Raw genomic sequence first — 72089 nt, forward strand, 5'->3', positions numbered from 1 at the left:
GGTGTTTAGAGACAAAGCTTACTGTAACAAAGGCTTATAGAACATAAAAACCAGCTCATACCAGTCAGCCTATGACAAACTAGGACACTGTGAATCAAATGATCAAACAATCTATGATGATAATTACACAGTAAAGTGTAACTTTTACTCACAATGTTACTACAAGAGATGCATAAATACACCAGCATGTGGGTATTGACTGATAGTCAGCTTCACTGCAATCTGCCAATCAGTACAAAGTAGTGGCTTATATCTTCTCTGCGGTATCTGTCGATTTTACCTTTAAAATCAAGTATGTGTGATCATAATTGGGTTTATTTGTAAGCAATAAAAGGAAAATGATTAAATCATATGATTTAATTCTTTAAATAAGTTCTTTTTCTTTACACAAATGATTTCTTTAGAGGAAAAAAAAATCTAATAAATTAATTCAATTTCAATTCAATTCAGCTTTACTTGTATAGCGCCACTTCATAACTTCATCACAGGGCACTTTATATACACATCATTTCAAGCCAATTCATACTTATCCTATAATAGAAACCACCTGATTGCATCAAGTCATGGCTTTGATCCAATTACCCATCCTGAGCATGCACGAGGCGACTGTGGGAAGGAAAAAACTCCCTTTTAACAGGAAGAAAACCTCCAACAGAACCCGGCTCAGGGAGGGCAGCCATCTGCCTCGACTGGTTGGGGTGGAGAGGACAGGAAAGACAGAACAACATGTACAACTGCACTTATTCAGGAAGACCTGCGGAAAAAAGGAGAAATAAGTTAGAGACGGCAATATTGTCATATGTTTATACATTAATACATTAGAGAAATAGAGCGAGGCACGTATCAGTGCATCAGGTAACGTCCCCGTTGCTACATAAGTAATGGATGGCTAGTCTACCCATAACTATAAGAGCTATACTATAAGAGGGTCCCGTGTGTCATGGTTGCTCACCTGATTGAATTCAGGTGAGTTGATTACATTTGGCCCCCAGCCAATATTGGTGCCCATGGCATAAAAGCAGTGGCGGTGAGTAAAGCATTTAAAATTGATCTCCTGTCCGCACTCAGTGCTACAGAGGAACTCTTGTGAGAGCTGAACTCCCTGTGTAATGCCCTGAAGCCCTGGCTGGACTGGTAGGTTACCCTGGTTTTTGACTGTATGGACTGCAGGTGGCTATATTTTCTTAAAATCTATATTGTGATAGGGAACAGCTTCCAGAGTGGTGATAAAGGATTTACCTAGGTGAGAACCTGCTGATTGGTATGTAGTTGCCAATCTCTGATGGGGGTGTTAATGTGGCCCTCCTTTGCTTAAATGATCCTGCACTAATCCTGTGCCCTCTAGACGAATGCCTATGCAGCTGCCACTGGAAATTGGCCCAAATGCACTCCTACCCCGAGACTGCTGCCCTGTCTCAGTCCACAGATCCACAAGCTGCATCGCATTGACGATGATTTAAGTTGTTCTCACTGCACCGAACTCTGCAAAGGACAGTTTTTTTTTTTAAACTCTGAACCGTCAGAGTTGTGTTACTGTTATGTTTTAGTATTTTTACCAAAATATTTATATTGACGTTCTTTTATTTGACTTTTAGATTTGCCATTTGGTAGTGGTGGACAGGCCGTTTTGGTGGAGCGTCTCCTTTGCAACTGCTGTGTGCATCAATCCTCACCAGATGGTTCAATTGCATGAGTGAAGTTCTGGTGGGGTGATCTTTGTTTGTGTTTATTTTTGAGATGCCCCTTCCGCCTATTTCATCATCGGCCAGTCAAACTACCCTGATTTTAGTTATGTTTATCTAATTTCTTAAATTATTTTAAGTGGAACTTGTCTACTGGGTACTTAGACTTGTACAGTTTTCCTTGGGCCACTCCTAAGGTGGCGTTGTCTTTTGGGCCTTATACCGCCCGCCACAAGTGCATGCAGACTCCAACTCAGGAGATGCTCATATCCTAAGAATTATGAGAAGACTGTTTTCAGCTCGACCTTAAAGGTGTGGAGGGAGTCTGCCTCCCGAACCCATAGTGGGAGCTGGTTCCATAAGAGAGGAGCCTGATAGCTAAAGGCCCTTCCTCCCATAGTACTCTGTGAGACTCTGGGAACCACCAGTAAACCTTCAGTCTGAGAGCAAAGTGCTCTATTTGGAATATATGGAACTTTAAGATCTTTTATGTACAATGGAGCTTGGTCATGGAGAGCTTTATATGTGAGGAGAAGAATTTTAAACTTTATCCTGGATTTAACAGGGAGCCAGTGTAGAGAGGCTAAAACTGGTGAAATATGATCTCTCCTGCTAGTCCTCATCAGAAACCCTCGCTGCAGCATTTTGGATCAGCTGGAGACTTTTCAGGGCATATTTGGGACAACCCATAAATAAGGAATTGCAGTAATCCAGTCTGGAAATAATAAAGGCATGGACTAATTTTTCTGCATCTTTCTGAGAAAAGATGACCCTAATTTTTGCAATATTACGCAGGTGGAAGAAGGCGGTTCGAGAAACCTGTTTTAAATGTGAGCTAAAAGACAAGTCTTGGTCAATAATGACTCCAAGATTTCTCACAGTGGTACTGGAGGCCAGATTAATACCATCCAGATTAATTAGATAACTGGATAATTTTGTTCTAAGTTTTTCAGACCTGAAGATAACGACCTCTGTCTGGTCTGAGTTTTAAAAGGAGAAACTTAATGAAATTGTACTTATTGGAAGTGGGATGAAGATAAAAGTCGATTTTAGAAATGTTCAGTTATTCAATTATATTAGTTATTTTAGAAGGAATAGTTTGTCATGAGTTTTTTTTTTTTTTTTCACAAATAAAAATACTGTATTTTGCCCCCCTGAGTCAAGACTTTCTGATACCGCCTTTTGCTGCAATTTCAGCTCAGTTTTGGGGTATGTCTCTACCAGCTTAGCACATCTAGAGACTGCGATATTTGCCTTATTTTTTTATTTTTCTTTCTTTTGCAAAACAGCTCAAGTTCAGTCGGATTCAATGTAGAGCGTTTGTTAATGGCGGTTTTCAAATAAATGATTTAAAAAAAAAAAAAATCAAGAGTAACTTTCATTGTACTTCACAATTGTATGACACTTTGTGTTGGTCTTTCACATAAAATACCAATACAATATATTTGTTTGTGGTGTGTAATGCGTGAAAATAGTCTAAAGTTGCTACAGAGAAGCCAGATCCTATAATGAAACCTCTGTATCACATGCAGGATGGACCCCCCCCCCCCCCGAAAGGAAAGACTTTATGGTTTCACTCTTGACTCTGCTTTCCTGTGGTAACTATGATCCTCTTCTGAAGCTGCGGAGGTATTTGCAAATCTTGAAGCCATAAGCCGCAACAGCTTTCTTGTAGTTCCTGCAGGGTTAGAGACGTCGCATGCAGCTGTTCAGGCGGCCTGCACATTTGACCAGCCATGAAACTGAGACATGGAAGGATGTTTGTCCCATCAAGCATGAAGGAGATGACTGTGAAACAGGACGATTGCTTTGTAACAGGAAAGCTTCTAAGTGCGTTTCATGATTTTATGCTATCCTTGGCGGTGGATTGAAATAGGCTGGTCTGTCAACCTCTTTCATGCATACTATAGACAATAGAGAAATAAATCTTTTGAACATTACTTGAATATTAAAATAATTTTGTAGACTAAAATCAGAGTTTAGAGCTGGCAAAAGCAGCACGTTTATTGGATCTCTTTGGACAGGGTACTTTTTACATTTTGTTACTGTAAACTCACAGCCAGGATGTCCCTGGATCAAACCTTATCCAGGTCTTTCTATGTGGAGTTTGTATGTTCCCCTGTGCATGCATATGTTCTTTCTGGCTACGCTGGCTTCCATACAATGTTATGTCTTTAAATTCTCCCTACAAGCTGTGGTGGAATCCCGTTTTAATATGTTACTCATTTATTAAGCTTCTTTTTATGTGGTATAAGTTTTATATTCTGCATAGTTTAGAGTAGTTCAGTAAGCTTGCTTTAGTAGATTCATGCATAAAACCAAGTGTTCTGTTCAAGGCCTGCTTCAACTTTAACTGTTGTTATCTCCAAGCTAGCAGTTGTTTTGACTAGTGCTGCCAGGCAGAGGTTGTTTAAAGAACGCTGTAAGACTCTGAGCAGGGGCAGAGCTCTCGAGACCTCTCGCTCGCAACATCTGTACATGATCAATAAATCTGAACAGAAAACAGTTGATTACTAGATTTATTTCTCATCGGATAAATTCCACGACAATTTGGTGTCAGAAGTGGGATCCCATGTGCTTCTTCCGGGACCGGACTGAGGGCCAGGCCACCTGGATCCAAACAGATTCATCCTCAAACCTCGTGTAGGCCTTGAACTTATACCACATAAAAAGAAGCTTAATAAATGAGTAACATATTAAAACAGGATTCCACCACAAAGCTTAACTGGTTGCTTGTATCTCAGTGATGACTATGATGCACGCCACCACTGGGATAGGTTCCAGTCTCTGTATAACCCTGCATTGGAACAGACAGAGAAAACAAAAACATCAAGTGGAAAAAAAAGTCTTAGTTATCTTTATTAGAAAACAATCTCATATTAACCAGCAAGAACTTTGTTGCAAGATTAAACCATATTTATTGTGAAGGATTTTAAAAATCTTTTATAAGCACAAAAGTATTTTTTAATACAACACAAAAACCTCAACCACAACTGACATGAGCATCAAAAACATATACATTTCCATCAAACTCTTCCTCTCTGAGGCTTTTTTTATGTGTTTTAGAAATTTTCTTTGGTCTGATTTTTTTTTTTTTCCCACAAACATTACAGCCAAGTGATTTCTCTCATGTGTGAACAATCGCGTGTCTCTGAGGAGGCCTCTTGTCGAGAAATAGTTTAAAACCCTCACAGAAGCTCCAGTGTTTCATCCCACTACTTTCAATTTTCAGTTTTATTATTTTGGGTCCAGAATATAGCAAACATTTCTGGTAATTACTGACACCAGAAATATCATTACACACTTCAGTCAAAGAAAACTGTGAAAACTTTTGTTGTAATATCTAGTTGTAAACCAGTACTTGGATGTGGGTCTTTCTGTCTGGCTTTGATGAAGCTGTAAAAACGGAATATTTTGGTTATTATCACAACTCTTCAGCAACAGAGACCTTCATCGAAGATATATTGTCCTCCAACCTATTAAGCTTGTCTCCCTCCTGATTGGTCGACAGTTCTTGTTTATGCATAAGGCCTCTGCATCTCGATATTATATGTGCAATGCTTGTGTTTATACTGCAATCTTCCCAGTTATGGGTCATCAAATGTCCTCCAAACATAATTCAGATCTGGAAAAAAAAAGTGTGCAATCCTAAAATACATCAAGAAACATAAAAAAATATATATTTGCAAGTTCAGACTTTAACCTCAACATAAAAAACAGTATTCTGCCATTCAGGCAAGGTATATTGGTTGTTACTTGCATAGCACATATCATGTACAATTCAAAGTGCTTTACCTAAAAGCATTAAAGCATTACAGCCAAGTGCAAAGAGCATTAAAAACAAACAAACAAAAACACACTGATGCACATGGAGAGCAGCAACAAATGTGAAATGAGTGAGTTATACTGTGACAAGATGAAAACAAATTCTTAAATAAAATCCCCTTTTCCACACTGTTACTTTTATCCAAATCTTTAAACTTGGCTTCAGGCATGAAAATGTTTCACAATTTGAGCTTTTAAAGGCTTAATTTAAATCTTTTGCAGATATGCTTTTTTGGATTCAGAGAATGAGGTGATATTCTTTTCATTTGCAAGGCTAAATGTGGCAACCACTTGTATCCACAAGAAATTTCCCACCATCAGTGTTAAGTATATCACATTATGAAAATTAGCACATCGCTAACCCTCTAGCTGACATTTCAGAATTTGATTTGACATTTCAGAATTTGATTTGACATCTTTTTTTTCCCCATTTTTTTGTACATGAGGATGAAAGGTTGGGCTATGCAGTGGTGTGATGTTCAATGCATTTTCCTTACAGCAAGAAAGTAATTGTTTCATATTTCAACATAATTTTTTCTGTGTTTGAATGATTGAGTGGGTCCTCTTCAGGTTCCTCAGCTGCCTCCCAGTTCAAAAACATACATGCTAGGCTCACTAAATTCAGTCTAAAACAAATCTATCTGTGATAGACTGATGAGGTCAAGGGATTACACGACCTCCTGCCTGGTGGCTTATGGGATGTATAGCTCACTGATGCTTCTGAATATGATGAGGAAGGTGTGGAAAATGGATGGTTGTAGAATGAAGATACACCAGTGCTCCACTGCTGCCACCCTCTGGACTAGTTCAGATTCATCGATGTCAACCTGAGCAAAAGATCAGTCTGTATCCCTTCAAGTGGAGATACTGTAAAAGTAAATTTTTTCTTGTGTATTTGAACAATAAATAGACGAGTTAAGTCCTGATTTGTTGGAAATAAAAATGGTAAAAATTTCTAAATGGTCCTCATGAAAAAACATCCCCGAATAATGCGGCTAAGGTATGTTCTAGAAGTGCGCTATTCCAGGCCCAGCCTCTTAAATGGGGTCCAAAGGATATGTTTCCTGCCTGATCAAACATCTCACGCTAGGATCCTACCATGAAGATGGAAAGTACCTAGAGAACAGATTGGTTATTTAGTTTCTCCTTTATAAAGTCTGCTCTCCTGCATTACGGCATATACAATGCAGCTAGTAGTGCATACACAAGGTTAACCAAATAACCACTTCATAAACACAAAACACAACACATGAGAACCAGGTCTTCAAGTTAAGACTCAGTGATTTACGAGCATCTTAAATCAAATCACACTTTATTTCTATAAAACTTTTTGTGCTTAAAAAAACAATACAAAGTGCTTCACATAATAAAACAATTTACATCAAATAGATAAAAACACACACACATCCACAGTCCCCTTACACCAACCCACAACCACCCTCACCCGTGCCCTATTAGCCCCTATAACAGTTAAAATCATTTTAGGGATGAAGGACAAATTTTTGAGGACACACTCAGTACCCAGGATCTATAGTGCAGCTTTAGCTGTCCAATCTATTCACAAACAAACAAATGAAAACCAACAAACGATCAATATACAAGCTTCCCTTGCCTCAAGGTATCCAGGCATCTAAAGGGCCAAAAATGGACTTGGAGCTTAGACTATATTGTTTTGCTAATCTTAAATCTATATAAAGCTATTGTTAAGGTACAACATCTATTTATTTGTTTACATATATATATATATATATATATATATATATATATATATATATATATATATATATATATATATATATATATATATATATATATATATATATATACATATATAGTCTAAAATTTGGACACATTTTCCCATTAAATCCAATGCTTCAGTGTCTCCAAACTTTTGATTGCAGTTCAGATATTTTATGAGACTGTCTGTATAAAGCGCTTTGTAGACAAGTTGAGACACAAGATTAAAGAACATATATATATATATATATATATATATATATATATATATATATATATATATATATATATATATATACACTTTTTTTCTTTTTTACTATATAAACAATTTGCTGCGATAGGCTCCAGCTTCCCCGCGACCCTTAATTGGAACAAGAAAAAGAAAAAAATGGATGAATGGACGATGGATACAAACAAATCTTAGACAACCAGATAACCAGAAAGAAATTAAAGACTCTGATCTACCCAAAATGGAGACAAAAACTGATAACTTGAAAGATATGAAGTTAAACAAGCATTAAGATACATTCAAAAGATAAGTCCAATCTAATTCGGCCAAAGCACTTCAGCATGTGTTCTGCCCGCAAAGCGGACCTGTCAATATTGACCCGAGCTGGAACCCGTAGTTTTAGTTTATGGCAGTTAGGTTCTCGTGCAACTTGATAGACAGGTAGCAATCGTCTGTCCGCGTGTAATCGTACAATTCATTACACATACTGATGTGATTTTGCTTATGTTTCAGCCACGTTTTAGTCGGGTTTGTGTTACAAGAAAACGGTGTCCTCGTGTGAATGATTTCAGTGTGCAGGCTCGTGTGCGCTAGCTAGCTTACCAACGATAAGGTCGCATAGTTAAAACAAAACACAAGAGTTTGTTTCAGGTAAAGGTGAAATACTGACCGTCCCTTACACAAAACTCTTACATTGTACTAGGATGAATGTCGCTAAAAGTGGTTACCGCGTATTTTCCGCTAATTCTTCTGCAGCTTGCACTGAATTGGCCAAGAAGATAACAGAGTAAGTACTGAAAACCAATAGTGGTGATTAGTTAATATTTAACGGTGTTCTCATACAGAAACAGATACTATGGCAATATCAGCTCCCAGAAACTGTCAGTGGAAGATAAATACTTCCTGTGGATCAGTAAGAATAAACATTTTCAGTTTAGTGACTCATATCATAATGATACTCTATTAAATGTTGTCCTAGTCGTGTGAAATAACTTACTATTTCTGAGTTTGAACAGTGAATGCATGTGATCAATGCTTGCTGGGTTCAGTGTGAATTTAAACTGATTCAAACTCAACCCTAAACTCTGAAAACTAAACTGTTTTCAGATGATAATACGATTTCACAATTGTTGAATGCATGTGGATGCATCTTTGTGTTGTTTCACAGACGACTGGGAGTTGAACTGGGGAAATCGGTGGTTTTTCAAGAGTCCAATAGAGGTGAGGAACTTATTTTATTTTAAAATAAAACGAAGAGGGGGGAAAAAAAGTTTCTTTGCCAATATATGCTTGTTTTTTTATTTATAGCATCTTATTTAGTCAGGCTCTGATCTGTTATCCAATGCAGATTTAAGATAAGGACATGTACATTGTCCCATCTTGATAAACACTATAATTTTAAGAGATGATGATCTTGGCATCCCGAGTATCCAACCAATGTTCAAGTCAGCTTATTAGGTTTATGATTTCCAATGTGCAGCTTAAAAATATGTTCTATCTATCTATCTATCTATCTATCTGTCTATCTGTCTGTCTGTCTGTCTGTCTATATGTATATGTATATGTATGTATATATATATATATATATATGTGTATATATATATGTGTATATATATGCATATGTATATGTGTATATATATATGTGTATGTATATGTATGTATATATATATATATATATGTGTATATATATGCATATGTATATGTGTATATATATATGTGTATATATATGCATATGTATATGTGTATATATATATGTGTATATATATGCATATGTATATGTGTATATATATATGTGTATATATATGCATATGTATATGTGTATATATATATATGTGTATATATATGCATATGTATATGTGTATATATATATGTGTATATATATATGCATATGTATATGTGTATATATATATATGTGTATATATATGCATATGTATATGTGTATATATATATATGTGTATATATATGCATATGTATATGTGTATATATATATATGTGTATATATATGCATATGTATATGTGTATATATATATATGTGTATATATATGCATATGTATATGTGTATATATATATATGTGTATATATATGCATATGTATATGTGTATATATATATATGTGTATATATATGCATATGTATATGTGTATATATATATATGTGTATATATATGCATATGTATATGTGTATATATATATATATATGTGTATATATATATGCATATGTATATGTATATATATATGCATATGTATATGTATATATATATATGTATATATATATATATGTATATATACATATATATAAACAAGTAGGAATGGTGTGTGATGTGGCACGACATGAAAAAACATTAATTACATGAAAATGATCCAGCAAGGTAGTTTGATTCATTTCTTTGGATTAAGTTTTTTATTCACAGCAGCAAACCATTAGAATATTAAAAATGTCCCACTCTGTCTGCTTCTGACTGTTTCACTTTGGGAGGAGTGTCCTGAGGGTGAAAATCACCTGACACTGGTGTACTAAGGTTAATGGCTTATAGCACAATAAGCTTTTAACCCCCCCCAAAAAAATGTATGTGTCGTGAACTAAAACAATCTGAGTAATTACTGACAAAGATATTTTTAAATTTCTGCTCTAACAGAGACTAGAGTGGACGTGAAAGAATCTGTTCGTGGGCAGACTATTTTCATTATCCAGACCATACCAAGGTGTGTATAGGATGGTATCCCAGTTGGACTGCAGAAGGATTTAAATATAATTCATGAAACAGATTATTGACATAATGTACTTATCTCTTTCCTGTTCTTGATACAACCAGAGATGTCAACACAGCCATCATGGAGCTCCTTATCATGGCCTATGCTCTCAAGACCTCCTGTGCAAAGAACATCATTGGAGTGATTCCCTACTTCCCGTACAGCAAACAGTGCAAGATGAGAAAGAGGGGCTCCATAGTGTGCAAATTGTTAGCTTCAATGTTGGCCAAAGCAGGTAAAAGACAACAAGATACATGTTAAACAGCTATATTTTAAAAGTCTTCTTTTTCTAAGGTGAACTTTTATTTTTGTTTTCAAGGATTAACACACATCATAACAATGGACTTGCATCAGAAGGAGATACAGGGCTTTTTCAGCTTTCCTGTCGACAACCTGCGTGCCTCTCCTTTCTTGATTCAGTACATCCAGGAAGAGGTGATCGTCAGGCTCAAAGATCATTTAAATGCATGAAAAACCACGTACAGGTATTGAAAACCCCACACACACTCAGTCAGTCAGTGACCGTTGTTTTCTTTCATCCTGTCAGATTCCTGATTACAGAAACGCCATCATAGTGGCCAAGTCACCTGCTGCAGCTAAAAGGTAACCAAGCATTTTGATCTCCGATGCTTTGTGTTTTATCAGCTTATAAAATATGCAGTGGAGTTTTCATGATGTCAAATTAACATCAGATGCTAAAAAAATTGGAGAACTTAGTAAAGCTGAACACGGTTATGAACACGGTGTTTTTATTCATTACTTGTTTCCAGGGCTCAGTCTTACGCAGAACGGCTCCGTTTGGGTCTGGCTGTGATTCATGGTGAGGCTCAATGTGCAGAGTCTGACATGGCTGACGGAAGACATTCTCCACCGTGTGTGCGTAACACCACAGGACACACGGGGCTGGAACTACCTTGTAAGAACACTCATCTTCATTTAGCGCTTTTTATTTTCTGGCCTTATTGGCGTGCCTATAGGTCTGGTACCAAATATTTACCTGTACAACTGTCCATGCTAATGGTGTTGTGTTGTTAGATTCCTTTTCATTTGTCACACATTGGTCAAATCAGCAAAAAAAAATAAAAAATTATATATATAAGAAATGAATACCTCACCACATCAAGGTGTCCATAATTTAGCAGGTGTTCAGCACAGCAGATGCCATGACTTGTCAGAGCTGAAAAGGCACATGAGAAACAAAAGCAGCTTGTGGTGGGTCACTTCCTTTCAGCAACCCAGTAAGCCAAAACCATTAGCCACCTTGCACAACTGCTGGACTTCCTCTAAAGTGACACAGAAGCCCCATTTAACACAGCTGTGCTCTTCTAACTGCAGCATATTAATAAATCTGCTGTAGAAAAAATGAAATTCTGCTCTTATCTGTTTTACTGAGATGAAGCGATGACTGCTGTTTCTCACTCATGCCATCAGCCATACTCCAAAAGAAATAGATTTTTCTGTTTCTGCATGATTTAATCTCTTCACTACTGTACCATTACTTTGTCATTACTCACAGCAAGCGGTAATTTCTAACTTGCAAACAGTAAACTACTAAATATTCCCAGAATCAGTCTTTTGTTTGCTTTTGAAACATATGTGAATGTGTATATTTACAGTGAAACCCAACGTAACCTGTCGAAAGGACTCTCACATGAGTGTGTCATTGGCAAATGACTCCATATTTATGTCTATTATTTGGTTGGAAAAAATATTCTTGTTTGAGTTGAGTTTTCATCCTTAATCGCAACACACACACAAAAAAAAAACAATACAAAAAAATGTTATTCATCAGTTGTGATAAAACAGACTTTATTGTAGGCATTAGTGCGTTTAATCTACATTATTGTTGATTTTTCTTTTTTGTTTTCAAATAAATATTTATACCAACGTAGGGTGATGATCCCTTAAGTCTTGGTATTATGTGTTTGCCATGTCTTATATTTGTGCGTTTGTGTTAACGTGGTGTTTATTTGTTGACAAAAGCAGGCAAACAACAGGCTCCGTTCCCTGGCATAGAGCTTCCAAGTACGACTTAAAACTAATTTACATCTAACTCTGAAATGATTCCTCATCAAATAACTCCTCGATTTGTGCATGTGTAGAAAGAAAGGGTTTGTGTTTGCATCTTGAGAGAATGCAGTCTGGATTCAGGATGAGGGGGCGGGGTTTGTGAAAAATGTTGCATTATCAGTGCACAGACAATTGGTCCTGACACTTTCAGACAAATCGGCGTCTCTAAGCAAATTTGCACGGCATGCTTGACTCCCTACAGAAGAATTTTGTGTTTACTGCACCTTTCTCTGATTCCAGACAGCTGCTCTTCAAGATGGTAAAAACTGTTTTGTTCTGCTCTGATTTTAATCGGAAGTCCATAAATCAAACCAGAACCAGTTTTGTTTTTTTTTTTTTATAAATTTTATTTTATTGTTCTTTTTATTCTTTCTTATATATCTGGACTCATCTTGCCAATCAACACATGTTGCACCCATTTAAAAACCCCTTTTCAAAACCTGATGATTTGCTCATATTTGCATGTGATGAAAGCAATAAAGCATGCTTTGGAAACTTCTAACCCAGTTGAAGAAAGATGTTGGAACCTAAACAAGTTAACTTATCAACAGTAATATTTATTGTGTTTCTATGCTCATTCCTTCTGTTGTTAGTTTTGGACAGGCCAAGCCTTCGATAAGATCTGTCTGAAGATGGTGCTGATTAATGGTGGTTGTCACGTTTGAAGACTTGCTTTCAGATTGACCAAACATTTCTTTCGGTAGCTGCGTGTTGTAGGACATCCGCAAGCTGTCGGTACCTTGTATTTCAGAAACGTCTTTGTACCGCTCACTTCTCATGACGTGGCAATTGCTGTTCTTGGTTAACAGTGGTAAAAAAAAAACCAAAAAAAACAACAAAAACTTTGACAGTTTCAGGTTTTCTGATATCATGGAACTTGTGGTATTCCCTGCTCTGCAAGGCATGCTCTACCTTTCTCTGCTCCTTGATAATGTTTCCTTACAATCAGCTTGGCCTGCTGATTGTCTACTAGTTGGATTGTTTCCTCAAACCCTTTGATTGTCTGCATTTACATGCACGCCAGTATTCATAATGCATCTGTTTTTTCCCCTCTTTTTGAGTTATGAATCAGAATTCAGATAGCATTGATGGACGGCTATTGAAATAGAAATTCCCACTCTTTATGATAGGAAGCATATACCTGTTATCAGACAAGTTTGTGTTTAGATCACATGGATTTACATAATAAGAGATTAAAAGTGGTATTTTACAAAAAATCAGAATGTTAATAGTGTTTTTGCAAAATAATTAAGAGATTCTTCGTCTCTAATAGAAAACAGCTGTTGCTGGATAAATAGACTCATTATTATGATGAATGACACCAGCAATGACATGGAAAAATCAAGATGTCCTAGTTGTGTACATGTTGAAGACAAACATTTGGTTGAATGTGGTGTGCATGTAAAAGTAGGCTTGCTGCTGGCAGCACTTTTATTTGACTGAAAACTGATCCCAGAACACTGGCAAGTGTGTATGAAGACACAATCATCAGGGCTTGCCACTGTTGTTGTGTGTGAAAAGAGTGTGTTTAGTGCATATTTAGTTCATATGCAGACTGCTGCTATATGCCTGCTAACACCCAGGGCCTTACGTTGTGTGTGCGTGTGCGTGTGCGTGTGCGTGTGCGTGTGCGTGTGCGTGTGTGTGTGTGTGTGTGTGTGTGTGTGTGTGTGTGCGCACCTAGGCAGTTTCACGTTATCTTTTGATTGGGTATCCTGGGCTGAAAAGCCTTTTTTGTCATCTGATCTTTGCATGGCATGCTTTGCTCTAGGTTTAGCCTTTTTTTAGTTGCATCTCTTAATAAGTAGGAGGGGTACAATGGGGGGGAGTACTTGTACTGCTGTCTTTGATTGACCTGCTGCCATTTTTTAACAAATTATTAAAAATGACTAAAACAAATTACTAAAACTAAAACATTAGTTAAAAAAAAAACAAAACAAAAAAAAAACAGCAATTGCTGGGAGTGATTTGTTTGGATTGCATAGATTTTCTCAACCCATTTTACCCAATCTACTAAGATTTATTTTGAAATGTGGTTGATTGTCTTCATGGAAAGATCTGATTGACTATATGGTTTTCTTTTCAGTAATGATGGCCAAGGAGAAACCTCCGATTACTGTAGTTGGAGATGTCGGGGGGAGAATCGCCATCATAGTGGTAAGATACTTCTCTGGTTTTTCGGCGTTCACATTAGGCCAAAGACAAAGACTTTGCCGCAGTTGCTGGTCACATAAACCTCCTACTGGAGATGTTTTCTGCTTATTACTTGCTCACTGAGAATAACCGAGAAAACTTCTGATTGTCATATGCAGGGATGTTCGATGTTGACTTGATATGATATGTTGATACCCAACATACCGATTTTTCTTCCAACTCTTAATTCTTGATACCAATATTAACCGATATTGATATTTTTGGCACGAGTTTGGAAAGTTTATTTTTTTATATGTCCAATACAATAAAATAAAACATACAAAAAAAACCCAAAAGTAACTTAAAAAAAAAACAAAAAAAAAACGACGAGTTGTGCCAAACAAACAAAAACTAATCATGACATCTCTTATGTTTTGAGTTAGAGGAGACTTCAGAGTCTGATTTAGAATATGTGCCTGTTGTGTGGAAGTTGTCATTTAAAAAGTAAAAACAGTTACAGAAAATTTCCGAGATTACATTTTAATGTCGATATCGGCCACTAATATCGTTAATCTGATGATGTGGAGCATCTCCAGTAATATGGGCACCGTATGTATCCTTATGTATCCACAATAGAGCAGAGTGAATGGAAAACAGCTTGTAGCGCAGCAGAATTGATAAATACTCATTAGCACACACATGGTAACAGCAAGTAAATGCTGACACTCTCATCCATGGTCTCACCGGCTGATGATCCACAGATTTTTCTGGGGACTTGGATGGAAAACCTGTTGAAAGAAAATCCTGAGTGAATATTGCAGATATTTGCATTCTCACATGCCACCACATCAGAACATGTCCAGTGTGTGTGTGAAGGCAGATTTACATTTCTTAGACAATTTTCTTTTAAATCATTATAGTTTGATTGTGTAAGGTTATTGATTACTCTTAATGTATGAGTCTCTCCTTTCACCTCATGTTGCCCCACCTTGTCCCCACTCTTTCTTATAAACTAAGAGCAAATACTTTGCACTGCAGACAATGTAATTAAAAACAGCTTTTTTTTCACTTTCTAAGTCCAAACCTTTCACTGGAATTGCATTGAAGCTTGCCCACTTGTTCCATAGTTCTTACTTCACTCAGCATATGTTGCATTTTGCTGTTGATTTAATCTACCGTTACCTTAAACCACATAATTATATTGCAAAGAATTAACTTAACCAAACCCAAATCTTCCAGAAAGGGAAAAACAACCAAGAGAAAACAGGTCTGCTGATGTTCCTTTACAAGGGAAGGCGGACTATTATGGTTTAACAGGTTTTTGTGTTTTATTCTTTTTATTTCTCCTTTCAGGACGACATTATAGATGATGTTGGAGATTTTGTTGCAGCAGCAGAGATCCTGAAGGAGAGAGGGGCCTATAAAATCTATATTATGGCCACACATGGTTTACTTTCTGCAGATGCTCCACGTCTCATAGAGGAATCTGCCATTGATGAGGTGAGAGCACCTAAACTTACTGGTTTCAGTATCTATTGTCATTTATAAGTCCTGTCTTAGACATGCTGAACTGAACACACATAAGAACATGCCTTGAGATGACTTTGTTGTGAAGTTGTGCTCGACATATAAAGGTGAATCGGATGGAATAAGAAGGTTAGAGGAGAGCAAATAAAGACCCTCATAAAATAAAAAAAACAAAAGCTTGTTCATTCTCTCTTTTGTCCAATACAAATGCATTTTAAATAAATGAGAGTTCCTCTTAATTCAAGCTGTGAGCTGAACTGCTGTACAATGAGCTGCACATAGAACAAAGAGAATCATTGTTTTCAGCTGCTTCAGTTATGGAAGGCATTAGTGTCCTTTTTCACTTCCTTTTAACTATCTGGTGTTCAGAAAACAATGGTAATTGTTTGGTTTTAAGGTCCTGTAATGGATACCTTTTTTAAAGAAGTCCATGCAAGTCTCACACTTCTCAAAAAGTATTTTAGTCTAGAAAAGGTCACCAAAATCATTCATCCTGCTATGCATGGATACCCCTGGTGCAGCCTTGCCTTTTAAGCTTTTTTACAGTGTACACAGCTGTCACATAAACCCAAAATATTTAAAAAAAAAAAAAAAAAAAAAAAAATGTCCACAGCTACCTTTGTGTCACTTTTAGGCTTATCTGCCATTTTTCAAGCCATTAGTTTAACATTTTATGCTAATTTAAACTCCATGCTTTGACTTAATCATTCAGATCACACAGATCGTTGCAAGAACGCCAACTAGGATGTTGCTATAGGTAACCACTGTGCAGATGGAAGAATAGCTTGCTCACTACTTTATAGGTTTATCTTTCTGTCAGCGATCTCTTCATATGTTGAGTCCTGTAGCTAAAGTTGCTCCCAGTAGTACCTGCTTGCATTTTAATGATCTTGCATGACAGATGAAGAAAGAGGAAGCACTATTTGAGGTAACCTGAGAATCTGGTTAAGCTTGAAAGGTTGCAAGTTTGCTCATATAAAACATACCCAGCATTATTTTCTACATTACATGCAATGCTTTTTAACCATAGTGTCAAAAGGGGGGGGGGGGCATTTTAGCTTAAAGGCATTTTGACAGTGACTTGATCTGGAGGTTTTTCCTGATAGTTGGACCAGATTGTTAATAAAGTACAGTGTGTGAGAGAGACAGATGGAACAGAAAGAGCTTAAATGCCATCTCTTTGGCTTTTAGCCTTGTAAATAAGGGGGAAGCTAGTTATAACCTTTGTTGAGAACAGGTAAAGAAAATATTAACAGCATTGGTTAGTTTATTTCCTCCATTAGTGGAGCTGGTGGAGGATTCCTGTTGTTCAGTTTTAGCAGTGCCGTTTCAATAGTTTAAAGTTCGACATGTCGGTTTGGTCCTAATCGATTGGTCTGAGTTATAGTTACTAAGGGTGGGGAAATGGAATTGAAAAATCGAAAATCTGGATTTTTTTTTGCTTCACAATTTAAAAATCGATTTTTTTTTTCAAATAAAAATAATCCATTATAAAATTTTTGTCATTTTTATTATTTTTATTGATCTTTTTACTTGTCGTTTTGGGCATTATAGCAGCAGAATGATGGTCTGGCTACTTTGTTGTTTTTTCCTAATTGAAATCAAGAAAAATGACGAGCAAAAAAAAAAAAAGTTTTATACATTTATTTTGTTTTTAATCTACAAAAATCAGCAATTGTAGAAGAACGGAAGAATTGTGAGAATAGCAATTTAAATCGAATCGCCACCAAAAAATTTGGAATCGAATCGGGACAAAAGCACATTTGTCACAGCCTTAATTGTTACTAAAACTTCAAGCTTTTGCAACTTTTGGATGTTAGTTTCTTATTCTGCATCTACAATAACACCAGACGTGCCCATCTCCGGTCCTCGATGGCCTCAATCCTGCTGGTTTTCAATCTGCTCCAACACACATGACACAACGATCACTCATTGAGCAGAACTTCATTGCCTGTGGGATCCATTTAGTGGAAGCCAGGTGTGTTGGAGCAGGGATACATGGAAAACCTGCAGGACAGTGGTCATCCAGGATTGACTTAAGGCACTTCTGCCACACACATAAGTGGTTTCCTATTTTAAAAGCAATCTCTGTGTGTTTTGGGTCTCCAGGTAGTCGTGACGAACACAGTGCCCCACGAAGTGCAGAAGCTGCAGTGTCCAAAAATCAAGACCGTGGATGTCAGCATGATACTGGCTGAGGCTATTCGTCGCATTCACAATGGAGAGTCTATGGCTTACCTGTTCCGCAACATCACTGTGGACGACTAGAAAGTGTTACTTCCAGCTGAGCTGGGTGGCTGAGATCGGGTCCGCTGCTGCTCATTGCCGTAACAAAATGCCGACGATACGTTCCATATATCGCTTATGTCAGGTTTACATGTACACATGCATCCTGATTAATTTAAAGAAAAAGCTAGAAATTCCTCCAACATAATGAATCCTCTCCCCAAAAGTTGTTCACTGCATTTATGTTCAGTTGAAAACTAACCCTAAAGCAAAGCGAAGAGAAAGTTATATTTCCAGAATAACTAAATTCCACTTTAGAGGCAGAAGTTTTATTGAATAATACAATTTAGGTTGTGTTGTAGGGAACTTGATGGTTCTTTTTGCAAGCTGTAGTTTGAAACGGTTATATTAAAGTCCTTATTTAGGAGCGCTGCAACAGACCAGCTATCAGGGAGGGAAGCACAGGATGAGACACGTCTCTTTAAAGCGGTTCCAGTTGATTTATGTTGTTACTATGCAAGAACCTTTTCTCATTGAATCTATCCGTGCCAAATTTGACAAATCTAGAGCAAAACATTAGCTTAGATGCCAGGTAAATTGAAGAAAGTTGTCTTTTTGGGATGAAGGAAAAAGAAAAATCTAAGATGAGATGGCAAATTTAGTTTTGCTGCTTTCCTCAGCACTCCGATCCATCTGACTTGAACAAAAGAGGCTTTATACTTATTTCCTTATTCGCTCCAGCAGCTCATATTGTTTTTTTTTTGACTGATATAACTTAAACATTAGCTAAATGTCCCCAGTAATGGGGTATGATGTTCTACCAGCTGTTTTCCTGACTCTTGCTAGCTCTCACGGTCAGGGCTGCTCAGCCACTGTGCTTCACCTGCCTTTCGACAGAGCACGCTGATTCTAACAACAAAGAGGAAGAACTCCAGTTGTCTGAAAGTGTTTTCAGAATTTGGTTTTGCACCATTTGTGGTAATGCCTATTAAAATGTTCTATGAAAAAAGAAGTCGGTAGGCTGTTAGATTTCTAAGATATTTATTGCATGAATAGTTTATCTAAACTAGATTAACCCATATTTTCCTAATAAGGCGTATTTTTTCTTTGGTAAGATCCAGTGCATTAAGGCTTTTTACTCTTTATATATACATATATATATATATATATATATATATATATATATATACTATTAATGGTAAATTGGAAGGAGCCGATTGATTTTTATGTTTGCTTTCAAACGGTTGCATCACCCTCTTAGAGTAAATATAATACATAAACCGAGATGGCGTTTCAGTACCCCGCTGATTTGACTTTACAGCGATACTCCACAAAAACAAACAAAGAAAAAGAAACACGTTTTCTGCTCTGATTTAATCTTTTGCTCAGGGAAATATACGTTTTAAAGCCAGTGCACATTTATTTGCTCATTTGGTCTTATTAGAGAGTTTGTAGCTGCTGCACGTCAACAGCAACTGCTCTGAATGTCTTCCATGCAGCAACTCTGTACGACTTCACTCCTGATAGCCAGAGATTCCCTTTTGGTATAGATCCTGGGTTTTTCTTCGTGTACAAATGTATTAGCGTCAACAAGCAGGCGTCATATTGGCACAAAGCGAGAATCGTCTGCATCAAATGCAGCTGCATATTGTATGTGTCCTTGATGTGTTTTGTGATGTCTGTATTTATTGTTCCCCTGATTTTCTCCCCTTCAGCTTTGTTTGACCCTGGTATTTGACATTGTCTATGAAAATATAACAGTTGCCTCTCACAGTGCCTTGTCTCTTAATTCTAATGTTTATCAGTCTCCATTACAATAAATGTACTGTTTATGCAACTTAAGTGCAAATTTATAAATATTTTTGAATGCGGCTGATAGGAAATTTAATCTTACACTTTAATTATTTTATCAAACATTTTGCATTAAATCTTCCTTTACATTATGTGGAGATAAAGCAGAGACAAAAATGTTTAAATACAAATTCAAGATGCAGAATTAAAAGATTTTATAGATTTGAAGTCAAATTGTTGTAACTGCATTGTAAAATGCAGTTTGTCTAATCCATCACTGGGTGGTGCTGTTGAGTCGTTTTTGGACTTTCCAACAAACTCATTTCCATCACCTTGTTCTCTTTTCTTATTTAAGAAATCTTTACATAGTCTAATCAACATATATTTGATCAATATTACTGAAAATTTACTATTTAGTAAATTTAAATTAAATAAAACCACATATATGACTGCCTTATACGAGACTTGCATTTTAAAATCTGATGTTGATGTCAGAGATCCTGTACTTGTTCAAAACTTCTCAGGTTGAAACACATCACTGAGGAGCTTGGACCAAGTCTAGGAGCAGAGCCAAGCACAGAAACCGTTCATCGTAGGAACTTAAGCTGCCATAATGACCATTTAAAATGAACATTTCTCCATTGGATTTTTTAAGCAAAAGTAGTTTGAGGAGTTTGCACCCCTTGTGCCTGTGTCCATTAAAGTTTAGATCTCACCTGGACTTCACAGAAAAGACGGTCTGCCTCTGTGTCTCCCCATCATATGTCAGAAAGATTTGTGTTCCAGCGGATCAGCTGTAAGTTTAAACAGCACAAAGAGGAACTAAAAGATGTTATAGTTACAGATTGCTTCCTCGTCTTATTCTGGGGAAGCTGTGCACCTTGATAGAGCGTTTTTGGAAAGAGGAAGCATGATGTGACCCTTCAGTGGCGTGGAAAAGATAAGGTTACATGCGGGGGCTTTTAGGGAAGATAAAAATGTCCCTCAATGCACAGCACAACTTTCTAGTTCCTGAGAGGTGTCATTAATCTAAGCAGCCGTACAAATCTTCAGTTTTCAATATACATAAAAGCAAAAACAAGAATACATTTGTGTCACTAAGTTTTATTTCCTGGATTATGTATTGATGTCATTAACTGTGGCATCTACTGGAGAACTTAGTTTACTTTTTGACACTGGATTTAATTGTTTTTATAGCTCTGTCACACACAGCAGACAGTGATATCCGCCTCCAAAGGAAAACAACACAAATCAGAGCTTCTTTTCTGTGAGGCAATCCACACTTTACTACTTTTGAATGACTTGTATTGTGTCTTACATCCAGCTTACTCATCTGGTTAGACCAAAAGAACAACAAATGCTTGTAACAGTATTTGTTTTCTAAAGAAAGCTGTACTACATTTACATGCACAGTATGGTGGTGGTGGTTTTTTTTTTTTTTTTTTTTTTTAGGTTTCTCTCATCTGCAAGAATTTCCAGGTGAATGCAGGAGCTGTTTCAGATTTTACAGTGCAGTGGCGTCTGTGAACCTTTTAGTTTTGTCACAGATATAGTCTCCTAATAGTCATATTACCAGTGTTCATGTATGAAAGCCTTTCTTTGTGCTCTCTTCTGTTGCACCGTCAGCGGTAAAAATGACAACACAGTCTAAAAAAACGAATGATTTATTGTTCATATTGACACACACTAAGAACTTAAAACATGTCAGAGCTTGTTATTTACAAACGCCTCACAAGGCTTTGCTATCCAGCGTGTAAGAGCTGTTAGGCTGCACATGTCTGATGATCCGAAATAGAAAAGAAATCTGAAGTGGTTTTCCAGGTGTTCATTTGAGTTACAAAACCATCACATGTAAATACAAGCAACACTGTCTTTTAGTTATTTCACAGCTACAGAACATGGAAATGAAACAAGAGGAGGCTCTTCACTGCCAGTGTTTCTTATGTTTCTGGTTTTTACATTCACTAAAGTGTCCAGTTAGACCACATTCCTCCTTGTCTTGTATTTGCTTTCTTGAGAGCACCTTTGTCCTCATTGTTGGATGTCAGAGCTGCTGTGGGGATGAAAAAGGATTTGATGGACTTGTTTCTCGTTTATTATGTATTCAACAAAGTCTCTTTGCCTCTCTGCATCATGATTCACCCCTACTTGCAGCAACAGCGAGTATAGTTTTCTCCCTCGGTGTCATGGTGCCCTCCGAGCAGCTCCCTATGAGATGAGGCAGCTGTTGGTCTTGTTCATGGGGGGTCTTTTGTTGCTCTCCTTGGGGAATGTCTCCCGTCTGTGGCACAGTGCTGGACTGAGCCGACAGGGCAGGTTGGCCTGCTGCAGCAGCTCCCTGAACGCCTCCAGCACATTGATGTTGTCTTTGGCTGAGGACTCCAGGAAGATGTGGTTCCAGTCCATCTCCACTGTGGATAGAATGTCCTCGCTGGACACCCGGCGCTCGTTGTGGCGGTCTATTTTGTTGCCTATCACAACGATCGGTGTGTACTTGTCCTCTTTGACTTCCAGGATCTCTGCTCGCAGACTCTTGACAGCCTCCAGGGAATCTGGGTCATCTACAGCGTAGACGAGGGCAAAAGCATCGCTGTTCTGGATGGAGAGCTTACGCATAGCAGGGAAGGAGTAGCTGCCACTGGTGTCCATGATGTTGATGGTGACTTTGACCCCCCCTACCTCATACTCCATCCTGTGGAGCTCCTCCACTGTGCGGTGGTGCTTCGGCTCAAAAGCGTCCTTGAGGAAGCGTTGGATGAGGGCTGTTTTCCCCACTCCACCTGCCCCCAGAAACACCACGCGCACCTCTGTCTTCTCTTTCACCTCGAAGGACATGTCCGTGTTGTTTCCCTTCAAACAGTCGGCTCTGCCTCCGGTGGCCGTGGATCTTTTTTGGGAAAGTGATTCAGCAGAAGTGATGGAGCTGGAAGAGGTTGTGTTGAAGAGAATGACAGTAGTGGATGCATGTGAGTGTGTGCTTGCCTGGCTGCACTCTGTATTTATTTACACTCATCACCTCCCCCCCCCCCCCCCCCCCCCCCCCCCCCCGCACTTCCAGCCAATCAGATGAAGGCAGCAATTTAAACTCGAATGACCAGCAGCCTATCAAAACCAAGTGCACATCAAGTCTAGGAAGAAGGGGGAGGAAAAAGTGTCAGGGAAAGATAAACTTTTGATTTTAAAAACATTTATTGCATCTTTAAAACAGTATAATTAATTATGAATTTTTTTTCGTTTAGTATAATGACAAATGGTAACCTTTTTGTCTTTCAGTATTACCATTTATTTAAATAAAAACTTGATTCAGAAGCAGCCATCCTGCAATCACACAACAGCTGTCCAGATAATTGGTTTTTATCTGTTTTATACTTTTGTTTATCAGGTTGTCAGCAGGTTTACTTTCACTGTGGTAGGTGGCAACTAAACAAATGACAATTTCCTGAAAGGTGAACTGGCTGTGCACATGTTGTGTGGTATGCTTTACTTTTTCTTTGTTTTTTTTTTCCCCCTAAATTGATGTGCAATCTATCTGTTGTAGAGTCTCTGTTCTTACTGGTTTTTTGTTCTGGTTTATTCATGCATGTTTAAATATCCATGCATTTATATTCTAACCGCATAACTTTTATGCCATTACATTATACAGAACTGCATTTTTGATTTGGATCAATACAGTCATTTTGCCATGAGATGTGTTTTTTTTTTATTATTATTTATAAATGATTTGCAAAGCTGCACTCAAACCCCACCTACCCTATTTCTCAAATTTTTCTTGTTTTTCTTCATTTTTACTACTTTCAGATAATGTTACACTATATCAAATTTGACATCTTCCCAAATCAAACAGTTTAAAAATTGTTTAAGTTGCATATTTACTCTTATGTTAATGAATATGCAACGTTCCAGTAATAATAAAGAAACAGGAAAAGCGAGAGAAACCTAACTGCACAGAGGAAAAAGTGCTGATTATCATTGTGTTCTCGGTGATGCTGAGTTCCACCTTTGTGAGAAGCTGAATAGTCTGCATTTGAATGAGAAAAAGAGGGAGAAACAGTAATGCAGCAGTTGTCATTATCACATCTCTTTCCTGCTGTTTTCACATGACTTGGTCACTTGTTGCTATGACACCATGTCATGGGGGATGTATCAGATGAAACGTGTTTCTTATTGCTTTCTTTTTTACCTGAGTTCACTGTTTTATGTCGGTGATGATCAGTAATAGGGTGTATGGTAAATTACATGTAGTTTTCATGTCATTATGCTTTAGAAAACCATAATGATATTTCTTTTCAGCAACCTGAAAAGTGGTTGATTATATATTTGAAAGATTGGATCTCCACACCTTCTCAGTGGTCTCTCTAACTCTCCTGATTGCATGTGTGTGAAGCTGTGTTTGTTACTGTGTTGCAGGTGTATGTAAATCTACTTTTGAATATAGAAAATGTGATATCGATCGTCTGAAAGCTCTTTTTCTTTTGATGCAAGTTTTGTTCATTACAATAAATCCTTTTGGACTTTCTGACCCGTCCTTCGAGCCAGCATGCACACTCCTCTCTCTTAAGATGAAACTTTTTCTCAAACTAAACCTCAAAGTCCCAAAGCAATTCATCTCTGCCTCTCAAGTTTTTCACTTTACTGAGTTTAAGAGTGCGACAGTTCCAGTCTGGTTCTCTTTACCTTTTATTTACCTTTCGGCTGGTGGAACAGGATGACCTCCAAGGATTTAGATTCGGGAGGCAGAAACATATGTGGGCGAGAGGTAAAATAGAGTTTATCTAGTGCACTAATGGCTGTCACACATCCTCTCGGGGTAGGGGAAATAATCTGTAACACAACAGTGATTCACTGTTACCTTTTAAAAACAGACAAAAAGCAAATGAAATAGTTTCAGAACTTCCACAACAAACCAGTCTGAAATTAGACTTCGATTAAAATCAGCAGACAAAGGAAAAGCGCATCGGACCCATATTTGTTTGAGTGGGTTTGGAAGATGATGAGGGAGCTATCCTTTGACGCAAATAATATTCTGTTAATTAACTAATTCCCTGCGTAGCATCTGGCTGCCACTCAGTGCATAGAGATTTCAGGAATGAATCATTGTTGCATAAAGCTATTGACTCATTCAGCATTTAGATGACAACACCAGCCTCTGGTGTAACAAAATCTAACGATCAGTCTCACATTTACAAATCAAACCATATCTTTTAGGGATCAGTTTCTATCCATATTGCACCTAAAAGTCATCCCATTTCTGGAGGCAGATTTGGGATCAGCTGTGGAGTGTCAGCAGCTTATTTCTGTCCGTGTGATGCAGCAGTGAGCTGCGATGGCCGGCTGTGCTGATGTGGGGAACAAGCTGTCCTCGGAGCACATTTGATCGCAGAGGGGCAACACAACGGTCCCTTTGGTGCTCAGTTGAACAATAATCATTTTCATGTGCTGGAACTTAAAGTCTTTTTTAAGAAAACTGATAAAAAAAAATAAAAAAAAACAAGACTTTTTTTTTTGTTTTTTTGCACCTGTAATTAGTTAGAAAAGCAGAAAAATACTAACAACCATAAGTTACACATCTGGGTTTGATCTTTAATATAGTTATTGTAACATCCAGTAGCTTCATGGCGAAGTTATTTCGGTTCTGCTGGTGTGGGCTGCTCTCCCTGTGTTTATCTAGCAGGGTGTATTGTTAGTACAAGACCAGCCTGTCATTCAAACAGTCACGTTTCATTAGACGTGATGGGTTGTCAAGGAGAAAATGTGGCCCTTGTCACACTTTAAAAATCCAGTTCTACAGATATGTATTCATAGGAAAAGGTCAACAGTCCGTACAAAAGTTTGGTCTTCATGCAGGAACTCGGAGAGCGAAACAAACAGGACCGTCTGCTGAACAAGGGGAGCTGAATTCTCAGCCATAAACAAACACAGATGTAATACAAGATGTTATAGGCTGACCCAACAGCCCATCACTGTGCTGTAAAGCCACTTGAGCCTCACACCTGAGGCTAAGGGGATCATTTTAGAACATTTTTCTTCAACATGAAAAGAAAAAAATCAATCTGAAAAGACTCAAGACCTGCACACTAAATTTGTGACGGAAACAAGAATTTGGTGGCTATTAATTCCATTCATTTAGTATTCATATTTTTTGTACTGAAATAGCAGGATTAAACAGGGAAAGCACAGAGTTTGCACGTTTTGGAAGCAAAAAAAAAGTATCTTGACAGTGATGTACTGTCTCATTATTTGAAAGGAAGAACACGTACGGAAACGTTTCCTGACACAGATGTAGCGCAGACGTCTGTTTCTGCAGACTCCTCCATCATCCGTCTCGCACAAGAAACAGCACGACACAGACATAATGACCCAGGCAAGGGCGAGATCTGATGGCATATTTTTAGATACAGTAGGGTGTGAGGTTTTAAAAACCAAAAACTCGGTCTTTTTAATTATCTTTTAAAGGCAAACAGGACTTACCTTCGGTGGCAGAGTTTAGCCACACGAGAAAAACTAATTCTGTTTGTATTATTTACAGATTCTGGCCTTGGTTTAAAAAGCTCAAATGTCAGGCCAGTCTCATCGTCTTATGAGGCAGATTTCAGAAACCTCTTTACATGTGAGGCACCAAGTAGTATAGACCAATAAGCACACACTAACACCAACACCTCAAATTCTTATCACCTTCAGTAATCCACCCTTTTTATTAGGTGGCTTTGTGAATGCAGACGGGTGGTGTGGATTCCAACCTCTTCTCCCCACCTTAAGTTCGGCCATCGTTCCTCTGACATTGTCCTTTGGCTCTGGAACATCATGTACTGGATAATGAAAGGTGTGTTGGTGGAGGGGGCAGAAACAGCGTGTCCAGTGGCGACTGGTCTCGTTACAACTCGCTGCAGCAGAAAGTCCTCTCTGCGTGAAGAGGAATTAGTTGCTATGAGTTAAAAGGAATTGCGTAAATGGAAATATCTGAAAACAACAAATTCAGACATTCTGTTTTCCCACGTATGTCTTCATTAAATATCAAATTATTGTGTTTTAGGTAAAGCCCCAATTTAAAAAAAAAAAAAGTTTGGAGGCTGTGTTATACTTAAATAAAATCAGAATATATTGATTTGTAAATGTCATAAATCCATTTTGATACAACAGAAGTAACATATTAGATGATGAAACCTCCTGCAGGTAAGCCAATTCAACACCGTTGTACTGAAACCTAATAAAATCTTGATACATTCCCTGATGTGTAAGTTGCTGACTTCATAGGCACCACTGCAGCCCCGTACCATCAGACATGCAGGTTTTTGATCAGTCCGCTGATCGTCTGCAGGACACGGCAAAATGAATTTTAAATTTTGATCTGTCTGATCACAGAAGCTTTTTTAACTTTGCCTCAAACCATTTTAAATTAGCTTTACCCCACAGAAGACAGCAGCATTTCTTGATCATGTTCACATACGAGTTTTTCTTCTTGTCAGAGAGCTTCAACCTGCATTAACAGTCATTTCTCAAAGTGCTCCTGGGGCCATGCAATGATGAGAAGCATGAGAAATGAGAATCATGTCTGTTTTTAATGCACTGCCACTTTAGGGCCCTTAAGATCACAGCCATGCAGTTCTGACCTTCAGTCTAAGCCCATGTAGATAGATGTTCTTCCTGATCTTCTGAATTTTTTTGAACAATGTAGACACTGTAGATGGTGTGTTTTTTCAAGTCTTTTTAGTGTTTTTTTTTTTTTTTTTTTTTTTTTTTTTTTTTAACAGTTCTGAAATTTGAATAATTTTTAGATATAGTTAGTTTCAGATTGGTAAACCTCTGCCCTTCTGACAGACTCTGCATCTCGGACATATCATGTCACTGACCTAGTGCCACTTAAACTAGTTAACAGAACCATAAAGTTGTTTTTGATTTGCAGCTTTATGTTGCTCTTGATCCAGATGTTTCTTGGGATGTGTTGCTGCCATCAAATTCATGATGAGCTACTAGTTTTCATGAATGGTAAAATGTCTCAGTTTGTTTTGTTTGGGAATAAAACAATGTTAACCATTAAACTCTTATTTCATTTTTATTGTATACACGTTCAGCTTGTTTGGAATCAGGGTCATATAGTCCCCTGCTATTTGCTTGTGTCATAAATGTGTTATGGGTTTTACTAATACTCAGTAACACTTCTGAGCATCTTCATCTTAAGGCAGAGATCATGTTGGATTTGCTGCATGAGGACATGGAAAACATTGGATCTCAGAACTGTAAGCTGCCGTCGGGAGTTGCTCTCATGACTCATCCTGTGACGTCAAATCCAGGCATAACATTATTTGTGAACTGCACATGTCACATTTTCAGCCCCTCTCTGCACCTTCAGAACCTAAAGATGGAAACACACACTAGGAGAAGTGTTGTCGGGCTGGGCTTATAGGTGCCGGTGGAAAAGGGCCAATAGTTAGGCATTCTTCAATCACCAATCAATCAATCAATCAACAGCTCACGCCTTAAACCTGCAGCCAAGAAGCCGTCAGCAGCAACAACTTTTAAATTCGTTCGGAGGTGTGCCGGTTCATTTATCTTAGCATTTTTCAGTCTCTAGGAAAGGTCTGCATCGTAGTTGCATTATTAAAACACCTTCGGTCTGTTTGTCTGTGCACCTCCTACAGCGGTGTGTTCTTAAACTAAAATAACTTTTTTCTCCTTTTTCTGAGCAGTGCAGATCTGTCTGTAAGCCTGTGATCGGACTTTTACTTTGTTTTTATCCAACAATGAAGAACCAGAGAGACAAATAATTGAACTTTTAAATTTTCTAATACTCATAATAATATTTTTGTGTTGGTCCAGTGTTTTGAGTGTTAGACTTTTTTTTTTAATGTAAACTTATTAAATTTGTTCATGAAATTAAATCGTTGATAAGCGCAGGTTTTGGAAAAGCTGTTTAAATGCTGTTAGGGGATAAATAGAGGTCGTTCCAAGTTCTTTTGAAACTGGTTAAATGTATTTTAGACAGATACAACTGCTGAGAGAGATAAAGTAGTTATCTATCAGCAGTTATCTACCACTAATGTGAGAGGGTTCATCTCAGGGGAGGCTGCTAAATGTTCCTCAAAACACATTAATTCCTTAAAACTCCAGACGAATTCATGATAAATGTTAAGAAAGGTAGAAACAAATCCTTCACATCTACCAACAATTTTCAAAAGTTTAATCACTTTAAATGCCTTGGAGTCCATATTGACTCCAACTCCTGATGTGCATCAAATCTGCCATCAAAAAGAGGGGGAATACAGCGAGTAAAAGCTGATGGTTAACCTCTACTGCTCCACACATCCTGGAGTTACTGCTGCTCAGTGTGATATGGCTGCAGACGCAGAGGCTCTCCGGAGAGTAATCAACAAAGCATGAAAGCACTTTGCTGCTCCCTCTTCAGAAGATTGCTAGTGTCTGCTAGACCCGACATATCGCTGATTTGAACTGTTGCTCTCTGCAGGTGCTACAGGTCCTACTACCTGACTTGCCTGGAGGTTGTCTCTTCAGCTAACAAAAACACTTACAGTGTGTGCTGCACTTCTATTATGTTTCAGGGCTACAAAGATGGTTGTATATCTTCATCCGCCTGATTTATTGATAAGTTGCAAGGAAATTACATCCCAATCTCACCCAACAACAGTCATGATAAATACTGCTTTCTTCTTGTCATGTTAAAATGTTAGCTGTTAATAAGATCTCAAACACATGAAGCACCTTTGCATCACTTCAGATAGTGAGAAGTTACTATTAATGTTTAACTTTTCATAAAAATCATAACATAGTATTTACTAACTCTGGGCTGTTAATACGTACAGAAACAAACACCATGTCACAAGATATGAGTGAAATGAAGTTATGTGCAAACGGTTTTTAATGCTTTCAATGTTAAATTATTCAGAGACACAGTTTACAATGAGGAAGCAATGAGTTTCATGAGTTTCTGCCCATAAATCATATTACCATCACTGGTCAAATGGCAATGTCAGTTTTAATTATCACAGCAAAGTTAAGAAAAAACTGGATTTTCATGCTATTCATGATTAAATTTGAATTTCGTGCAGAGGTCTAGAAGTAGGATGTTACTGAACATAACAGGGCTCTTGGCCTTGCCTTATAACAGAGTATCGGTCTGTCATATCCAGAAAGTTCTGTTTTTCAGATCTCTGCTGATTATGATGGTGAAACATGGGAGATGAGCAGAAAACAAGCTGCCAGGAGAAAAAAAGATGGAGGCTGAGGTGATCAACTGTTGTGACCTGTTGATTTACTCCATCAGATCCTGTTGTCAGACCATCACTAATGTTTGTTTCTCAATCATTTTCACTGAGCGATAACGTGAGATGTATTTGCCAAACTAATGGAGAAGTGAGTTTTCATTAGCTGATAGCATCTTTGGTTGCCTGCACTTGGAAGCTTGACATGTTACTTGTTATATGACAAATACATGTATAATTGTAATGTAAGCTAAAACTCCCCCCACATACATGTACTTTTTACCCACAACTCACTTATGTGATTGTTCAGTACATCATGGACTTCTGTTACCAGCATCTTGCCTGAAGATATTCATCTGTTTATTGAGATTGAATGTTACCTAACTTAGTGCCAGCTGTATAAACAAAGCCATGCAAACCTTGAATAGGATTGAAAACAACTCTCTAGAGCCGTGTTTGAGTTGTAGCTTGAAGCAGATCAAGAAGTGATCCTCCTCTCTGGGCTGAAGGCTGCATGTAGTTGCTTCTAAATCGCTCAGCTAAACTTGTGTGTCTCCGCTTCAGGACCTTTTTTCGCTGCCTTTGACATTTCTATATATACATATGCTGCCTGAAAGCTCCAAAAAGCCAAAACAAACGCTTGTAGCTTGGGGTTCATCTGATTCACTCACTTAAGGAAGTCGGACAAATGTCAAGGTTCCCTGTAAATAAACTTGTTTCATTTTCAGATTTACTTCAATATTTGCTGTTTTTGGGAAGCAGCTGAAAATGAAAGTAAATGAAAAACTGGAATTCAGAAGATCCATGAGTCAGGATCCACCATCTAAAGGGGTTGCCTGCACCAGGTGTCGCCAACAGCTCAAGGCCAGAACACCTCCACCTGGACGGCCACTTGTGACAGTTTAGCAGGGGTCCACAGCAGCAAAGCAGACCCCGACACCGACTAGATGGCCTCCATGGGACAGAGACAGGCACAGTCCTGCCAGAACCAACAGCAGCCTCCAGTGCAGGAGGCTTAGATTCACCGTCCCCCACTGAGAATCACTGAAGACATGGTATAAAAACAAAAAAACTACGTAAGCCAAGAATGTAAAACTACAAATATAAATGAATAAATAAATAAATGAATAGTAAAATAAAATAAAATGAAATAAATGAATAAAACACGTCTTAAATCCAAATTAAATGGGTAGGTTTTGAGCCTTTCTGTAAAAGATGGTTACACTCTGGTGAGGCCCCGAGTCTATTGCAAGTCCAGCATGGAGTCGAATAACAAAACACACACGCAAACAGGGCAACACAGAAAAAGTCTTCAATAATTACTAATGGCCAAATTTCAGAAGCTGTCAACATGGGTCTGATTTCTCAAAGTCCGTGTCTACATGCTCCTTTTATTTTCGCAAACTGGGATCGTGCAGCGTCGCAAAAGTCTGTTGTGGACATATGAAACTGGAAAAGGTGACAGAATCTGAGAAGACAAAACATGGCAATTTTCTGATTCATCCCCATCAGTCAACCTCTTTCAGTCATCCTCTGGCACCAAATGATGTGTAATCAACATTTGAACCTGTTTTGCGAGCCACTGTACTTACTCATTTGAAGTGACATCAATGGGCCAGTCATCAGTCACACATTACCAGCAAACGCTGCTGGCTATCTGGGGGAAATGTTGAATAATAAAATCCCAAGGGGCGCCACCATGAATCACTGCATGAATGTCTGAGAGCATGCTTTCTGTCTCTCAGCACGCTGCTGCAGATAAACAACCATTTCATTTGCTGTTTTGAACCCCCCCCCTCTCAGAAACATGAGAGAACTTTGCATCAGTGTGAATGAAAATAAAAGAAACGTTGTGTGAATGCTCGTCTTTTCTGTACACCTTTTTTTTTTTTTTTTACGATTGTATTCTTGTATTATTCACTTCAGCTGTTGAGCGGAGCTCCTAACGTCAGTGGGCTGCCAGATGCTAGACCACAAACACACCTGAAAGCACAATCACTGCGTTTCTGACCCTACCCCCCTGTATCTCACACCCTGCACTTTGTTTCTTATCATTTATGGACATGTTAAATAAACCGTAAAGGGCTTCTGAGATGTGGATGGGTTTTCAAATGTCTCACAAACTTCCAGCATGGAAACTGGGGTATGATCACAAGGGCATAGAAGATGGATGAGTGCAGAAGGAGCTTACAGCACTTTCTGATCTTAATTTAGCACAGCTCTGTTTGTCATTCTTGCCTGTTATTTTCTGTCATTGTTACCACTGTATATCTGTCTGTACAAGATTATTATTAAAAAGAAAAAGTCCCAGTTATTTTATAAACTCACTATAATTTCTAGTATATCCGTTTAGGTTCAGAGCAGCTTAGTTCTGAACACAGACAACATAAGTCGTGTAGAGATGAATGCTTGATGGTCCGTTATATCCTGTCCTCTTAAGGCCAAAAAAGGTTTTTTTTTGTTGTTTTTTTTACATATGTATTTTGTTTCACCTTGTTATTTGGACTTGTTTGAACGCAAATAGAATAAAATCAAAGGATGATGTTTTGATGTTTTTTTTAGACAAAAATGATGTCCATATATGTGGACTTGTGGCCATAAGAGCTAAAAAGTGCTGTCCACGTATGTGGCTGCCAAGCCCCAAGACGTTAAACTATACTAATACACCAGCTAAGTCACTTTATTTATTGCTTCTGATTAAAACACCATTTAGCAGTTTCATCTAACTTTAGGCTCGAATTGTATTATCCTGAACTATAATACATTCATTTCCTTTTAATTTACCTCCATGCTGCTTGATGCAAGACATATAAATGATCTGTACTGTTGCACAGTCCTGCTGTATTAATAGAATATTCTTTAGCATGAGGTGAAAAAAACACTAGATCAGAGCAACAAAAAGGAGCCTGAACAACTGTTATGTAAAATAACTGGAAGATTATGTAAGCCTTATTACTTATCGAATTACTGAATGACAGATTTTTTTTTCCCCAAAGTACCCATGTGACTGTGCTCCAATTGGTTGTGTCACTTGCAACATCAATAATTTCAACTCCACTTTTAAAACTGTTAGTGTGACTCACAAAACAGTATGGACCGTCACAGTCCAATGCTGTTTGAGCTAAAACTACTTACATGTGTTTGCATACAGTCTCCTGTGTATATAGTGTGGTAACTATTATTCTAGCGGTAGGACGATTACACTGAACCAGGAAGTAGACAGCTCCATCCCCAGCTTCTTGCTGAAGCGCCCTTAAACAATATGAACTCTTTTCTCTTTTCTTTTATGTTTTCAGAAAAGAAATGACAACTTCACCACTAGATGGTCCAGATGTTGCACACTGCTTGTCGTGGAAAGTGACTTGCATTCATGACCAGAAACATCTGCCATTTTGATGCCGTAAAAGTAAATAACACCTGCGGTTCTGCGACGAAAATGTAATGATGCAGTGAGCCACAACAATGTGACAGAGCTGGGATCCTGAAACTCAAGATTAATGGATTAAAAACTGATCACACCTGCTTCGACAGAGGCTCCTAAACCTTACTCTCAGAGGAAAGAACCAAAGAAGGTGCTGTGCATTCACGCAAAACACCAAACCAGTATTAGAGAAAGTTAAATTCTCATGCATTGCAGAAACTTAGGTTACTCTTCTTCCTGAACATACGGCATAACTGACTAGTGTGGGAAATAGCACAGCTGTCACCATTTGTGGTTCATTTTTCTGCGGTCTGAAGGTTTTTTGGCTCCTGATCACTGAATGTTTTTTTTTTCATCATCTCAAATGTACTAGATATACAAATCATTCTGAATGCAACCTTCCATATTTGCTTCATATGTTTCTTTTTTTTTTTTTTTTTTTTTTTTTAAATGGCTGTCAACAAGAGTTGATTCACAAAACTCATTTTCTGCCACTGATGCATGGAAAGAAAATGCATTTCGGTGAAGTCTCCCTCCTTTCCGACAATCCTTGACAGCTTCATGCGGGCACGAGTGCTCGTCGGTTGGAGTGCAGAGCTGCAGTTGACAGTTTCTTGTGTGGTAAAGAAAGCTGGTGTTTGTCTTAAGATCACGTGTGATGAAATGAGTTGGTTTACAGAACAAATCTTCTCGCAGGGAGTTCTCTGCATGAAACCACAAAGCTTTTATTTCTCCATCAGCTGGAAAGCAACCAAATAAAACAAGCCCTCAGATAAACATGCTGCTGCTTTGGCTTGTATGAGTCTGACCTGTGTTTGATAAAGGGCGAGTGCCTTTTTGAAGTCAAGCATGTCTAATTGCTGATCTTTCATTGGAACTGGCTCATATTTGCCTGGAGTGGAAACGACATGCAGAGGAAATTTATAAAACTTGAGATACATGTTTGTATATTGTCCTTGCTCTTAGCCTGAAAAAAAGCTTTTTATCACCATGGCAACAGTGTTCTGTCAAGATGGGAGGATATCGGCTTATTATCAATCTCTTGGAAGCTCAATGACTGCAGATCATGGGAGCATTTTAAAGATCTGGGATGTTCCAGATACCTTTTGGGATCTAAGAGAACTTAACTTGGAGTCCTTGTTGAGCGCAGTGATGCAACAAACATCTCACTGTTAAAACACCTGTGCATGTACATATTATATTATTTTTCATTATTAATGACACTGTGAATGATCCCAATAACAACCCCTTGATAAAATGCTTTTGTTAAAAAGGTGTGCAAATGATTGTAGCTGCCAGAGACAAACACATGCAGCTAATCTACATGATTTAGATACAATCATAATGCAGCACATAACCATAAAAACCAGAACTTAGAGGTTTTGAAAGACAGCAAAATAACCTGGTGTGTTGCATTCATGAGAAATGTAGTATCAAAAGCTGGATCTGATCTGATACTTCAAGAAAACAAATAAATAACAACTAAAAAAGAGACTCATTATGGGATTCAAGACTTGAATCACTGCCACTGTCATGGGCTAAAATAGTTATATTAGACATTAAAATGTCCTTTTGTATTTTAGGATTAGTGATTATGCTGATTATAACTGTGCAGAAATAGAGATTCTCCACAGTAATATGGAAAAGAAGCTTCCTATGTGTCTTTTTGTTGCCATGGCAAAATATGATCCTGGAAACTCATGGGAAGAACCCAAAAGACTGTTTGCTTGAGGGCTTTGGCAAAGATTTGGACAGATTTAGTTCACAACTGTTAACGATGCCTCCACTAAAAGTCTTAGTTGTACGTCTAACTGCACATGAAAATGAAAGATAGTTTCCCGAAACATCCAACTTGTTGTCTACATGTCATGTTGTTGGAATGTGTTCATGCAGACCTGGTCATGTTTCTGAAGCTAATTGAGTTATTGATTTTATTCTCTGGGTGCTAGCTGTAGTAAACAGGCTTATATAACTAAAAAAAAAAGATCTACAGCCTGCTTCACTATCTCATCGATCCTATATGAGTCTAATTTTGTCTCCTCCTTTTTTCTCTTACTAATTGTATCTAGTAAGTGTATCCAAGTCTCTAAGGATGGAAAATACTTCTTTTGAGTGTTGTGCAGCAGCAGCAACAGCAGCAAGGCAGAGAAACACATTTTATTCTCATGTAAGCAAACCAGTATCAGTTTTATTCAGCATACATCCATGCGACAACTTTAACATACATCCTACTTTAGCATACATCCATGCAACAACATGCAACAACTTTTCTTGCGTTCATGTGTTACTGATTCTTACAGTCAGTGGCATGTCCATAAAGCTCTGCAGCACAAAGTTGGCACATGTTGTTTCTTGATTTCTTGCCTGACTCTATGGATGATATTATTTTGATAGCTCCACGCTTTGTCTGCAGAGACCCAGTGTAAATCATGTTCCAACAATAAAAATGACTAAAAAGATAAAAACTGACACATATATGTATATATACTCCATTGAGCAGAAAAAGAAGCGCGTTGCTGTTCAAATTTGCAAAGCAAAACATCCGCTTCACACACATTCACATCACTGAGAGCAGACAAATCTGTACGCAACATGTTCTGATAAAGGAGGCTGCATACTTTTTGCAGTCCTTTAAATCTTAAACAGTTAACGTACAGTTCACACTTTTGTGCAGAATGATTACAAAACAGACAGAAAAAAATCACAATCCTCAGTATACATTATCTTTTACTTTTTCTCTCTAAATTTTAAATCAAGAGTGGAGATTTTAGATAAGAAGTTGCTTGAACTACAGAAGCTGAATGTGCACAAAACAGCGTTTTTATAGTCTTAACTTATGTTAACAGCACATTAACTCTAAACAGACCTTTCATCATTTCTGAAGTAGCATGGCACTGCATGGAAACACTGCCTCTCTTTGGGCATAAGGTTCATTCATATTTCTAAACAAATGATATTTTTTGCATGCAGTGACAATAAAACTGTGATTGTAATAGAAATGAAGAGGCTGAATTTTACTAGACAACCAGGAACTCTCTGGAGTTCAGGTGTGGGAGAGTGTAATAAATCTGAGGACAAGCATGAGCTCTGCAGTGTGAATCCTCTTGGACTGAACATAAAACCTGTGCTGCCATCAAGTGGGGAAATGTGTTTTCATTCATCACTGCTATGGGTGTGAAAACTGTTGTGGGTGTTAAAATACAAGGCTGCAGGTGTATTTTAAATACAACAAAGCACTAAATCATTGTCTTCTACATTTAAATCAGCCAATCCAGACCCGTCTTTAATCATTCATATATTATCCTAACCGCTGGATCGCAGGGAAGCTGGAGCCTATCCCAGCAGTCTTTGGGCAAAAGGCAGGGTACACCCTGGACAGCTCGCCAGTCCATCACAGGGCCACACAGAGACACAAAACCACTCACTCCTATGGGCAATCAAAAATAACCAATTAACCTAACATGCATGTCTTTGGACAGTGGAAGGAAGATGGAGTACCCAGAGAGAACCCACACATACACAAGGAGAACACGCAAACTCCACACAGAAAGGCCACTGACCAAACCTTGCCCCAGTAGGGATCAAACCAGCAACCTTCTTACTGTGAGGCCACAGTGCTAACCACTATGCCACTGTGAAGCCTAATGAAACACATGCAAAAACAAATCTAAGAGATTTTTCAACCACCAAGCACTGGGTTGGGATGGTTCCCTCCTCTCTCAGTCACTGCTTCATTGTCATTCCATCTGTTGGTGTCATTTATTTTACATGGTAAAACTCAACATTAGGATTTGCACCACAATCCAGATCCACTGCAGTTTGATTGTAGTTCCTGATGACTTCACTTCCAGGGTAACAGAGTACTTGTTGAGAGAGGGGATCCAAAGAGAGCAATTATAACTGGGCTTCAGTTTGTCCCCCTCTTCCTCCATTATACTCTGGATATTATAAAACCCATTGTGGTCCACCTTTTCCGTTATGATGGTAGCATTGGTTACGTTTTTATCTCCCTGGAACCAGTGGACCACTCCGCTTGGGTAAAACCCGCGGAACGAGCAGAAAGCATGAGACGCATTCCTGTTGCTTGTCGAAATTCCAAAACAGTCTGTGAAGAATAGACATTTTTTTTTTAAATGAAATATATGAATATATAAAACAGAAGGGAAATTTCAAGTTGACTCACCTTGTACCTTTACATAGGTGGGAAGATTTGGAGTTCCCATATTGCTGTGAAATTTACAATGGTATTTTCCCTCATTGACTGGCTTGATGTTGGTCAGAATCATAGCAAGTGTTACTTGGGAAGTACTGTTCGTGTGTTTACAATAAAAGTCACGGTCAGCTTTGTCGTCATTGTACTTGCATATTTGTTTGCTATCATTAGAACTCAAAGAAAATTCCATTATTTTCAGCTCATTTAGTTTTGATGAGCTAAAATTGCATTTCAGAGTCACATTCTCTCCACACCGGGCTGTGACCTGGGGCTGAAACTGCAGCTCACTCTCTGATCAGAGAAAGAGGAAAAAAAAGTAAGAGATCTTTACAGAGAAAATGTGCATGAAGAAATAATGGTCATGACAACACGGTTTCTTGGCTTCTAGATGCACCTGATTCAGAGTATAACAATATTCTGTAACATTATAACTGCATTAAGCACACACATACTAAAGTTGGTATGAAGGGCATCAAGGAAAAAAGATCAAACTATGAAACCAATGACAAAATTAGATAGGTTGGAAGAAAGAAGAAAACAGGCAGTAAATATCTGCTGTATGTGGGTCTTTTCTGCATATAACTGAATAGAAGTACATGCAAAATACATGTATAGTTTCCAGAAGTAGTACTAAGTGGAGCTGGATTAATGCTTCGGTTTTGGGTCAGTGCGAGATCCACAGAAGGATTATGAACTTTCAGTGTCATAACATCTAGTTATTCTTTTGTTTTTCTTGAAACAGAATAAACAAAACAAAATTCAGACTTGACCTCAGCTCTACTTGAGTCAATGCTGAAGCAATAAATGTAAAGCAGCCATCTGTTTTTTAATCAAATTACAACAGGGTTGCAAAACATGCAAGGAGATGGCATGTAAAATCTTGAACTGAACAAAATTGTGATAGTGAGTTTTGAGGGTGTTGACTAGGCGAATTTCGACACAGTTGTGAAAGCTTTGCAGTCAAGTTAAGCTACCAGTTGCAACACTGGAGCCGTACTGGAATTGTTATACCTGAAAGCCAGATATGATTAAGCCTTTGAAGCAAACTGTCACATGATACTTTAAGTGCTGCCGTCATGATCTATGGGTTTTGCTTCAGTTCTTCTAGTACATGTTAAATTTCTGTCTGTAGTGATATATATATATATATATATATATATAAATGTATCTGTATGCACAGTATCAGTCTGAAATTTGGACACATTTTCTCATTAAATCCAATGGGAAAGTGTCTCCAAACTTTTGACTACATTTCAGATATTTTATGAGACTGTCTGCATAAAGTGCTTTGTAGACAAGTTTATAAACAAGAGTGAAAAACTGCTTTCATGTCTTTTTCAACATTTCTCACAGTGAAAACAGACTCACCAGCAACTCTGACAACTGCCAAAGTAAAACAGAAAGCGGGAATCCAGATAAAACTGTTACGCATCCCTGGAGCACCGAAGAATCTCATTGCTGTGATCTGTATTCAAATCAGTAATTATCACATCAGATTAACCAGATGAATGCAAAAACACATGTATAGTTGATGTACATAAAGGAAAAGAAGATTTGCGTCTACATACCATGGTGTTACTTTTGAACAAACACCAGGTCTGGTTCTTCCAGGTGTGCTTAAGTTGATCTTTTTTCAGGAAATACAGCTACTTAGGACGTCTCGGATGAGAAAACCTTCTGGCAACTCACTTTCTGCTGTTTAAAAGAAACTTCAGGTGTGGGTGGAGTGGTGTCAGATTTACTCCTGAACATGAGCAGACCTGCCGTCCAAAGGGCCCTGGGTGCCCAAAAAGAACAATCGTAAAGTCATATTTCCCAATCTCTATCTTACATGAATAAGCTGATACTTTTCTTATAGAGAGGGTTATGTGTTCGTTGATGTGTTTTAGGGAAGTAGAGGGTGGGTTAAGGGGATGAAATTCAGGAATACAAAATACATCATCTAAAAAAAACAAACAAACCAACAAATCAATGAAACAGTTGTTGGTGTTGGAACATTTTATAACTATTAGGCATTTTGAGTCCCGACACACTTTAATCCATGAAAAACACCTCATCGCCTGCGGGGAACTTTTGTTTGGGAACATTTTCAAAGATTAAAAGAAGGATTTTTGTCTTAAAAAGCAAAATATGAAGAAATGAGACATGAGTAACTTTTGCACATCACTGAGAAGCACAAAATGTACTCAGGAATAAAATATTACTTCCTGACTTACTATGTAGTTGCAAGATCCTTGTCAATGTCAGCATATAAATATGTTTACTTACTGCTCCAAGTGTGCCTTGTTATAAGAAGAAACCATCTGCCTAAACTGCCTTCATTCTTCATGGTATGGATTGAGCATGGCTTTCCTCAGACATTCCTCCACATTCACACGATAACATCATGCGTGAGATGTCTGAGATGTTGTGATTTTAGTTGTAGCGTGTGATTTTTCCACTTCCTGTTGCCTTTTTATAATCTCCAGCTGGTTTGTCCATTCTCTCTGACCTCCTGCACGAACAACACATTTAGATATGGATGTGTTCTCTTTTTCAGACCATTCTCCATAAACACTGAAATTGGGTTTGTGTGAAAATCCCAGTAGATGAGCCCTTTCTAAAAATAGTAAAAAAAAAACCAAAAAAACCTGGACCTAACACCCATGCCACATTCTTGAAATGTTGCTTAAATTTTTTCATTTTTTCCCCTTTCTGATGCTCAAATAAGTCATATTGACCATGTCGACATGCCTAAACACACTAAGTTACTGCCGTGATTTTCTGATTATCTGTTTGTGTTAACAAGCAATTGAACAGGTATGTCTAAAAAAGTGGTCAGTGAGTGATGGATCATATTGAGAGTTAGTAGAAATGTACTTCAGATCTGGTGTATACTTTATATCACATTTTGAAACAGATCTCCATGTGTCAGATGGCTCAACTGGATGAGCATGCATGGTCGGGTTGTTGGTGGGGGTTCTACACAGCAGTCACATGGCTGTGGTGTGGGCCCTGGCCTGCCCCAGCCTGGGCGTTTGCTGGAACTGTGTCTCCGTTGGTCATTCCTGGGGCGGCTCCTAATGTGGACAGATCCCCCAGATATTGTTTTCTCGCAGCAGTGTCAAGCTAGAGATAGAGTCCTGAAGGGAGTTTTATTTATTTTGGTATGACAAGGGAAGGGTGGGGTTGTGTGTTTCAGCTGTGTGCGTGATTGCATGTGTGTGTGCGTGCATAAGTATGAAATTGTTTTCATATTGTTAAGCACTTTGAAATGCATTTGTTTGAAAAGTGCTATATAAATAAAGTTTGATTAGATTAGATCTGATTTAAGACACCTCAATGCAGCTGACTGGGTTTGAGTCTTGGCCTGTGGTTGTTTCCTGCATGGACCCCCCCCCCCCCCTTTTCAATAAAGGCTGTAAGTTCCTTAAATAAAAATCCTTTAAAACCATAAAAGAAGCAGAAATCTTCCAGAAATTTCGACAAATAAGCAACTTGGGACTGTTTGGTTGGGTCGAAGGCGATGAGGCGTTCGTTTTTTTCACCTTCTTCCAGTTTGTCACAGCTTCCAGTGAAACTATGTGTGTGTGTGCTGCTTACACTTATTACAGCAAATTGCAGTAATTCACTGTTGTAAAGATAGATTTTTCATTTCAATGTAAATGACATCTTTAGGATTGTTTTTAAGAAGAATATTAATTCTGTCCTTTAAAAATGAAAATGAAATCTGTCATATATCTAAGAAATAGATGTCCATCCAGACCTCCCCCTCACCCCACCCTCCAATACTACTGCCATTTAACTGTATATTAAATGGATGAGCAAATATTTACTTTCAGTTTTGGGAAAGATTCTTTGAAGTTAAGTTTTCTTGTTGAAACTTTTATATTTTCTGAGGAACTAGACATAACTAAGCATGTCATATGAATAACCAAGCTCACATTATGGACAGTGTTGCTCGCATGTAGTAATTTTATGTGTAAGCATTAATGTTTTAAGTTGTTGTTACTTTTACATATTATGGAAAAAGAAAAAAGAAACTCTTGTGGTGCCTTTTTATGTTGTGAAAATTTGACGTACATGGAGGACATGTAAATGAAGAAGTCTTGTAGGAACAAGAATTACATTTTTTTAAAAAAGAAAAATCCCAGCAGATATGTAAATGTTTAGAGAGGGTAAATTCCTCGTGATGACTGAACTTGAATAATACCCACAGGGGATTTTTTTTTTTTTTTTCAAATACTATGCAAGTCTAACAAGAACCGGCTGATAAACTGTCAGCAAGCTGAGGCAGGAAATTATGTGGAGAAAGTGCTGGCAAAATGAAGTCTTTTTTTTTTTTTTTTTTTGTTTAAAGAAAGTGTGGAAAGTTAGCAGGAAGGACACCTGGTGGTTATTGAGGGAATGGCGTGCAGACGCACCTAGACCTGGATCAAGGAAAGAAAAAAAAAAAAAAATGAGATAGAGAAAGGGCTCATGTGTTGAGAAGCACACAGATAAAAGCTGCCAGAATATTTTCCATTTGAAAATATGTTTACTCTCCACAAAGATGTGAGCGCGACATGCAACAGCTCTCATGAAGAGGAGCTGATTAGCTCTTCCAATCATCACCAGTGTAAAGGACCTTTGAGTGTCCATCTTTATATGTCTTCAAAACATTTTGAAAAATAAATAACTATTACAAACCTGAAAATACAGATTATTATAGTTCTCTATGTATATATGTTTTAAATGCAGGTATTTCATGAGCTTTTCTTCTAAAACCAAACCTGTCTTTAAATGTCACGATGCATTCCACAATTCTGCCACAAAAACTACGACATCTGTTTTTTTTCTTTGTTGTTGTTTTTTTTTTTTAACCAGTCTTGCAAAATGTATTCAACTTTGTGTAATTGTGAGGGATTTAAAGACACAATCAAACAAAGCAATAATAAATGAGCTAAGACATTTCAATAGGAAACACATTTTGTTGAAGCAGAAAAACAACAGAACTCATGACAATGATGATGATGAAATTACAGTGAACCTTTGACAGGCGTTCATCTATCTAACCATCATCTGTACATGTAGATAAAATAAAAGATTTACAATAATTCCGCATGGAGCATCCTCTGCAGAGAGCTGTGAGAGTTATACTGGTGTTGATTGTGTGGATTTTAAATAACCATTTAGACATCAACTATGTGTTAAGGTCTAGTATACATCGTGGCTTCATCCGTGCACCTTCAGGTATAACAACAGGTACAAACATCCGTAAAGCAGTTTGTGAATGATCAGAAATCTGCTAAAAACTCAGTCAGAGCAGAATAAATCTATCTGTGCTGATCTGGTTATTGAACAACGTGATAACCAGAGAAAAAGTCCAGTTTGGGCACTTCCAGGTAACTTTGACTGTGTAAAAATTCTGAACTTACACAGGTTCAAAGTCTCTCTCTGATTGAACAATGCTTGAGTGCCTAAAAGGATGTAAAAAAAATTTACAATTTTGTGGTTTTTATAGATTATTGATAACTGCTAGAATGTGACTTAAAAGGTTTTCAGACCAGAGAAAAGCCCATTTCGAACTTAGCGGCAGATGTTGATGAAGAGAAAGTATTCAAGTCATCTGCTACTACTGGCAGCAGATGGGCTGAATACTCATCAAACATGGAGAAAAACCAACAACAAATTGGTTTTGTGTGCGTGTGGGGATGTGTATATGTGTGCATATGCATTTCCAACCGTACACCATGTTGACCCATTTCAGAATTTAAGATTACTTAGAATATCAATACTACAACCCATGTTGATTGTACTACAGTTTAATTGCTGTTATATATATATGTATGTATATATATATATATATATATATATATATATATATATATATATATATATATATATATATATATATATATATATATATATATATATATATATATATATATATATATAACCCAAGCTATATATACACATATATATGTATATATATATATATATATATATATATATATATATATATATATATATATATATATATATATATATATATATATATATATATATATATATATAACCCAAGCTATATATACACATATATATAACCCAAGCTATATATACACATATATATATATATACATATATATATATATATATATATATATATATATATATATATATATATATATATATATATATATATATATATATATATATATATATAACCCAAGCTATATATACACATATATATGTATATATATATATATATATATATATATATATATATATATATATATATATATATATATATATATATATATATATATATACCACCTGGGGGTGGATGAGATCCGCCCGGAGTTCCTGAAGGCTCTGGATGCTGTGGGGCTGTCCTGGCTGACACGCCTCTGCAGCATCGCGTGGACATCGAGGGCAGTACCGCTGGATTGGCAGACTGGGGTGGTGGTCCCCCTTTTTAAGAAGGGGGACCGGAGGGTGTGTTCCAATTACAGGGGAATCACACTCCTCAGCCTCCCTGGTAAGGTCTACTCAGGGGTCCTGGAGAGAAGGGTCCGCCGGATAGTCGAATCCCGGATTGAGGAGGAGCAGTGTGGTTTTCGTCCTGGTCGCGGAACAGTGGACCAGCTCTATACCCTCTTTGGGGTCTTGGAGGGGGCATGGGAGTTTGCCCAACCAGTCTACATGTGCTTTGTGGACCTGGAGAAGGCATTCGACCGTGTCCCCCGGGGGCTGCTGTGGGGGGTACTCTGGGAGTATGGGGTACCGGACCCCCTTGTACGAGCTGTCCGGTCCCTGTACGACAGGTGTCAGAGCTTGGTCCGCATTGCCGGTAGTAAGTCGGATTCGTTTCCGGTGAGGGTTGGTCTCCGCCAAGGCTGCCCTTTATCACCGATTCTGTTCATAACTTATATGGACAGAATTTCTAGGCACAGCCGAGGGGTTGAGGGGATCCGACTTGGTGGCCTCAGGATTGGGTCCCTGCTTTTTGCAGATGACGTGGTCCTGTTGGCTTCATCTGGTCGTGATCTCCAGCTCTCGCTTGAGCGATTCGCGGCCGAGTGTGAAGCGGCTGGGATGAGAATCAGCACCTCAAAATCTGAGACCATGGTCCTCAGCCGGAATAGGGTGGATTGCCCTCTCCGGGTCGGGAGTCAGGTCCTGCCTCAAGTGGAGGAGTTTAAATATCTCGGGGTCTTGTTCACGAGTGAGGGAAGGATGGAGCGTGAGATCGACAGACGGATCGGTGCGGCGTCTGCAGTAATGCGGGCTCTGTGCCGGTCTGTCGTGGTGAAGAAGGAGCTGAGCCAGAAGGCGAAGCTCTCGATTTACCAGTCGATCTACGTTTCTACCCTCACCTATGGTCATGAGCTGTGGCTCGTGACCAAAAAAACGAGATCTCGTATACAGGCGGCTGAAATGGGTTTCCTCCGCAGGGTGGCCGGGCTCACCCTTAGAGATAGGGTGAAGAGCTCGGTCATCCAGTAGGGGCTCAGAGTAGAGCCGCTGCTCCTACGCATCGAGAGGAACCAGTTGAGGTGGCTCGGGCATCTGGTCAGGATGCCTCCTGGACGCCTCCCTGATGAGGTGTTCCAGGCACGTCCCTCTGGGAGGAGACCCCGGGGAAGACCCAGGACACGCTGGAGGGATTACATCTCTCGGCTGGCCTGGGAACGCCTCGGGATCCCTCCCGCAGAGTTGGCAAATGTGGCTGGGGAGAGGGAAGTCTGGGCTTCCCTGCTTAGGCTGCTGACCCCGCGACCCGACCCCGGATAAGCAGCAGAAGATGGATGGATGGATGGATGGATATATATGTATATGTATATGTATATGTATATGTATATGTATATGTATATGTATATGTATATATATGTATACATTTTATTTTATTTTATTTCCTTGTTCCAGGTCTAGGTGCGTCTGCACGCCATTCCCTCAATAACCACCAGGTGTCCTTCCTACTAACTTTCCACACTTAAAAAAAAAAAAAAAAAAGACTATTCATTTTGCCAGTCTATCAAAGCTACACTTTCTCCCCATAATTTCCTGCCTCAGCTTGCTGACAGTTTATCTCCCTGTTCTTGTTAGTATATATATATATATATATATATATATATATATATATATATATATATATATATATATATATCCCCTGTGGGTATTATTCAAGTTCAGTCATCACGAGGAATTTACCCTCTCTAAACATTTACATATCTGCTGGGATTTTTTTTAAAAAAAAAAAATGTAATTCTTGTTTCTACAAGACATCTTCATTTACATGTCCTCCATGTACTTCAAATTTTCACACCATAAAAAAGGCACCACAATAGTTTCTTTTTTCTTTTTCCATAATATGTAAAAGTAACAACAACTTAAAACATTAATGCTCACACATAAAAGTGCTACATGCAAGCAACACTGTCCATAATGTGAGCTTGGTTATTTATATGACATGCTTAGTTGTGTCTAGTACCTCGGAAAATATAAAATTTCAAGAAGAAAACTGAAAGTATATATATACTTTCAGTTTTCTTCTTTTGTAATTTATTTATTTCTATAAATTTATTTCCATAAATTTTATATATATATATATATATACATACATATATATGTATATATATATATATATATATATATATATATATGTATATATATATATATATATATATATATATGTGTGTGTGTGTGTGTAAATAGCTGACTATTTTCATATTTGATTAAAATTTTAACTCATCGTTTCATATTAATGCCTACAGATATTAGACGTGTATCTAAGTTCAAGGAAGATCTTTTTCCTCACATCTGCCCTCATTATGTAGTCCTTCAGGTATTTATTTATTTATTTATTCATATTTTGTTAATCCTGTTCACCACATTTACCTCACTCCTATAAAAATCACAGTGTTACGGTAGTTTTTATTTCCTTTGTCCAAATCCTTTGAAACACTATTGTGATATTTCTATTCACATCAGATGTGTGAAATGAATGTGTGTGAAATGAAGCATCAATCTAATTGCTAATAAGAAAAAACATTTCAAATTCAACTCTTTTGCATCAGTAAATTGTGTTAGAAATACACTTCACTTACAATGAAAGAATCACAGTGAAGAAATAAACAATGATAAAAGAAATCTGTATTCCCTGACATATATTACAGCTTCACTTCCACTGAATCAGAAGGTTCTGGAAAAGCTGCTAATGATCTGAAGTTACAGAAGTGACTAATTATTGTAAAACAGAATTAAATATGGGACAAAAGTGCAACTTTAAGAACCTGGATTTCTGCAAGTCCTTATCTTTTTCTGCTTCACCTCTCATGAACTGCATGGGAAAGAATTATAACTAAATCATAAATGGCTGCGTATTTTTATTCAAATTTAAACAAAGTGCCTCGAAACTAAGTAGTTCATGATGCTCATGCACATGGGTGGCCGTTGTTGGAAGAAACTGGACTGCAGTTGCAATCTAGTTTTTTCTTAACCTCTGTATGATCATTTCTTGCGACCACACAGTTTATAGTCTTTTTTTTTTTTTTTTTAATGTTTTTCTATACAGCATGTTTTTTGTTCCACTAACAGTGCAGATTTTGTTAATAAAAACAGTTGCTGACATCATTTATAACTTTTTTTTCACTTCTCTACCTTTACATAAGACATTTATATCAAAGGCAAATTAATGGCAATTCCAGGATAAAGTCAATTAAAAAATCATAGAGACAGTAGAGGCACTAAAGTTTGAACACAGGAGTTTTTTTTTTCTTTTTTAGCCTTAATAGTTGGTTCAATTAAAAAAAGCCAAACATGCAAGTTGAGCAGCTGCTGCAGGGAGCAACATGCATCTAAAGCAGGTGAAAATGCATGAAACGATGGTAATCATTAATCAACTTTGTGCAGCACAATTAAACCAACTGGATTACCGTCTTCTATTAACTTCCTGCCACTTGCTGTTGTCTTCTTCAGCATAACAGCATTTTTTAATGTAAATGAGCTAAAGAGAGCGCTTGCACTCATGGTTAGAGATGAGCTTGTGCATGAGCATGCAATTACAATCATTCCTGACTGATTAAAACGATGACTATCCACACGCAAAGCTTCATAAACTAGAAGAAAAATAAAAAAATTAGTGTGGATTTTTCCTCCTCTTTTCATACCCCACACGCAGTCACATCCAAGAAAGTAATACGAGTTTCATACATCTGGCCAAAGATGTCTCATGCTCTCTGTAGACAAGCTGGCAACAGATTTGTTTGGCTACACTATCAGCACAAACGGCTGCAGAGCAGAGGAACCAGTTCAAACCGGCTGAGAAGCACAGTAGGGCAAATACGATAGTTTGAGGTTGCTTTGCTGTCTCATCGGCTCAGTTTGCACCCGGTTTGTGAAAGATAATCATGGATTTAATAACGAGATCATCTGTCTGAATGTCAAAGTGAACATTTTAATCTGACGACGATCTTTAGCTCACAATAAGATCCACCAAAGAGACATTTGCAAAGAAGACATAGAGGGTGCAGGAATAATTTAGTGAATGCACAACGCATGACTGCAACTGAAGAGCTGTGAAGAGGATGCATGCGGGAAAACCTTCCAACATCATGCAACTGAAGGAGTCTTATGTGTTGGAGACTGGAGGGCAATTACAGCAAAACCCTGACATTATTTCTGCTCAAGGTGAATATAGTCAAACTACGAAGGTTATTACATGGCTGTTGCTAAACACAACATGGCCTACATGTGATTATAAAAAAAACTCATCCTCATCTGCCTTGACAGAGCTGGCAGGTTCAGCTGACAGAGCTCGTAGTATCTTAGGCAGCTGGTAGTTCCTACTGCGTGTTTATGCCCTCATAAAACCGTGGTATGAATCAAGTATAAGGGGAATAAAGCTCCCCCAAAATAAAAATGATTATTCTTGCAGACATATCCTCAGACATCGTCCTCATTCCTCACTGGTATGAGGAAGATGTTCATTTCACATAGTTTCCTTGGAAAAAATATTGATGCTTTTCGGCATTTTTCATGGGATATTTTCATACTCAGACTTTAAACAGCTATGTTTTATCACTTTATGTGACAAATGAGCACAAAAATAAATAGTTTAATACCTTTTTGCCTCTCATATATAAACCTTTTCTGAACAAATTCAGAATTTGTCAAAGAAATCAGCATAATGTAAAAGCAGGGATCTCACCAAATGAGTAGAGTAGGTGCAAACGCTCTGGAGCAGTACCTTATCTCTCAATACCATACATTCCTTTTCTAGATAGTATCGATAGATTGAATATAATGAAATGAAATGAAATGAAAAATACTTTATTAATCCCCAAAGGGAAATTCAATATTGTAGTATATAATAATGATAATAATAATAATAATTAATTTGAGGAGGTATTGTTCTGGAGGCTGATGGCTGCTGGCAGGAATGATCTTCTCTATCTTTCAGTCTTACAGCGGACCTGAAGAAGCCTCTCACTGAACAGACTTTGTTGTTTCATCACTGTGTTGTGGCGAGGGTGTGAAGAATCCTCAATCATCTTCATCAGCTTGTGCAGCATTCTTCTTTGGACAATCAGCTCCAGCGGCTCCAGAGTTACTCCAAGCACAGAAGCAGCTTTCTTGATCAGTTTGTTGATTCTCTTCAAGTCTCTGGTTCTGATGCTTCTACCCCAGCAGATGCTGCAAAGCTGACTGCACTCTCCGCAACAGACTTATAGAAGATATGCAGCATCTTGGTGCAGACGTTAAAAGATCTCAGCTTCCTTAAGAAGTACAGTCTGCTCTGACCTTTCTTGTAGATGTATTCAGTGTTGCATTTCCAGTCCAGTTTGTTGTCCAGCTGAACTCCAAGATACTTGTATTCCTCCACCACCTCCACCTCCTCTCCTAGGATGGAAACAGTGCTTTGTTTATTCTTGTTCCTCCTGAAGTCAACAATCATCTCTTTTGTTTTGCTCCTATTTAATATGAGATGATTGTCACCGCACCGTTTAACAGACTGACTGACCAATTCTCTGTACTCTGCTTCTTGTCCATCACTGATACACCCCACAACTGCAGAGTCTTCAGAGTATTTCTGCAGATGACAGGACTCAGAGTTGTACTGGAAGTCTGAGGTGTACAGAGTGAAGAGGAATGGCGAGAGTACAGTTCCTTGTAGTGCACCAGTGCTGCTGACCTCCATCTCAGACACACAACCTTTCAGTCTCACAAACTGGGGTCTGTCTGTGAGGTAGTCATAGATCCAGGTGGTTGTGGAGGTATCCACCTGGAATTTATGGAGCTTCTTACATAACAAAGCAGCTGAATGGTATTAAAAGCACTTGAGAAATCCAAGAACATGACCCTCAGAGTGCTGCCTGAACGGTCCAGATGAGAGTGTGCTCTCTGGAGCAGGTACATGATGGCATCTTCAACCCCAAGTCCATTATCATATGCAAACTGTAATGGGTCCTGAAAGGTGTTTATTTTCTTGTTGAGGTGAGCCAGTAAGAGTCTCTCCAGGACTTTCATGATGTGAGATGTCAGGGCAACTGGTCTGTAGTCACTTGGTTCAGCTGGTTGTGTTTTTTGAGGCACTGGAACAAGGCAGGAGGTTTTGCACAGCACTGGGACTCTATTTTGTCTCAGACTGGTGTTGAAAAGGTGCTGGAGAATCAGACATAGTTGTTTTGAGCAGGTCTTGAGAACTCTGGGACTGACACCATCTGGACCTGCAGCCTTGTTCTGGTTCAGTTTCTCAAGTTGCTTCATAACCTGATTGCAGGACACAAACAAGGTGGAGGTCTCAGGATATCCTGATGTGGAGGAAGATGAAGCTGTGTTCTGGTCCATGACTGAGTTGCAGGGTGACAGATTGGAGGGTGACAGGAAAGCAGTGGGTTTATGGAGGGTGTGTGGTCTTTTGGGTCTGGATGTAGGGGGTGAACTGAACCTGTTCAGCTCATTAGCTCTGTCCAGACCTCCATCAGGCTGGTCCCCCTTTAACTTGAAGCCGGTGATCTTCTTCATTCCACGTTATTCTGCTGGAGCTGACTTTCTAACTTCTTCCTGTAGTCCTCCTTGCACTTCTTAGTTTGTGTTTTAAGTTCTTTTTGTGTTGCCCTCAATAACTCCCTGTCTCCATCCCTGAAGCAAACCTCTTAAGAAGTTAGGTACTATGCAAATCAATTTCTAAAAAAATAAGTGGAACTATCAATCTAAGATCCAGTTTCCTTATAAAGGCTATTATGAATTGGCTTTCATTATATTTTCCTCTCTGTCTGTAAAGCGTCTTGAGATGGCATTGCTGTGATTTGACGCTATAAATAAAGTTGAAAGTTGAAGACAGGAAACCAAAACACTGTCAAACTTGCTGCAAGTATTCATTTTTACTGTTTTGGTACAATCCATTTGTCTGTTTTTATTGATTAAGAAATATTCTTATGTCTTTATCTATTATTACTTCCATTGAAGCTAAAGTTCTTTTTTCTCTGCATGTGTGCGTTTGTACTTTCATCGTATCTTCATGGTTTCCAGTATTTTGCTGCCCTCTGTGTGACAGACATGTTCAGTTCACCAAATAACATGAAGCCTGAAAAACATCCATATTAATCCCAAATTCCTGCAGCAGCACAAAAAGTCAAATGCTAAAGGGGGTGAATGTGTTTTCAAGACACCCCTTGTCTTTTTAAAGTGCTCACAGCAAAGATCCAGTGAAAAAGTTCAACTGTGTTCAAGAGGAGAGCCAATGATTTCTCCTGGCAAACTGACAAACATAAAAACTACATGCTAAATATTCAGAATAGATTGCCTCAATTCTTCAGCTTGGTACTGAATATCAGATTTCATTCCCACATCTTCTACATCTAACACTTTTCATCTTCAACACAAATGTGCTTATTGTTGTCAGGTAAGAAAAATAGCACTTTGCGTGGAGGCGATGCTTCTTAAAGTCAAAAACTGGAAGTTGATCCAGTCATGAAAGAGGCAGACGAACAGTGAAAGATGGAGAGATTAAGATGCAAAAGGCTGAAGAACGAACACTGTTGAATATGCGGCAGCGGGAGAGGTCAACCTGAGGCAGGAGAAACAGAAGCTGGCTCGGAGGGGGAGTAAAAATAGGAATGAAAAAAAGCAACGACTGAAGGGTGAAAGAAAGCAAAAGCATTAACAGAAAGGAAATGAAGTGGAGGACATGTAGGAGAAGATAATGGAGAATATCCCAAGAGGAAACTGCTGGCGCTGGTGTCCTTGGTGAAACTGTAAACATCAAAATGATTCAAGCCCTCATTGGGAGGATGTGAAAAGCAAACAGGTTCTAGTGACCAGAATAAGAGCTCTAAAAATGTTGATCTTACTAAGGATGAGCGATATAGTTATGTAACATTACAAATGAAAAAAAAGTTCCTTTCTTTGAGTATTTTACTTTATTTTTCATGTCCAAAAGCTTCGGGCTTGCTTCCACACTTTGATTTCTTTTCTGTCTCTGCTTTATTAAAACTCTAACAAAGCCTACTGGAAAGGCTGATTATTATCAAGCTCAAAGCCTCCCATTCTTCTTTTAAAGGACTTGGTATTTCATATTGTGTCCATTTTCTAGAGAACTACGACACAACTCCAAAGCAGATCAAAGTGTTGGACTGTTGAGCATTTCCTCTCACAGCCTCTGCCAATCTGTGTGTCCAAACAGCTCTAATGAGTCCACTTATTCCACGGATATTTTTAGGTTATTGATATGATTAGGTTGGCTTTGATTAAAGTTGTGTTTTGCATTTCTGTTTTGCTTATCTACTTTGTCTTTCGAATGAGGACATGATGCTCCCAGTCATGTATTTGTAAACTTAAAAATAATCACATAGTTCCAGCCACAAAAAATATTTCTTTCCAATAAGAATAAAGAAATAAATAAATAAAAAGTTGTCATTAGTTTCCACAGCAATAACACACATACACACACACACTGCAGGAACATCAGACATTGCAAGGACCCAACATAATGGAAGCTGTTGCCATGGTAATCGAGGATGCAGCTGCTCTGTAAGCAAAAGATATATTTTCATAGATGACATTTGATGGTTTGATATTCATTATTTCACTGAGGATTTTAAAAGGACTTTCCTTCGTCCTTCCTCAGAATATAACTGAGCTGAAAATAAGATAAAACAACAAAAACAGCAATCAAAGCAGAATAACTCGTTAACCTTCAGGAAAGAAATCCAAAAGGACAGGACTAGGTTTGATGAAAAAGTTAAGAATAAATATAAAAAAAACAATAAAGAATTCTTCTTATTATTAGACAACTATAAACAACTATTCATTAACAAGCAGTCTTCTGAGCGCACAGCCTTTTCATGTGTCAATGTTCAGTCACAGCTGATATTGATACTGGATTAAAAACACACACAAAAAAAAAAATCAATGATTGGTTATATTGCATGTTTTATATAAGTAAGAAAATAAAAACAGAATTATTTAGATTTGGTTTTAAGGTAAATGTCTTTCCAAACTTTAAGACTCTTCCTTTTACTATTAGACTAATGTTATTTACAAAGTTAGGACTGACTGGAATTAAGTCAGATCTGCACTTATGGTGCTATTGTTTTCATGCTACCAGCATTAATAAAAAATGTGCATGACAGCACCCCCCCACCCCTTTTGTCCCCAACGAAAAAAAACAAATAAAAACTTAAATGAAGCAACCCTCATGTTGCTGTTCTGTGTTTTGTCCACTAGGCGTTGCTGGTGAGCCGCAGTCTGTCTCCAGACTGGAGCTGTCCAGCATCCTGACAGCTGGAAGAGACCCATTATTTCTGGGAAGTGCAAGATTTAATAGAGCTTGATAACTTGTGCGGGCTCCAGTCAGCAGAAAACAACCGATAAAGATTTGTAGAAAAAAAAAAGCAACATCTTCATTTAAAGATGATCATTAAGGACTTCCAATTCAGCACTTCAGTATGTTGTCGTGGATTTATTTTCTATTTATTTTAGAAGAACATCCTGAAGGGACATCCTATTTAAAAACACTAAATCAGGTTCTCTAAATGTTAGGAATGCTTTGCTGGACTGTATCACATTTTCATCAGCAAATAGCAAACTCACTGGGAGATTTTTTCTCCTGACTACTCCATGAATAAACTCTGTAGGGCATCCATAGGGCAGCCATGCAGCTTTGATATAATTCTCCTCACAGTGTGGGCACATATGAATCCATCTTATCATACTTACTATGCCGTGGTAAGCTCTGGCTATCTATCTCTCACCTTATGCCTATTTCTGCGCGATTAGATTTCCAGGAGCCCTTCAGTGTTGTGTCATGATGAATAATTGACTTTAAGTTTGAGGGAGGATCAGTTCATCGCAATTAAATAGTAGGCTCCGGGATTTGGATGCCTTTTAAATATATATATATATATATATATATATATATATATATATATATATATATATATATATATATATATAAACACTTTGGCATTCCAGAAAGAATCATTAGATGGCGCTACTAGTTAACAAGCCACAGCTAAAAATCCACTCTTATAATGAGATCACAGTCAGAGCTCCATCCACTGAAGATCCAATGAACTCAGCCGTCCTGGGCTATTGCGCCCCATGCAGCTTCATTTCCAGGACATTACACAGCGTTGCAGATCCAGTCATAACTCATTAGAGGACAATCACTGAGTAATCCCCCCTCATTCTTCAGGAGCATCTAGCTATTTGCTGTCTGCGGGAGACCCAGGCAACGTTTCAGCTGAAGTTGCTCGCAGCAAAAGCAGTTACGCGGGGAAGTTGCGCGTCGATCCCCTGGATCCAAGGCTGAAACTTTCCCCCTTTCTGTCTCCAGCTGGCACGCATGATTAGCGAGATGTTTATCACACCTGGCGCTCTCTTTGAGTTTGGAAAATGACTGCAAGCTTCAGCGATCTTTCCACGATGGTGAGGAGATGCCCCGTCACTTTCAAACCATTCAGGTAAGCGTGCTTTCTCTTGGAGCTGCAGCCCTTCCAGGCTGCACCTCATATTGTAATCGCAGCTATTTACAAAAGAAATGTATATATATATATTTTTTTAAAAAAAATTTTTTATGGAAATAAAACTTCATTTCAGCTTCTGGGCAAACGTGCATGGAGACATTAAAAAACTTTAAGCAACTAACATTCAGACTAGCTGATTTCCTATTTTATTGATGATAAATGAATAAACTTTCCTTAAATTTGAAGATAATCCAATTTATTGTCATTTGAATATTTCTTAATGTGGATTTAGCACGCATTCTGACAACTGTACAGCATTTTGTACAAAGTTGTGATTGTCTTTTCACCAGAGCACATCTTGCAAGTTCAGACTATTGGAATTAATTAGGAGGCTCTTCCACAGTTTAAAGTTTGCTTACTCAGCTACAGTGATCTCACTCTCAGCTGGGGAAGTAGCAAGAGCAAAGCAAGCAGACATATCATTAAAACTCCAGAGGACATGCCCAAACTTCCAGACTTCCAGCTTTGCATTAATTAGTCATCACTACGCCAGTGATGGCTCTTATGAGGCTTAAAGTCTCTTCTGGCTTCACAGCTTTTTTTTGTCCAGCATGATGATATTAGAACATTAGCTCTGAGGAGCTCCACCTGAGGAGCCAGAGAGAGAAACAAAGAAGACATCCTGCTGTGTGATCTGTGTTTTCATATAGCCAGTTTTCTCCACCATTATCTCATATACTGGATGTGGCACTAAAAGAGTCTCTGTGACTGCATCCTCTCTTTCGACAGCTATAAAAACGATACAGGATTTAGGTCTAGAAAAAAAGTGTCTTGCAGCTCTGCTCCATGAAAGGACAGTTTCCTAACGTTTTCTCAGCCTGATCGCCCTGACACTCAGAGGAGACAGTTTTAAGTAAATCTTTTTAAAGAATTCAAGAAGCCAATAAATATTTTCTGTGCGTGCACCATTCGCCTGCGGTTGAATGCCTCTATAATATGTGCTGTTTGTCCACTGAGCACAGCGAGAAGAAAACCCATCCATATAATGGTCCATTTGAAATGAGACAGCCTTGTGAGTACACAGTGCTACTCTGGGGGTTCATTGTTCCAATATTAACTTTTGTGAAAATTTGTGCACAATCAATAAATCCTTATACACTTCGGACTTGCTTGGAAGTAAAGTTTCAATGATCTCTGTTGGGGCCCCTCCGGCTGTGAAATTACACCACCTGCCCTTTTTTTTTTTGTTTTTTGTTTTTTCAATTTTCTTTCCCCTCCTTTGGTGTTCGCTCGCCTCAAGAGCTCTAACCTTGTAATTTCCTCTTTTGTAACTTAATCTCCCTTTTGTCTCTTTCCTGTAGAATTTTTGTACTGGGAGTTGGCTTCTTCAGCCTGTGCTTTCTAATGACTTCTCTTGGGGGCCAGTTCTCGGCCAAGCGACCCAGAGACTCCCCCTTCACCATTCGAGCTGAAGGTAAGCCTGCTGTCACACATCAGTGCTGCTTGGCAGCCTGAGACTCTGGCGGCTGTGTCCTGCACCGGTAATGATCAGACGGGGAACATGCTGAGAGCTTTGCGGGGCTGCCTTGATTGCTGCCAGCGGACTGACAGATCTGTTCACTTTTCTCATCAGGAGCACATTGGGAAGGGGGGGGGGGGGGGGGGGGGGGGGGGGGCACTATCAGCTTGAGAAGCCCCTTTCTCCTCTCATCTACACCTCCGTCTTTTTTTTTAAATGACTTTTATGACCGTGATCTGACCCACATGGATTTGAGTTGTTTTGTTAGACTGTTTTCCTACTGTTGCCCCCGTTTAAATGCATTTTGTGGAGGTAGAAACATGCTGTAAAACTCAGACTATGCATGATGAAATTGGTTCAAAATCAGTCCTGGAGTGAAGATTTTGAATCTGAAAATTTATTTTATGTAAGGACATTTAATGCATTTTCTTCATGAAAGCTGCATGTCTGAGGCTGTCAGCTTCTGTTATCATAAAGCAATGCTAAAATAGCTCCCGCTGCCCTCCCTGAGATCAACAAATCAAAGGCACTCCAGACAGAAATCACAACTGTTGACGACAATCCCTGAGAGAAATTAGTCTTTCTTTGCACGTCCTTTTGTGTTTGTGCACTGTGCATGTAAACCGCTACAGCACAAGCCGTTCGGGTCAGTCTTTGTTAGCTTTTTTTTAAATTTTTTTATTTTTTTTATCGCCGCCTGGCACAGTGTTGACTCTGCATGTCATTCTCCGTGACAGATACAGTACCAGCTGGCATGAAATGGAAGCGATGCTTCTCTCCATCAAAACTCATCCAAGGACAACAGTTGTTGGCAGCTTGTTACACTGATGTCAATTTATTTCAGTTCAAAAAGACCCCGCAGAGTGATCATTTCATCCCCTGTCTGAATAATGCAGATTGTCCCAGGGCCAATCGGTAAACATGCATGTTGCTGTGCGGCTCCTAGCTGTGGTATAATGTTCAAATGACTAACTGATGACTTGCGATGGATGTCTGGGTTATTGAAGGCTCCCTAATCCTCATGAAAAATTAATGTAACTCTGAAAAATGTAGTCGTAGTGGGAGGGCATGTTGTAGTGCGGTGCATCAGGTGTCATCATGGGGAAACTGTTTCAAGAATCTCACCCATTTACACTGATTTGCTTCAGGGGGAGAGAGAGAGAGAGAGAGAGAGAAAGCGAGAAGGACTAGTGGGTGAGACAGGAGAGCTGTCTGATTAATTAACCACTCACAGCCTGCAGTCAAGGGAAGATATCCGACCTCAAGCTCATTAAACACCGCCTTGGTGCTAACCACAGCGAGGCGAGCTATGTAAATGCTCGTTCTCTGTGTGCACGCTTTGTGTGCACACGCATGTTTGTGAGGATAAATGGCACTGAAGTCGGTGTAACGAATGAGCCGGGATGCATCGTTCAGGGTAGCACCATCTTGATCAGCCTCGCTGCACCTTGTCGAGGGATCCAAGCTTGTGATGCTTCACCATTTTTTTTTTTATGCAAAAAAAGTCCTTAAAATGAATCATGAGCTGTAAAAGCAGCCAAACCTTCACAGTATTTTGGATCTGAGATGGCGAACAAAATGGTTGAGCAATGCTGTTAGGCCCTAACTTCACTGTCGATTGCTCATCCTTTTACACTGTAGCACTGCCTGAGTGGTTAATAAGCATCCGACGTAAAGAGAAATGTGTAACTGTTATACTTTTGCCAGATTTTCAACTCCCTCTCTTGCCATGTGCAAGTGATGCACACACTTTGACACGGCACAGCCAGGGAGTTTGGATACGGAGCAATATCCCAGATTTGGAATGCATGCACTCCATTCATTACTTCCCTTTGAAGGTACAGGAACCTAACGATGTGCAGAAGTAAGCAGGCGGGGGGGGGAAGGAGACTATTTCTACCAGAGAGGGAAGCATGAAAGGCAGAGACGTTTGATCCTAGATATCTTAAAGGCTCCAGAGGTGCACTGTAGCTTTCTAATAAACTCTTTGAAGACCACCTTCATAGCCTGTCCTTTGGCCACAGGGGTCTCCATACAGCTTTAGCCATAAAGAGAGAAAATCAGCCCAGAATGCTTTCAGGTTTTTCCTCTGCTCAAAGCAAGACTAAAAGGTGTTAATGTCTTCTCTATCCATTACCTGAGTGTGTGTGTGTGTGTTTTTTTTTTTTTTTTTTAATGCTATTCTCAAAGTGCAGAAAAAATAATCCCTCAGCTAAAGCACATAAAGGATATATATGTATGTATTCTTTACTGGCACATGTGAATCATACATATTCTCTTTTGTATTTTCTGTGCTGAATCTATTTAATGTAAAATGTTGCAAATTGCTCATGAAAAAAAAGTATAAAATCATTTGATATTTTTTGTTACACCACTGTGACAGAACACGTTATCCTTAGTGTTTAATAAATTGGTGCGTTGTAGCACAATATCAGGTGTGCACGGAGCGTTTCCCAGCATCCCGTTTACTGCAAGCCTGTCAGAGACACTGACTGAACTTCTGTATTTCATGGCTCAGCAATCTTCACGAAATGACAGATGAGAATATGTCGTTTTTTGACATGGCTCATAGCGAGGGAGTGCCGCGTGCCGGTCGCTCAAAGCTGTGAATGTCAGTACTTTGTTTGAATGAAAAATTGGTTAAGTGATGCACTCGAAATGAAGGCCCTCTCCTCCGAGCGTGGATGGTGTGAATAAAATAAACTGACCTCCGCCACGGATGGAACCTGGCGAATTGCAGAAGGGGAAATGAGCGTGCAGGTGACTGCCTGGCTCCGCACCACTCAGAGGAGGGATTTGAATAAAGATTAATTCTCACAGCAGATACTTTAACAAAAGCCAGAAATTTTCTACTGAATAAATAAAATGAATGGAGAAAAAAAAAAATCATTAATCCTTGAAGGGAAATTAGATTTTTATATAGTGAGGAAGACATTGCTAAAGGTATTTTAGCTAAGCTGCTAACAAGGTTTCTGTGGGCTCGCCTTGTAATTATACTATGGCTCATATTTAGATTAATATTCTCTAAATATTCAGAACTGACACTCTGTGCTTTTTTTTTCTCAGACAGACAGACAGACGGATGCTATTGTTGTTGCTGGTTAAATTTCTCTTGTAGATGTCTTATCAGTTAATTGATTTTGACAACTGGAAACTATTTGGAAATTAAATACTACACTTTTAATTAGTACTTTTTATAGATTAGCTGTGGTAGTATAATTGAATTTATTGGAGTGTGACCATAGAGTGTGTTTGTGTACTTGCGATCATTGCCCATACATACAAAGCATTAAAAAGCAGCGTGATTTCGTCCTAGAGTAGTGAAAAGATATGCCGAAAAGGAACATGATACTACAGGTTGGCTGATTTTACTGTCTTTTTAGAATGTGTGTATTTTTAATCAGAAATAGCATCAGGGTCAGTAGGATGACTTCTGCAGCATTTTCTATTCTTGTTTCTCTCCCTTTCATAACTTTTTTTTTCTTTAGTGAGAAGCAGGACACACACACACACACACACACACACACACACACACATATATATATATATATATATATATATATATATATATATGCTGTTCATACGTTTTCATGCGCAGTAATGAATTTTATGAGCAGTGAGGAGAATAAATCTTCATAACTCCTGCAAAGAAAAATTATATGACATTCTGCATTTCCATACTCGTTTATTTCTGGGTGAGTTAAGTCGTGAATCTTTATTTGTTGTTAAAATAAGGCCACTGTATTTTTAGAGTTTTTTTTTTTTTCTCCCACCGTGTTTGTATTAACAGAGCACACAAAGGAATGCATTTTACTTAAAAATGTTTTAAGTTTTAAATCTCATGTAAAAAGTGGTCCTTTTACCACAGTTTTTACAACCCCAGTTAAAGACATGTTAGTTAGTATATTGCACTAAAAGAAAATTGACATGGTTTAATCCATTGTTTTTCAATTCCAGTCCTCAGGCTCCCCCTGCCCTGCATGTTTTATAGGCAACCCTACTTTAACACACCTGAATGAAATAAAGGGCTTGTTAACAGGCTGCAAAGAACATGATGAGTTCAGTAATCTGATTTAGGTGCTTTGGAGGAGGATCATGTCTAAAACGTGCAGGGCAGGAGGGGGGCCTGAGGACCGGAATTGTGAAAACACTGGATTAAACCAATATTTGACTGATACATGATACAGAATATATGATATGATACAGGGGAAAAAAAACGTATTGAATGAACTGTTTCATAAAAAAATTTGACAAACACATCTCAAAACAAATTGTGACAGAAGCGATGAAAGACTGAAAAGAGAAATTAGATTTAAAAAACAGCTGGAGAACAAATTTGGAGGGAAGATCTAGAGCAGGATTGGGCAACTCCGGTCCCTGAGAACTGTACTCCTTCATATGTTGTAAGTTTTCCTGCTGTAACACACCTGATTCAGATCAATGCATACTCAGCAGACTTATGCAGAGCCTGAAGTCAAACTCTGCACTAGTCTACTAATCCCCCATTGACATGTGTCAGGGTTGTTGGAGCAGGGAAACTCCTAACACTCGGAGAACTGCTGCTCCTGAGGACTGGAGTTGCACACCCTCAATCTACAGGACATAATGCAATACACAGCATGGTACGGTGATCTACATAATCGGAAAAGTGCTCTGTGCATTGTGAACGTGAAAGTGAACTGAAAATTTATTTTTGCATATCTATGAATGTGACGTTCCAACCAGCAGCAACGACATCTGTTACGGATAATAATGTTGTTATGGTGGTTTAAAAAAAATGTTTTGTTTTCCAAACATTATCACCCAGTTTGACTGGTGTTCTCATTGTGCACTTTCTTAAAATGGATTTGTGAGTTTCATGTGTTTTATGGTAAATGTGAATGCTCACAAACTGGCAATTTTGGCGGAGACTATTTTTCAGAGTTTGTGCAACTGGGACACCAACTATCTGGGAATAACGCCTGCCCTCTTTAAGTGGGAGTTGTGACAAAGCTGGAATGCACCATTAGTCCCAATTAATCTGGCAACTTGCAAGTCTAGAATGTAATTCTGAAAGGCAGATGTTCCCATCTGGATGATTTGTTTTCAGAGAGACCCCTGTCCCAACTTCTTTGCAACCTGTTACTGCCTTCAAATTCAAGTTGAGCTAATAGCTCTTACTGAAATGTGTGACTTTCTACTTTTGATATCTTTTATGTTGCATTGTGAATAAAAATTCCATGAAAATAAAATGGAATTGGGGTTGAAGAACGTTATGGAACATATTACACATTAAACTGCAATGTAATTTACATGTGCAGTGAATCATGAAGGTGGAGGAGCAGCAGCATGTCAGTTTGTTTGCAGGTAAACCAAACATCTCCATGCTTTTAATTAAAGCACAGCACATCTTCATAGTGTGGGTTGGAATGGGATGGGGGGTGTAACAAAGAAAAGAAGCAAATTAAGGCTGTAATTGAAGGTTGAGAGAGTCATGTTTAAACAAATATTCCAAGCGGTTTCCCTTCTTCCAGCCTGTCAGGCAGAATAAGAGGTCGGAGCTACAAACAGAATAAGTGACAGAGGTTTTTCTGCTCCGGAAACGGCTCCTGGATCCATCAGCTCCCTCACAGGTGTCAGAAAGACGGGAGCATCTCGGTCTCAATCAGCCATGTCCGTAATGAATATTCAAGCTGGTGAAGAAGGGACTAACCAATGATATGAGTTGTTTTTGTTTTTACATGTTGTGCAGAGGTCTGACCTCCATCATGCAAACCATTCAGCATGAGTGCACGTCAAAGACTGTGGGATTTATTCATCTAACTTTCAGCAATAATAATGAGAGCTAGAGGTAGAATGAATTCAGCAACAACTAGATGTGAAAAACTGAAGAAAAAAACAACATAAATCTCTAAACATAAACATATTTTCTTGGAAAGGAAATTAAATCTGACAAATATTTGATGAAGGAACATCTTTTCCTACCTTCTGTTGATGTTGACTCTTATGTTCACTAAGTACATTTTTCCACTTAAACTTTCAGAAATGAGCTAAGGTTGGGAAATTGAGTGAAGCGTGTTAAAGTGCTTACTCCTCCACATTCTTCATGTAAGAGTACCTTAATATATTCACATTTTACATACATGACCTTTTTGTCATTGTGTGGGTGTAATGTGCGGTGTATTTTGTGTTTTCTTCATGACCTAAAGAAGATAACTACAAATACTGGCATTCACTAAACCACTGTAAATTGAATGTTAAGTGATGCAGTTTTAATGTAATAGAATACAGTGAAAATGTATTTTGTCTTGAGGGAAAGTGTAGAATCACTGATTAAAAAAACACAAATGTACTTTGACTCCTCAAAGCCACATTCAAAATATATATATTTTATTTGAAAAAAGTTATTCATTGTAACAGAATAACCACAACTGTAAAAATATCACAAAATATTACACAAGACTCACATCTGTGTGAGATGTTGTGCTGCTTTCTTTATTATTTTATAGTGCTGTGTCCTGTTTTACTGTTTTGTTTTTTTAAAAAATTTTTTTATTGTTGGGTGGATTTCCAGTGATCATTAAAGTGATCTGTGCTGATTTTCTTTACCTTTATTTTTATTTTAAATTTTTTCAAAATTAAAACTTTCTTCAATTTACAAATATATCTTGTCTGGTGCTACGGGTCCATCTGGGTCTTCCTCTCCTGCTCTCTTTTTATTTAAAAAAATTTGGACAGATTTGCAATTTTGTTCAAAGTATGGAGAAAGGTGAATCCTGCAGCTCTGCTGAAGCTTCCCGTAAATTTGTTCAACCAAAGACAACAAATGGAGGTAAATCTGTTTAACAGATTTTGAATTTTATAAGCCTTTGAATTTCAAGCACCAACATTTTATGCAGCAAATTAACATATTTGAATTTTATTCATCTGAATTAAATGCTTCAATTTTCTAATCATTCATTTTTTGCTACTATGTTTTCAGAGTTTTAAATTCAAGAAAAAAAAATTCAAAAGAAAAAAATTCAGACTGCCACAATTCAACAGTCAAAATTCAGTGGTTAAAATTTGCCGTCCACTGGGATAACTAGTCACTTCAGGATATCATCGAACTGGCATTCAGCCAATCACGTCCTGCTCCATCAGTCACCTGACTCTGACGCATCAAGTTAGCAGCAATGCGCCAATGAGAGTGGCAACAAATGCAGAAGTCACATGGTTCATGGAGCGGACGACTGCTACAAACGCCGACAGTGCCACCATTGACCGTTGTTCATTTTCAGTGTTTTGGAAGCATTTTCTCTAGTAAGTGGCTGAAATGAGGACAGTTTTTGGTGTTGAGTCATTAACTGAATATGCTGCAACTAATCAAGTCAACTGTGTTATTTAATTTGGCCAGTTTAAGTTAATTTGTCATGCAACAAGCTAGAGGTACTGGTTAGCTAACGGGAGCCAGCTTCCAGTCTTCGATGCCGCCAATAAGCCGGTATTTATCACAGATTTATTGCAGTGATTAGGTGTTGTTTGTTCTCATTTGAAGATTTTTGTTAAATTTTAGATTTATCCTTTGGTGGTGGCTGTATTAGTTCACCTGATTTTATTTCCTGGTTGTAAACTCTACATTATAATATTAACCACATATTTAACTTTTCTTCTGAGAATGAGGTGAATTTTGCTATACATCCTAAAAGAGACAAAGCCTCAGTAACAGCAGCATTACTGGAGGGACAGCCTGGTCCTTTTGGATAATTCTGAATGTTATTAGTTTAAAAATATTGGACAGTATAAATGTGTATTTATTATTTTTCAGCTGATGTCAGAGCCTGGTGAACCTCCAGGATTCCTCTGTCTGATGCAGCTGCTGCAGTTTTCCACACAGTCTTTTCCATCTTATGCGTCAACATGAAATACATAAATGTGTTGCTGCTCCAGTACGTCCAATCACATCTCAGAAAGCTTCCCAGTTCCTTGCTGCAGCTCCACGTTGCTGTGATAACCATCTCATCCAGTTTACACACATTCTTCATCTACGTGAGACTGTGCTCAACTCAACTTTATTTATAAAGCCCTTTAAAACAACCAGAGTTGAAACAAAGTGTTGTACAATAAAATTATACCGTGCATAAAAATGTTTGATTTTTTTTTTTCTGTTTAGTTGAAGGTTGTTTTTAAGATGTGATGAACTCATTTAATGTTAACAAAAAAAAAATATTTCAGATTAATATTTTCAATGGTTTACAATAGTGTTCAGGCTAGAACAACAATAAACAGGATTACGCATGTATTCAGTTTACATGATGACAAGGGAAATATTAATTAAATAGTGCTATAACAATGGTATCTTGTATAATTAATTAGATTAATTTAAAAAATTAGTCCCAAATCATCACTTGGATTGGATTAATTACCAAATCATCATTCAAGGCATCTGCAGCCACTTGTCATTCAAATCATCTACAATGTCTTTACAATTATTTATTGAGATAATCTCCGCCGTTCATCTAATTTTCCATCTGACACCAGTTAGAAAAGACAGACTGAATGACACGTTCCACTGCTGGAGTGTTTGTTCCAGGATTTACTGTTTCCAGACAGTAATATCATGGGTTTTGTTGTATAATGTAGAGATGTGAAGTAAAGCTCAAACAGGTGGTAACTCTGACACACAGTAGCAGGACTAGGTGTAGCATTCCCATGCTAACATCCGTCATCCGTCAAATAAAATACACATTATGGGTATTGCATTAACTAAAATATTTATTTTGATCACTAAATATAATCTGTAAATGTATTTACTGGTATGTTTACCATTTAATTTCTATTGACAGTGTAATGCTATGATCATTTTTTTCTGCGCTACTTCTGAAAATAAAAAAAAAGTCAGAGTCTGGTGACGGATGGAGCTGGACATTATTGTCTGAATACCAGTTCAATGTTATCCTGAACTGACTAGTTATCCCAGTGACCGGATGTTAAAGCTGCTTTTCTGATGGCAAATTTTACCCACCGAATTTTGACTGTTGAGTTGCGGCAATCTGAATTTTTTTTTCCTTTGAATTTTTTTTATCTTTGAATTTTGGGTCTTGAATATTAAAACTCTGAAAGCATAGCAGCAAAAAAAACAAAAAAAAAAAAAAAAAGAATTTAGATAATTGAAGTATTTAATTTTGCTAAACAAAATTCAGTTATGTTAATTCGCTGCATAAAACTGGTGCTTGAAATTCAAAGGTTTATAAAATTCAAAACAAATATGCAAATGTTGAACACAGACCATCAAACTGCCAATACCTTTTTGTCTTACAGAGGAACTTTCTGATAATCAACTAACAAGATGCATTTGATTAGCAACAATCAACTGATGCTTCTCTCGGTCATTTTAATGAAAGTAGTAAAAGTAGTTGGTTTTAATTTACATTCAATTTAAAATACTATCGATCCTTTAAGAAAAATTGTAACTTTCAAGTAGCTTTATTTATTTATTTATTTGAACTAATAATGAATTAGCGGTGGCAGTGGTTCAGAAACTTTAGCTGGTTGTCCACTGGCCTGAAGATCAGCGGTTTGAGCCCCTCATGAAGCTGGAGTTTTCTGAGAGTCAGTCCTGAGCCTGGACAAATGCAGGGTTTGTGTCAGGAATGGGATCTGATATAAAAATGTCAACGTGTGAATACTGCTTCCGGTTGTAGGTGGGGAGCAGGTGTTTCGCTGTGGTGACCCCTTGAGAAAACCCCTTCTTCTCTGGACAATCAGCTCCAGAGTTTCCCCCCCAGTGCAGAACCAGTTTTCTTGATCAGTTTCTTTAAGTCTCTGGCTCTGATGCTGTTTTCCCAACCAATGCATGGTTGGAAAGCTGATACGGAGGGAAGCTACCCTCTAGTCCACTGGAGTAAACTCCCATGTACAGGCACCAAGCCGGGGGCCAATGAGAATGCCCACACCTGCTCGGCACCTCTCACCGTGAGCAACTCCAGAGTGGAAAAAGGTCCAGCTCCTCTCGAGGGAACTGGTTCCGGAGCCCAAGCCATGCGTCGAGGTGAGTCCGACTATATCTAGCTGGAACGGCTCAACCTTGCACACAAGCTCGGGCTCCTTTCCCACCAAAACGGTGGCGTTCCACGTCCCTAGAGCCAGTTTCTGCAGCCGAGGATTGGACCCCCAGGGTTGCTGCCTCTTGCCGCCACCCAACTCACATTGCACCTGACCCCCACGGCTCCTCCCGCAGATGGTGAGCCCACGGGAGGTGGGGCTCATGTAACCCTTTTGGGCTAAGCTCGACCAGACCCCACGGGTGAAGGCCACCAGATGCTCACTCTTGTGCCCCACCCCCGAGCCTGGCTCCAGAGGGGGGGCCCCCAGTGACCCACACATGGGCAAGGGAACGCTCTGCCAATGGTCGTCGTCATCATCATGGGGGTCCCTGAGCCGCACTTAGTCTGGTCCCTCCCCTAGACACCTGTTTGCTATTGTTGAGCCCACCAGGGGCATAAAGCCCCAAACAACATAGCTGCTAGGATCTTCGGGACACACAAACCCCTCCACCCCGATAAGGTGGCAGCTGAGGGAGAGGTGTTTTACATTTTTTATTTTTTTCAAGACATCTTAATACATAAAATTTAAGAAGTGAAAAATGGTTCTTTTGTTTCACTAATGACTATATCGTTAAGTTTTACTTTAAGGGTTTTTAGTAGTCTGAACAACAAAGTATGAAGAGTATATTATTACGATCTCAAATGAAAAAAACAAATGTTTGCATTTAAAAGAAATGCAATGGTGTGAAAGTAAGCTCTATAGAAAATGATCCATGTTTTTAACAACATGCCCAGACATGAGAAGCAAACTATTCTGAGAAGTCCACTGCACACATCCAAGAACACAAAATATGGTCTGAAAAGGATTTGTTTTGTTTTTAACTGTCTGGCCATATAAATGTCTGTCACATATCTTTCTTCTGTAATAAAGAAGGAAAGGAAAAGTAGCCAAAGCTACTAGCAAACAGTGTAAGAATTTTCTTATTTTCTGATGTTTTCTTGTTAAAAACATTGGCCATCATTTTGCAAAATTTCCTGGACCCAAATATTAGTGAATTAAATATTATTCAAGGAATTTCTCTTTTGAACAATGACCTGGTGAATTTCTGTAATACTAACTGCTTTATTCGGCTTCATTATCAAATATATTCAGGTATATTTACTTATAATGTAGTATCAGACTATTCTCAGCTTTTGTCACTGATCATGTGGTATGTATGTCAGAAACATTTGTAGGAGGCAAATAGATAAACAAAACGGGCATACTGCAAATGGCTTGGCTGCGGCAGCTCGCTTTTCCTGTTGAAAAAAAATAATGATACACTGGTGTTGCTTCTTTGGATGTTCCAATCAGCTTCCCGGTGATGGGATTCAATTTTCCAGCTGACCTGAACGACTAAACTGCCATCTAATGAGATAACTGGGAGCGCTCTCAGCTGTGTTAGGGAACACTTAATTGGTGTTAAGAAGCAAATGCACCTGAAAAGTCTTAAGGTTTTCTCAGTGTAAATGCAACTGCGATGAAGTTGGTTGGATATTTGACTAATTCAACCTTTATCTAAATATTTCAGTGTTAATAAGAATTTACTTCTTTTTTCCTCTAAGTGACATCAACAGTTACAAAATAGCAATGTTTTGCAACTAGATATAACTAAATATTGCTGTCTGACATGACCAGTGCTGAACTGGTTTGGGAAGTGAGAGGTTTGCTTGTACCATCTTTGTTGAATAAACAATAACAGCAAATTAACAGTCACTCAGTAATAGCAGCCAGCTTTATCGCCACTTAACACGATGGCATAACAAAAAATGTGATGTCGCCAAGAATAGTCTGTAAAGCTTCCAAATTACTCTCTGGTTTTGCCACAAGGAGCCCTTCAATCTTAAGACAAAGGTATTATCGTCTTCTAAATAATTATTGCTTTTATTTAAAAACAAAAACAAATCTTGTAACCTTGTAAATTTTAATCAATTTACAACCTTTTGATTTTCTGCTTAATATTCATTTTGTTTAATTAATTTTCATTCAAATGAAGGACTTGTTTTCATCCAAATCTGTTTTGGGAGGATAAACCTAAACTGAATAACGTTTAGACGTTTATTCTCACAACTGATGGTCACACACAACATTTTGTCCTTTATTTGGTTTTAAACTGAACTTGAGTTCAGCATCAAGGGGTTGTGCTTAAATGAGTCACAGATTGAGTCATCTGTAAAATCAACTGACATCTTTCTGTTTGACTTGGATCAGAGACTCAAAGCCCTGGACATAAATACTCTCTAAGCTCAGCTGAAAGGTTTTATTGTAATGCCTAAAGGAAATGCTTTACCTACGAACAGCCACTTACCATGTCCTTGTAATATCGATGATGAACTTTGATAAATGTAATGTTGATGCACGGATTGTGGCCTTACTAATCTAGGACAAGCTTTTTGCATGAACATGAGCTCACTGAGGACAGCCCACATACCAGCTTCAATACAAATGGCGATCACATCGGAATTAGTTCTTCATATTGATTGTCCTGTAGCACTTCTAAAATAAAGTTGTTTAAGGAAATTAGCTCCTGCTAAATGATGCTTTTCTGGAACAGCTGACAGGCTTTGCATTAGCACATTGACGCTATCAGCGCCTGGTGTACCACCTAACTCTACGAATAAAAAAAAAAAAAAAAAAAAAAAAACAATCACCTCAGCTAATGTTTCTCCAGAGATGCAGGGAGAAGCTGTACAAGGATGTCTGATGAGCTGCTGATTGCAAACACATATAAGCCTCAGTTCTGAAACTGTACTTTGTAGGGAATGTCTTCAGTCTCCGTAATGGTGATTTACGGGCACAGTGCATGTGAGGGTCATTACGGGGAAAAACTGACTAAAGCCTGCAGGCTTCGCAGCGATTAGTCTGCAGCTGATAAAGGATCCTCTGAATCTGTCAAATTAAAGTGATGAATTGCCCACTAAGATTTTTCAGATGTGTAAACCGAACTTTTGTAGTTTTTTTAAACAGCTTTTAACAATCTGAAATGCCCGTTTTCCTTCTTTACCATGTGACGTGAAATGTTCAAAATGGTGTTAGTCAAGTTGTGATTTCTTGAGCCTTTGTGGCCATAGGATGAGGGTTTGTTGTGTAACTGCTGAATTATTTAAAGACTGAGTTCCCTGAACTATGCTGAGACTAAGCTGAAGGATAAAACAGAAGCAATAAAAAGACAACAACTCTGCCTCATAAGTCTTGCTTTGAAACTTTAAGAAAATCATTGTAAAAATTCTTTAATCTAGTCTGTGCTACTGATGTATGTCATTGCTGAAACACACACTATGAGCACTGAGAAGAACAGCGGTATTGTTTTCTTCTTTCTTGCTTTTATTTTATTCATTTGCGATGTAATATCATTTTTGGTTGCGAGAAAGGTGACTTTTTGGGTTGCCAGTGATAAATGAACTCTGACAAGGGAAGTGAGTCTGCACACACTGCAGTTTCTAAAGCCTAATGCAATTGATGGGGGAATGCTGAGGGGTTAGGCTTTATTTTCACTCCGTGTCCAAAAACAATATGAGGCTGTTGTTTCTGCAATTCTTTTTTTTTTTTCCCCTCAGAAACCATAAATTCACTCCAAAAGTCACAGGAGTGGCTTCAATTATTTGGATTCTTTTGAATTTTTTTTAATCAAAAACTACTTAAGACCTGCTGCATGAGACAAAAAGCTAATTATGTTGCGGCCGCTACACATTAATAATTATGTTTAGAGCTTTAAGCGCAGTGTGAACAGCAGGGCAGGGTCAGGACCCTGTCTAGCAAGCAGTGCAGTCAGGCGCCATGTTTTGACTTCATTGTTTGTACCTGCAGGTCATTAATTGACCAGGTGGTTTCTAACATCATCATTCCCGTTTACCTCCAACACAGTTTTAAATCATTTAAGCCAGGCTGGAATAAACATCCACTGCTTTGTGACTAATTTGCAGAGTGGGAGCACTGGTTCTCCAATCAGCTGCTGGATTTTGTAAAGCAGGACTGGAATGAAGTGAAAGTGGGCCCTAAAATATAGTGACTTAAAATAAGGGAAGGCTGTTTTATAACTGTGGCCGTGTTTCCTGCATGAATAGATATGTATGAGAAGTGCGCCGTGTTCCTCTCATGTTCATCATCCTGTTTGTAGCATCTCTTTGATTTACATCAGTATCACTGGTAGGATTTCACACAATTTGTTTCTGTTTATTTTAGTACTCGGTGGCCAAGAGTCTCGAGGGGTGCTGAGGAAAATCAGTGACATGCTGGAGGTGATCATGAAGAGGATGGATGCTCTGTCCAAACTGAGCAACACCACCGACACCCACAGGCTGGATGAGCTCAGCTCAGCCCTGGACAGGTACTGTACAACACTAGTCAGCATGCTAATATCTTGTAACAAAACAATGTTCCCTTCCCAGCTTACAGAGGTTTCAAAAAGGTATACCCATGCCTGTTTGAATTTTTAGTGGGAAGACGAGCTCTGACATATATGTAAAAATTGCCATTTTTACAAGAGATAAAATCATGAATCATCCATCAATTTTTTAAAATATCTGCTTTAGCATGTTACGACTGCGTGTGGCTGATGCCCTGTCATCAGCTCATCAAGGAGCACTTCCACACTTAGTTTTGGTATATTTGCAGTTCTTTGCAAAAAACATTATGGCATTAATTCTTTGTATTTTAACATAGGTCATATTCAGCTTTATTCAGCTTTAATTTTACAGTGCAACTTCACAACAATGTTGTCACAGGGCACTTGACACATCATTTCAAGCCAATTCATACATAGCCTGTAATAGAAACCAACTGATTGCATCGAATCATTACTTCGATCCAATACCCCATCCTGAGCATGCACGTGGCGACAGTGGGAAGGAAAAACCTTCCTTTTAACAGGAAGAAAACCTCCAGCAGAACCTGGCTCAGGGAGGGCAGCCATCTGCCTCGCATGGTTGGGGTGGAGACGACAGGAAAGACAGAACAACATGTACAACTGCACTTATTCAGGAAGACCTGCGGAAGAAAGAAGAAATAAGTTAGAGACGGCAATATTGTCATATATTTATACATTAATATATTAGAGAAATAGAGCGAGGTACATCTCAGTGCATCAGGTGACGTCCCAATTGCTACATAAGTAATGAATGGCTTGACTACCCATAACTATAAGAGCAATGAGCATAACCTGGATAGTTGGGTCCCGTACATGCAAACTCCAACTCAGGAGATGCTCAAATCCTAACTATAAGAATCAGAAAAAAGGTTTTCAGCTTGATGTTAAAGGTGTGGAGGGAGTCTGCCTCCCGAACCCACGGTGGGAGCTGGTTCCATTGTCATATTGTGGGGTGGGAAGGGAGAAAGACAAAAACAAAACAAAAAAAAGCTGTAGCATTTCATGTAAGGACCTGCATCCAACTGGGCAGTCCACTAGCACCTTCCTATGATGTCCTCTACTGTTTGATTTTGTGCTTGTGTTGTTTACACTCGTATGTAAGTCGCTTTGGAAAAAAGTGTCTGCTAAATGACTGTAGAATAGAATAGAATCAGGAAGGGAGGGAGGCAGGTTGCACTCTGGACAGATGCAAACTCCACACAGAAATGCCCCAACCAAAATTCAAACCAGGAGCCCTCATGCTGTTAGGTGACAGTACTGAGATCAGCAACTCGCATAAAAAAAACTGCCAACATAAGTGTGCAGCTAACATTTCCTGTTAGATGTTGCATGTTGTGCAGCACAGAGAAAAAGAACATCAGTCAAACCTTAATGATATTACTATGCACAGGTCTTTTTGAAGAAAGCAAAGCT

The 72089-nt window shown here is 38.3% G+C and overlaps 3 protein-coding genes across 5 annotated transcripts in view; 2 read left to right on the plus strand and 1 right to left on the minus strand.

The window, feature by feature from the left end:
- The first annotated feature begins 7887 nt into the window (after positions 1 to 7887).
- Positions 7888 to 19942, plus strand: prpsap2 (phosphoribosyl pyrophosphate synthetase-associated protein 2). Of its 3 annotated transcripts, XM_079252346.1 has the most exons (12): positions 7888 to 8124; positions 8230 to 8260; positions 8642 to 8694; positions 10107 to 10173; positions 10284 to 10456; positions 10541 to 10656; positions 10769 to 10824; positions 10992 to 11137; positions 12205 to 12246; positions 14378 to 14448; positions 15778 to 15924; positions 18061 to 19942. In XM_079252346.1, exons 5-12 carry the CDS (start codon positions 10303 to 10305, stop codon positions 18217 to 18219), a joined length of 891 nt encoding a protein of 296 aa, XP_079108472.1. In that variant the 5' UTR covers positions 7888 to 8124; positions 8230 to 8260; positions 8642 to 8694; positions 10107 to 10173; positions 10284 to 10302; the 3' UTR covers positions 18220 to 19942. The 3 variants fall into 3 exon arrangements, with proteins under 3 accessions (XP_079108472.1, XP_079108470.1, XP_079108471.1); XM_079252344.1 differs by having other exon boundaries at positions 7888 to 8260; XM_079252345.1 differs by lacking the exon at positions 12205 to 12246 and having other exon boundaries at positions 7888 to 8260.
- Positions 19943 to 22176: 2234 nt separating this feature from the next.
- Positions 22177 to 22803, minus strand: LOC306765451 (ras-related protein Rap-2a-like; the record flags this gene model as incomplete). The annotated part of the gene is made up of 1 exon (XM_079252910.1): positions 22177 to 22803. The coding sequence occupies one exon, from the start codon at positions 22801 to 22803 to the stop codon at positions 22177 to 22179; it is 627 nt and encodes a 208-aa protein (XP_079109036.1).
- A 31873-nt stretch (positions 22804 to 54676) lies between these two features.
- The window catches only part of mgat5b (alpha-1,6-mannosylglycoprotein 6-beta-N-acetylglucosaminyltransferase B), a gene marked incomplete at both ends in the record, with an annotated part of 69998 nt that continues 52585 nt past the window's right edge, over positions 54677 to 72089 (plus strand). Inside the window, 3 exons of the mRNA XM_079252612.1 lie at positions 54677 to 54744; positions 56109 to 56221; positions 70493 to 70637. Of these exons, the coding sequence (XP_079108738.1) occupies positions 54677 to 54744; positions 56109 to 56221; positions 70493 to 70637 (326 nt within the window). The remainder of the gene's footprint in view (positions 54745 to 56108; positions 56222 to 70492; positions 70638 to 72089) is intronic.

Source organism: Telmatherina bonti (genome assembly GCF_933228915.1).
Source record: "Telmatherina bonti genome assembly, chromosome: 14".
NCBI classification, from domain to species: Eukaryota; Metazoa; Chordata; class Actinopteri; order Atheriniformes; family Telmatherinidae; genus Telmatherina; species Telmatherina bonti.

Excerpts from the sequence above, each read along its gene's own strand:
- prpsap2 (XM_079252344.1), top strand. The coding sequence starts at position 8,178 with ATGAATGTCGCTAAAAGTGGTTACCGCGTATTTTCCGCTAATTCTTCT. Across the intron at positions 10,174-10,283 it reads ATTATCCAGACCATACCAAG|AGATGTCAACACAGCCATCA; the intron begins GTGTGTATAGGA and ends TGATACAACCAG. Across the intron at positions 10,657-10,768 it reads TTCAGTACATCCAGGAAGAG|ATTCCTGATTACAGAAACGC; the intron begins GTGATCGTCAGG and ends TCATCCTGTCAG.